The sequence below is a fragment of the Wolffia australiana genome, chromosome 4 (assembly GCF_029677425.1).
Source record: "Wolffia australiana isolate 7733 chromosome 4, ASM2967742v1".
Taxonomy (NCBI): Eukaryota; Viridiplantae; Streptophyta; class Magnoliopsida; order Alismatales; family Araceae; genus Wolffia; species Wolffia australiana.
In genome coordinates, this window is record NC_135838.1 from 14204474 (window position 1) to 14276562 (window position 72089).

Genomic DNA, 72089 nt, shown 5'->3' on the forward strand with positions numbered 1-72089 from the left:
ACACAAACACGAACACCGCACTACAGATATCGACACGAAGAAAATGAAAACACAAACATGATAAGATGACGAAGGCAATACGAAATCAAAATGCGAGAAAGATATGGACGTGCTTTCATCCGGGATATTTGAACCCGAGTGTTTCCTCTTTGCCTTGGCATGCCAGTCGGCTGGGCACAAACCAGGTGGCTGTTGACGACGATGATGGTGACTTTGATGACATCTCCGATGGACCAAACTGGTGTGCTCCATCATAGAGACATCTAGAGAAAGTGCACCGTAAATATCACGAGGAAATTAAGGGAGTCCGCACGAAGCAGAGAACCATTCTCTAGTACGAATTACTATACCACAAGTTCTACTTATGCGGCATCAACATGGACCAGACAAAGGAGGATTTCGTTAGGTTCATCCTTGGCATCTTCTGAAGAAGAAGTCTTTCTAAAGACTATGGTTCTACGAGACGCAAGTGGTTGGGGACATCCCCTGGTCCAGATGCGGTCAAGGCAACGGCTGAAAAGATGTATAGAGAGGTCCAAGGGAAGCTCGTGGAGATGTTTGCTGACATCTCTAGCATCTCACTTACCGTGGATGCTTTGACATCCCAAAATAACCTCGCCCTTCTAGGTGTCACTGCCCACTAGATCGACACCAACTCCAAGCTATGTGAGCTTCTTCTTGCTCTGAGATAGATCAAGGGATCCCACTATTGCACGAGCTTAACGAGGATTCTCATGAAGGTTTCATATGAATACGACATCGAGTCAAAGCTGTGTGCCATCACCATGGACAATGCGTATAACAATTGAACGATGTTGGCCTCCATTGTGGATAAACTGAAGACTGTAAACCCACAATTCACTACAGACCGACATGTACCATGTGTTGCCCATGTACTGAACCTCTTAGTCCAAGCCGGACTCAAGGTCATGCACAATCCAGAACCCTTGAGATGTAATACGCTGTGTCTGAGATTTTTGCCCACATACAGCATCGGATAAGGATGAACCAATCGATTCACACATTGATGAAGATACTACGACAACACTTGCACCTTTGGGACTAGCAGTTTTACGCGTGAGAGCCATCGTCAATGTCATTCAGGGATTCATGCAATGTATGGAGAAATATGTTGATATGTGCAAAATGTTTGAGCTCTCGGATTCAAACAAGATAAAGGTCCATTGCCCAATGCGTTAGAACTTAACTTTCACTATGTTTGAGCGTGCTCTTGCCAAGAGAGAGGTTCTCAACCATATGGTGATGAAATTCCTTTCGACATCGACTAAGGATTACGGCCTACGTCAGGAGGACTGGGTGTTGATTGATGAATACTTAAGCATCCTTGGCCCATTGTGCCAGGGTACCAACTTGGTGTGTTCGACGAAGAAATTAACAATAATTGAAGTAATGTCATTGGTCGCGAAGCTGAAGACTCACCTTGAGCAGGCTACATATAATGCAAGGGCAACATTGGATACTGAACGGAGGGATGCGTTGCGGTCGGCATGTAGTGCTATGCATAACAAGTTGGTGTAGTATGCACTGGTACTTTGGGGCAATAATACCGTCGCTAACACAGCGACATTGGATCCATTCTAAAAAATAGAGCTTGTGCATCCGTCATGTCGCCTAAGTGTGTTTTCCTATCTCGACAGTCTCTTAGAGTATGTATCTATTACACAAGCATCTGAATGTGACTTAGAACAGGAAGAACCATCGGAAAGTCACTGTCCAACATAATATGTTTCATCCAAGCGGCAATATACGCTTTCGTGCAGTCATCAGGGACCACGCTCAACGCCCAGGCAAAAGCTGGATAAGTATCTAAACATCCCATGCAGTGAGGAGGATAATCCTCTAAGCTAGTCGAAGGATGTTGGGACACGATACTTTCCAAATTTGACAAAAAATGCTTGCCAATTTATTGCCATGAGTTCGACCAATGCACCAGTGGAGTGGCTTTTTTTAGTTGGTTGAGGCATCCCCACATATCGAAGATCACGCCTGGATGCATATAGCATTGAGATGCTGATGATGCTTCGAGCTTGGTTTCGTCGTGTAGACAGGGATTCCTTCGATTTCGATGATGACAGTGATGATAGTGACAGCTTGGGTGCTGATGTGTTATGCTCAATCACTTTCCCACCTATGCATGAGCATGTTTCTTCTTTTGTCTTAACTCTCTCTATTCCTTGTCACAGAGTAAGGGGAAACAACAGGAATGCCCTAGACGGGGTGACGCTACTGCTACATTCAGATGTTTACTGTAAGTCGTGCTAGTACACCAACTTCTTACATTATAATTTCATTCTAATGCCCCCGTCGCCATTGCTTTCATTGAAACTGATAATTTATCCGTTTGGGAACTCTGTTGAACTGTAGCACCGTAATCTGGTATCGCAAAAAAATAGTTTTCTATTCTTATTTTCCAGCAGCTCCAGTTTAACAACTGCATACAAACTTGATATTGTGTGACGATTCAACTTAGATATAAAAATGACACGTTATTTAGGTTCTTTGTGAAAATGTTGGCACAGTTAGATAATGATATCATGGTATAAAAAGAATTCCAGGAGATTAATTCTATGTTTTTTACTCTCCAAGTTGGCATGAGATCAGAAACTTAATCACAAAGGAATTTGGTTTATATCATTTCTTTGGTTGCCATGATTGCTGCTTGTATTTTCATGAATCTGTTGCCAAAGCAAAAAAAAATTGCATCTGTCAGAAGAACTATTCCAGAAAGGTGTTCCATAGTAGAATGTCTCAACTTGAATCATGATAAATAACGCGAATTGCTGCTTTTCATGATGGAACTATTATTCCTAATACAGTCAAATTTTCAAATGCTTTTATTGACCAAACCGCAGAAGGCTCAAGGACCAAATCGCAGGAACTGAATAGCTTAAAATGAAATTTAGAAGAGCTTAAGATCCCAATTGGATTATTCTAATTCCTTGGTTGGCTTGCAAATTCCAGTTGCGAGATTATCTTGGAGAGTGATCCGTGATGATATATTGGAGAAAGGGCGAAGTGAGATTTCTTTTTGAAGGAGAATGAAGAGATATACAATGATTTTCATGAAATGGAAAATTCATGCCAATTTTACTCTCTGTAGGTATGTCGTTGATCGAGTGTCAGTATGGAATGCCTAAAACCATGAGAGATGACAAGGCCATTCCCACACCGCCATTCTACACCACGGTGAAGATGATTTTGAGCGAGCTTCATGGAAGGCTGCTGACTAATTATTTTTAATGCTTGAAATAATTGAATCCAAGGGCAAACTTAGGTTTTTGAGTTATTAGCTGGATGGACAACTGCCAAGTACTTGTTTTTTATGCATTCAAACTGATTCAATCCAAAAGCAAACTTCGTTTTTTGTGTTTTTAGCTAAATAGACGACTACCGATTACTTGTTTTTTAAGCATTAAAAATGATTGAATCGAAGGACAAACTTAGATCTTTGTGTTATTCCTTGTTGAAAAAGTTACGGTTCACATGTTTTATTCTTAACCACTATGGATTTTTGGGTTGTGTGTGTACAACGTCCCACATGGTGAGAGATAGCATATCTTCGATACAGATAATGTTCTGCAGATGATGAAAAACAATGGTAGAGTTTTACCCATAAAGTTGCATAGTTCTATCTGATGTATAAAGTTTCAGATAGACAAAAGTTTCAGATAAATATAAATTTTCAGAGGAATACGCGTGTGTGGAGTATATTAAGGATGGAAAAATGCTTGAATGCAAAAAGGATTTTTGAGTTTTTAAAAAATATTCAAGATGGATTTATGAGAAAATAAGAGTTAAACGGAATGTAAGTTTATTAATCTATCAGATCTGTAAGAGGATGATGAATTTTAAGAAGAGTGGGAACATTTTTTCTCAAAGAGTTGCTCAATCTATTTTCTGTAGTGTTTAAAATGTGTCCACCAGAAAGTAAAGATTAATGAAAATTGGAGTTTATTACTTTATCAAGATGGGTAAAAATTACCAACCAAGCTGTTAAAGTATTCATTTCATGCAATTAATTTAAGCAAATACTATAATATGATGTTAATGGCATGTATAAAAAATAAATTATACTTAGGCGAATTCACAAGAGACTAAATATTGTCTTTTCAACGTTTTCTTGGAGATCCATAAAAAAATTTCCAAAATTTAGTCGTAAAATTCATTTATTTTTTCCTCCGCATGCGTCCATCCGTCATGTGAGACCTCCATTTGGATGGTTTATTCATCCAACGGGACAAAAACGGTCCCGTCCAGTGGTCATCTGGACGAACTTTTTTCCAGAACTTTGTCCACACTCCTGGACGGGAAGATTTTTTCATCTCGAGATGAAACAATGTCCCGTCCACATCCTTACACTACTCTCTCTCTCGCTCTCTCTCTCTCTCTCTGTTGTCGATGTCTCTCTCTCTCTCTGTTGTTGTCTCTCTATCTCTTTCTCCCCCTAGCTATGTCTTTCATCCTCTTGTTTGCGTTCTCTGTCTCTCGGTTTCCCGCAATTGTTCTGATTCCATGGGCTAATTTGCTATTATGATTCCAGTTTATTTTTAAATTCATTTAGTGATACAGACAGGGCCGGAAACCATACTAATAGAAGATCAAATAATGCTTATTTAGTCCTTGGTAAAAATTTAATTTTTGGAGTTCAAAAAACAACAAACTGTGGCTAGATCTAGCACTAAAGCAGAATATAAATCTTTGGCAAATGTGGCATCTGAAATTATTTGGATTACTCTCTTCTGAAAGAAATTCATGCAATACTATCATCACCTCCCACACTTTGGTGTGACAATATTGGTCCCACTTACTTGGCTACAAATCCAGTTTTTCACGCACGCATAAAAATCCATTTTATACGAGAATAGGTTGGTGCCAAATTACCTGATATCAAGTTTGTCACAAGTGATGACCAAATTGCTGATGTTTTAACCAAGCCCATCTCCAAACAACGTTTTTGGAAGCTTCGATCCAAGCTCAACTTCATCTCCATCGCCGATGTGCTTTTAGGGGGCTAAAGAAGATCAAAGGCCATGGCAGATCTTCATCAACCAAGATAGGATTTTTAAATCACGTAGATTAGTAAGAAATGGATATAAAACTATACTCAAGCATGCCTATTTAACAGCAAAAGAAATATCTGGACGTGTTAAAGTAAGATATTGTAATCCGCCAATAAACTTCTATAAATAGAATCATCGAGTAGATCAAATGCAAGAGATGATATTGAAGATTGACTTAAGGGACAAGGAGTAGGTAAGGGTTTGCTATGCTCTAAATTAGCACGTTCAAAACCATTTTGAGTGAATATATGTATTTTGAGTGAGGTAGTAGAAAACCATTTTTAGTTGGAATAAGTTCAATACCAAGAAAAAAATGAGCTGGTCCGACGGAGGTTTGTTAGTTCTCCGTACCCTTTCCTTGGTGTAGATTACGAACACTTGAATTCGAATATCTCTACTTTCGGTCTTTCCCTCATCAACGGTACTTGCCATGTAGGCTGAGCGATTGTGTTACACATTCCTAGAGCCTCTGGTTATCCAATCCCCAAGCCTCCCATTTCCCAAGGCCAGAAATTGCAATTGAGGGTCGATGTCTTGTGTCTAGTAGGTCCACAATTATTGGCCACCCAATTCTCAAGCTTTCCACTTTTTTATTCCAAATTCCTGGCACCGTGTAGTCCGAGTGTGTACCACCCGGAAGCTTTCCATTTCTGGGGGTCAGTGTGATATATTGGTTTGCTGATATTTAAGGGCGTGCTACTCGAAATTCTTACATTTGTGAAGTCCTAGGGCTATCATTCCAATTCCGATTATGTCTTACAAAAACTCTCTGCCTTCACATCCCTCATGTCTAACGTATATCCGTGAACATATGCTAATCAAAATCTCTTCTTATGGCACTCACGCGCACTTATCAAAAACACTTAGCTCACATTTTTTATCAAAAATCGAAGTTGTAAGCTGATGCCGCGTCATTACTCCGTTATCCCGGCTGGGGTCGCATTACTTTTCCCTTTTGTCTTTCTGATGCACTCCATTTCCCCACCCCCCTCTCTCCCTCTCTCTCTCTCTCTCTCTCTCTCTCTCTCTCTCTCTCTCTCTCTCTCTCTCTCTCTCTCTCTCTCTCTCTCTCTCTCTCTCTCTCTCTCTCTCTCTCTCTCTCTCTCTCTCTCTCTCTCTCTCTCTCTCTCTCTCTCTCTCTCTCTCTCTCTCTCTCTCTCTCTCTCTCTCTCTATTTAAAATATTAAATATTAAAAATATTAAACATGATTGTATATTTTAATAAATACATTTTAATAAATGTATTTTAATAAACCTAATTTTATATTATAATAAATACATTTTAATAAATGTATTTTAATAAACCTAATTTTATATTATAATAAATACATTTTAATAAATGTATTTTAATAAACCTAATTTTATATTATAATAAATACATTTTAATAAATGTATTTTAATAAACCTAATTTTATATTATAATAAATACATTTTAATAAATGTATTTTAATAAATGTGATTGTACAATACGAGTATATATTAGCTTTATTTATTGAATTCATAGAAGTTTGATGGCAGAGTTGGCTCCGAGGCTTGTGCGCTGGACTCTCATAGACCAGGGTTCGAGCCCACAGTTGCATATATTAGCTTTATTAGCTTTATTTAGTTCGAGCTCACATTCGGTCGTTTGGTCTCACGAATGGACCTTCCCTAATACCGTTGCCTTGTTTTACTAAATCGGAGATATGCTCTTTGCTCTAGATTCATTATGAGCCACACAACTCATGGAAAACTGGATGACACATCTGACCAATTTTTGGCTCAAAACCTAGGCAATCAGAGCACCCCTTCTAATGGGAACTCTCAGTAGAGTGTGGCTGACACTGGCATCTACCAAAATCTTTTTGCTTTGGAATACCCTAAGAAGTGTTCTGGAGAGGGACATACTCATTTGATAACTTCTCTTACATAAATCTCTATCCCCAGAAATTCCGTGTTCGAGGATCAACATGGCTCTCCACTTCAACATTAAATTCAAAGGTGCATGGCTGGCTGGGGATTATATTTTATTATCACTTTAGGGATCCCAGCGTTCATGTGCTCAGTTGGGCACGTTGACGCGAAACCCTCTCATTCACGATTCTAAATTTTTATGAATTATGAGGTTTTCGTGACTGTTCGGAGAAGCCATTCACTCATAACTAGGGATCACCTATCCCGATACCGGTATCAGATTATGATATCGGGACGGATGCTGTACTGGATACCGAAAATCAAATTTTCAGTATCAATTTTTCCCGATATCCGGATATCGGATATCCTTATCAGATATCAATTGCTAAAGTACCAATATCCAATATCGGTATCCGTCTCGATGTCATCATCTGCCTCCGTCTCTTGAGGAGAATGACGATATCGGATATCGGACGTGGATATCAGATTTTGATATCCAACTTAGAAAGGTTGTTAAAAAATATAATTTAACCATCATTGCGCAGCGGTTAGAGAGGATCAACGTGGGCAAGAGGGTTATTGGAGAGTTTGTTTAAGTATTAAGTGGCTCGTTAAATATATACAGCTGAATTGTTTTTTCTTCCATATGGGATAACAGGATTCAGAGTTTAACATTAAACTTTGTATCCTTTTATCCCATATGGAAGTAAATTTGAAATTCCAGCTGTATTTATTGGACAAGGTAATAATATATCAAATATATTATATATATAATGGGCTTAAAATATAGTGACTATTTATTAAAATATTATATGTCATTTAATCTATATTATACATCATTTAATAAATACAGCACAAGATTTCTGCTTTCTTCCATATGGGACAACAGGATTCGAAGGTTAAACTTCGAATCCTGTTGCCCCTTTTGGAAGAAAGTAGAAATCGTGCACTGTATATATTAACCGAGGTTTAAGATATATCAAAAGCATACGACGTTGATGTACATAAATCATTGAATGAAAAATATTAATTTTTTCTATCGATATCGGATATCGATATCTGAATACCGGTTTCGATATACAGATATCAAAATCTGATATCTAGTATCCGATACCTGTTTCATCCTTACCCCTCCAATATCAGTCGGGACAGATATCGACAGATATCTGATATCAGACATCGTCTCGGTTTTTTTTCAGGATATTGGATATTAGTTGTCCGGTACCGGATATCGGACAGATATTAGTTGGACAATCCCTAAACGTAGACGTAACAAATGAGGCACAATTACCTCCCTCAGTTTGTAGTAAAAAGGCACTACATATTTCTCGTTTGAAATTCAATTTTCATATTCCCTCTCTGTTAATTGGTTCGATACACGTTCTCTTCGTCCAGCATCTATCCTTCCTCAGGTTCCCACTCGTCTTTGAATCTATCTTTTTAACTTTGATCCTCTTATATCCTGCTTCGGATTCATTCCGATCCGTTTCTGTCCCCAACTCGTTGATCTTGATTTTGGTCTTTCTGAGTGGACTCTATTGCCCGATCCGTACCATCTGAGCCCCAATCTAATCTCTTGTTCCCAAAAGATTTTACAAAATACTGCACCGAACCGTCTCTAGTATTGTCCTTGATTCCCAAACTATTGGCTCCCTCTCGCCCAACACATTCTCTCCACAATCGACTCTGACCTGGTCTGCCACAGTTTTTCCTTTTTTATTCCTCACAGCTGCATCGAACATCAGAGGTTGTCCTTTGGCGTCACCTCTGGTATCTGTTCCATCCCCGGTTGTTTATGTTTCTGATTCGAGTGTCCAGTCCTCTCTCTCCAATTTGGATGTCGACGTCGAGCCTTGTCTCCTCGGTTTATTTTGTTTTGCCTTCTCTGGTCCTGTGAATAAGATCTTTCAAATTTGTGTCTCCCTTCATGTATGCCTTCGATTTCTTTTTGTCCACTTCCAGATCTGTTAGTATGTTTGCCTATTTCTCGATCTGGTGGCGGCTTGTTAGTTCTTCCTTACTTTTCCTTGGCTAACATTATAAGCATCTGAACCCAGATAAATCTATTTTCCGGTCTTCCCCTCTCCGGTGGTATCTATCATCTACTTTGAACTATTATGTCTAACAATTCTAGACTCTTTGGGTATCTGATTCCCAAGCCTTTAGTTTCTTAAGGCCAAAAATTGCAATTGAGGGTCGATGTCTTTTGTCTTGTGAGTCCATAATTATTGGAGTTATCATTTTGATGCTCTCCACTTTTTAATATCAAACTCTTGGCAACATTTGGTCCTGCTGTGTTTTGTCTATGTACCTGATCAGCAATCTTAACTCTAATCGGCGACCCGTACTTCTGAGCGTAAGTACACTATCTTTATTCTCCAATATGTAAGCTCACACTTTGCAGGGTTCATATATATCCAAGATGATACGGGTCTCTCACTCCACTTGTGTCTTGAGGGCGTAGAGAGTTGTACACGTATTTTTAGCTGTTCCGAAAACTTTTATTATGTAAATCAGTTGGACTCGTGATTATGATCAGATTTCCACAAATAGTGACAGTGTCGAATTGTACGATAATCTACTCGCCAGAACACTGGTCTAGTCTATTCTTCTAGAACCCCACTTTAGTCCACATACGATAAAAAGGATAGAACCAGTTGATGTCATTACCTTACTTCACTCAAGCCAAGATATGGTCTTGATGCTGATTCATGATGTGCCGCACAAGTCAAGAAAATTGGATCTCACATTTATCGGCCTTTTTGCCCTAACTCTATGCAAGCAGAGTGTCCCTACAAATGAAACCCTTCGACGGGTGGCATGGCTACCACCTGTGTATACCAAATATTATCATTTGAAATAACGTGAAGAAAGGGTTTGGGGAGTGAAGGCGATGCGAGATTGAGCCGCAAATCCACCTGAGGCATAGGGGATTGTGATTGTGCGGATAGTGCAGATGTAGGAGTTGAGAGTGAATTGGGCAAGAAATAGTGAGACGACTTGAAGAAGGTGGCTTCAAGAGAGATAATGTTCTTGTAGTGGTCCAGAAGATATATATGATGGCCTTTTAAGTGTGCAAGTAGTAAAACGGAAAACTCTTTTAAGGACGAGAAGATAATTTGAATGTATTTTGTGTGTGATTGTGTAGAACAGCCACACGCCAAAAAACTAAAGGAGGTTGAGAAAAGAGAAGAGAAGAGATAAATCACGATCAAGGTGTATGTGATAAAGGGGATGTTTGCCATTATGCCAAGAGGAAGCTAAATGATCGATGAGATAAGCAAAAGTGACAAGGGAAACAGACCATAGATATTGTTGAACCCCCATTTCAGACCTAAGACTGGTATTCAGGTTTAAGAAATGATGATGTTTTCCCTCTTCAACCCCATTCTGCCAAGAGGTATGGGGGCATGGGGCTTGGTGAAGAATGTTGAGAGAGAAATAATTGTACTTTAGAGACTTTTGAACAAACTCCAAGGGATTGTCAAGAAATTTTGGGTTGGAGTTACATTTTGTGGAGATTTCTTAGAGAAGCTGACAAATGGAGGCAGAACATATGTGTGGCCATTGAGAAAACACACTGATGAAGCACAAGAGAAGTTGTATATGGAGGCAACATAATAATGAAAACCCAAAATGGATGAAACATGAGGTGGACCCTACACATTGAAATGCATGCATGATATCAAAAAATCCCTTTCTTGGATCAGATTCATAATGAAGAAAAGTGGAGGAAAAATGATTTGCAAGTTGACATGACTCACACTCAAAAATAAATAATGTAGAGTATGCACCCACCATAATAGAATAGGAGTAATGTAGTGCAAAAAAAGAAGATTGAGTGTACCAACCATGGCAACATATGTACCGATGAGACATCAATACTAGCTGGTCGGAGCAGATTGATCGATAAGATGAGCCATAATAGAGCCTTGATGAGAGCCAATCATGCGATAGCGTGGTAGATCATCAGTGGCGAGAGTGGGTCAAGGGAGCAGCCTATACTTGATGACACCAAGCTTTCTTTGGTGATTTGTGCAGATCACACGTGTCTACATATCGTGCAAGTGCTAGATGGTACAGACTGGATGCAGAGATAGATGATGCAAGGTGGTTGTCGGCCTTGATGAGAGGTGGTTGGGAGATTGTAGGGTAGTGTAGATAGGATACAATGGCTGTATTGTCACTTGTTTGATGTGGGGGCAGCATCAGCGAGATGCAAATGCGGGTGTCAGCATGAGGCCATGTGGCATTAGGACATGTAGGATGCAAGGGAGGCGTTGACACAAGCAGATCTGGGAAGACAAAAGGAGCATGCAACATAGGATGATGTGATGTGGCTCGACAAGGGTAGCAACAACATGAGAGATATATGTCTGCACTAGCAAGGGTAGACGGGGCATGAGCAGGTCGAGGGCTGACCTGGCTGGAATAAAACTCAACAGATCTCATGGGCATTTGTAGGGAAGCCAACCAGATGTAGGGGGGATGCCGACACGAGCAGGCTTGTCTGACACAACTAAGCTTGGGAGATGCCTAATAGCCAGCAAAGGAGTATGACGAGTAAAGAAAGTTGGATAGAGCCATAATCATCATCAAGAAGAGAGGAGGAGAGAAAAAATAGACAACATGGTTCACTCTGGTACCGCTTGCAAAGAGTAAACCCAAAGATTGATCAAATCATAAGAGGAAGATGACATGTATTTATATTTAGAGAAAGAAGAAGAGAATTGAGGATATGTCCCATATGCAAGCCCATATTCTCTCATAATTATCTCATCAGTGTCCTTAATTTTTTACCTTTCAAATGATTTCTAATTTATCTAAAATATTAATCATCAAAATAAGAGTTGTTCAAATCTATTTCAGATCTAAAGAAAGCTTGATGGATATTATGTGGTCTTCAAGCTTATCACACCACCATGTTTTTATAAGTTCATTGAATAAAATATTTCGTTCATTATTATTTTGTGTGATGTTTATAATGAAGTCCATGAATACGTGTAATGACTATGAATTATGATGATATCATAATACAATGATCAATAGCCTTTAAACATGTATTCTAAATATTCCTATTTGATGAATAGTCGAGACGGACATCGAATTACCCGGATAGAATAGCACTAGCTGATCCTACTTATACGATAAATATAGCTGATCTTGTGGCTCTTAGTGTCGCGACACTAACCTGAGAGAGAGTTGGTGCTCTATGGAGAAAGAGTTCACTGAATTGATCCTTGCGAATCCCTGAATGGTATTGTACCTAAACGTCAATCAGGTTGATTCAAGTCACTATTGTATAATTGATCCACTAACCTGAGACACCAAGGACATCGCGTGAGCAGACGACTACGCTTTGACTATGACTTATGTGCCTCTAATCATGGGATTCAAATAAGTTATAGATCGGATGTAGTAAGAAGCTTACGGAGATGATTAAGTGGCCAAGATGGGATCATCCCCCTTGTCCAGGGTAGTGAGGATATTGGAGAAGGCGTTCTCCAATGATCTCCATTATGCATCAGTACTAATCAAATGACGGATTTGGTTTGACAATAAGCCATACCCTAAGTCATTCTAGAGTCTCGCGCAAATGATGGATTCTACATATACGCTAACCGATGATGGTAAAGGTTCCATGAGTGAGTTCGAGATTACTCGACATCTTCTAGAGCACAAGGTGTAACTTGGCACCCCACGGGCTGGAAACTTAGCCTATCGATTGAGTTAAATCGATCCTTATTTAATTAATATATATGGTGATATAGTTAATGAATAAGGTTGATCAATAAATATTATTGGGCCACTAAAGTTATTAACTAGACTGATACGGGGGCCTAGAGGGTCATACGAATAAGGTCATAAGGGCATTGGTGGATATATTTTACTTTGTAGGGGTTGAGAAAAACCTTAAGTGAAATGTAAAGAGGGAACGGGGATTCATTTTAAGCACCCATGCAAGATGGATTTGAGCCCTTAGTTTCTCCATTCTCTTCTCCACTCATCCAAGGGAAAGTGTCTTCACGGTGAGGAGATCTTCTAGATTTTTAAGAAGAATCGAAGAAGAAGATGTGGAGATCCAAGCGTCGAGTTATCGCGTGGATACTTCTAGAGGCCAAACGCGTGAACGGCTTCAGAATGATCTTGAAGGGGCAAAGTCAAGGGTGGAATGAGTTCCTTACAAGGTACATTCAATGTTTGATTTTAAAGATCGATTGTGAATTGATAGACACGTTTTTGCACAAATGGAAACATTTTTCCATGAACGAATCAAAGCACAGAACCCAACACCACTAACCACAAAATTTAAAGATAAACTTATTCTTAGATATGATCATGAAAACTATAAATACATCACATTCAATTAAAGTTTTTTTATTTTGTATTTAATTATTGATTCCAAATGATGCTCTTACATTTTTCCATGGATGAGCAAAATTTAACCGTATCAAGTTGCATCCAAACAAAGGAGAAAATAAGGCTTACGCCTTAAAAAATTTTAATATTTATCAAAACAAAATCTTAGACAATTTCAAACTAATTACCTTCAATTTTAATCTTCTAATAATAATTTGAGTCACATGCTTGTTGTAGGTGGATATGTGCCCACGTCCAGGCATATTAGGCCAGGCTAGCAGCCAAAGTCTACACTCAGTATGATGATGTAGACTATGCATAAATACTTGCTCATTAGGAAAATTAGAATTCAACTCAATGTGATTTTAAACTAATTTTCTTAGTGGAAACCTAGAGGGACTAATATAGACGTGTATTCCTAGAAGCTTTACAAATAAATGATGTTTTTATATTCTGAAAGTTAGTAAAACACTGTGTGAACTCAAACAGTATACAAGACTATTGTAGGGAAAACTTAAACCACAAAGTATGTGGGATATAATCAAAGAAACATCAATCATAATCTTCATAAAGCATATATTAAAGGGAGTCTCTAATATGTTAGATTATGTAGATATTGTGATTTTAGCAAGAGATAATCCTTTAGGAGTTGAAATTTGAAATGAAAAATTACCAAAGTGTTTTAAAATCAAACGAGATGGGAACTTTATATATTTTCTTGGAAATAGAGTTGCCTATTCTAAAAAAAGTATTTTTAATTAAAGTTTGAATATACACTAAATATGTTAAAAAATATGTATCTTGGGATTCCAACCTGAACCTTACCATTAGATCCTGATGATAATCTTGGAATAGGGATGAGTGGCGCACAAGTTTATGGGGGAAGATTTTACAAATTAGTTACCACATTAATATACCAGTTTTATACCTGACGAAACATCGTATATGTTTTTAGGACTTATCAAAGAATTATAAAAGACCCTGGATCCATAGATGATAAATAAGCTAGTATCATAATAAATTAATTAGATGACTCTAAAAGCCCACGGATTTCTTCTCAATAACCATACTATTATTGAGATTTATATTTATGCAGATTCCTGATTAGGTAAAGGAACATTGTTGAATGTTGATATTTGTTATTACTTTGGAAATATCTTATCTGGTGGGGAAGTAATAATATCCAGTTGTCCAAAAATGACTCTTACAATTAAATTTATGAGAGATATTCTGCATGGACTTTTATGTGATTAGTTAGGGAACAAAGTATCTGAAAGGTAAATAGTATATAATGTACAAATTATAGAGAAAAGAGATAATACAAGATAACTAAAATTAAATGTTACTAAGAGAAGAAATGGAAAAAAAAGAGAAGAGAATGGGTAACACAAGATGAGATAGAGATAACTCGACATGAAGGGAGAGACAAACTGATTAACACAAATTTTAGATTAAGAGGGATATATTTGTAGAAGTGAGGCCAAAAACCTAGAATGCTAAAGACGCAAGGATGGAACTGAAAATTGATCATTTTCTCTCCCAACTTACCAGATTCTGTTCATTACACACAGTAGATGTTGCCCCTTTACTTTCCTCCAAAATCATCAGATTCCTCCCCTCCCTCTGACAAGAGAGAATATATGCCACATTAATGAACTGTCAAATTCAACATATTATCCCCATCAAATAAGACCAATATGACTTCCCTGCATAACGCTTTTATACAGTTTTCATTAATAGTGAACACATGATTCAGTGGAAACGGTGAGTGAATTTCAAGCTTCCAAGTGTTCATCGATCAAATATAGAAGGGGATGATCGTGGCTGATTTGTTTATCTAAGTCCAGTAGAATGAAAATTCAGATCAGGAAATTTTAAAAAGCATACTGAATAATCATTTCCTTGTGATTTAATTTGTTGAAAATATTTGTGAACATTAAACTAGTATACTGATGACCTATTTTCATTTATGTGGTTCCTGTGATTTTATATTTTTCCTCTTTCTAGATTCAACTTTTTTTTGCATTCTCTATGTCCATTGGTCTGGTGATATTCACAATCATAAGTACACTATTTTTTGGTATAGTCTCCTGGATACTTCAAAACTTTTATGTAAATGACATTATAAGATTTGTTCTGTTTTTCCATTATAAAATTAACAATGTTTATGAACAAATTTTTGCACATGTGGTATGACTCAACCACAATGGTACCAAGAAACCAGGCATCTTTTATTCAAATCAGGTCATCAATCAACTGACTACAAATATCAAAGCTGATTACCCTGATTCTCAATATGTTATTTTCTCTCTCCTGCCCGTTTTCTTTTGAAAATATTTTATTCTTGTACGAAATCAGAAATTTCCCATCCATCATTTTATCCTCAGTCAGCCTCGCAAACTGAGATAACTCCAACTAGTATCAAATCAAAGGAAGGCTTCATAGTCTCTCTGTGTCCCATCTCTGTAAGAATCTCATCATATTTTGGAATACAATTCAACAATAACCAACGAAAACCAATATAATTAAGTTAATCAATGATAGAAGTAATCTTCAATAATATTCTTGTTTTACCCAACGATCCCGCTAACACCACCCTTCACTGCCAAAGTTAGCTTAAACAGTCAATTGTTTTAGCCAATCTCTGTCGCAGATTAAGTCAGAGCAGCGGGGCAGATGACGACATTAGACTTTCCTTAGTAGGAAAGCAAGAGGCAATAAATAATGACAGGCAAGAATTTCTCTCTCTTTGACATCATCCGAAAGCCGACAAAATAAAGAAGCGACAAGACGTATATCCCCAAAAATATCTCTCATAAATATAAAAGCACACGTGAAGATGAGCGTAAAGCCACAAGGACGTTAAAAAAACTCACGGAACCTTAGCGCACGTGACACCCAGAGCCATAGCACGTGTTCTTTTCATGCGCCACTCTTGGGTTTGTCGCCTAACACTTCCGCAAAGCAGACAGGGCAGGCCTAGCCAGAATCATCAAAACAATAATTATCATCATTTAACTATTTAATAAACGGAATCTTAGGCTAAGACAAGAATAAATAAGATTAAGGGAAGCAACGCTTCGGCATAGAAATAAATCATTAATGGAAATAAATTATTAAATTACCTTGTTGATGCCCAGCCATCTGGAGATGCAGGCCGCGTGATAAACGTGATTGCAGGGGAGGGTCATTTGCTTGTCCCCTCTCTTATAGTCCATCTGACAAATAACGCATCTAAAACCAAGAGAAAACTATGGTCAGTCAAGAGTTATGTCGGTTTCCTTAAATGCCAAATTGGGGGTATAGTACTCAACCAATCAAGACCCGCTGCTTGAGTGACGATGTCGATTTAGTCATCATCCTCCTGGTCATGGATGGTGATGATGATGATGATGTTGACCACCATGTATCATCTCTCATCATTTGGGTCAGGTTAACAGAGGGAGAGGCAAGAGATGATGATGATGATGATGATAATGATGATGATAATGATGATGATGACGATGATGATTTCATCATGCTCATCATCATCATGGGAAGGGCAATGACAGGGACAATGGCAACTCCCCATCATCCTCTCGTTGTAGTCATCAGTGACGGCGAGCACTGGTGGGGGGCAAGCAGAACAGTCATGACATCACCTCTCGCACCGGACCTTCTTCCTGGAGAAGAGACGGCACTTGTGCTTTGTAACTGGGAGAGTCATGATCAGCTCCAAAGGAAGACCTCGGCTTTGAGTTCCAACCGCCTCGCCCAAGTCCAGAAGTTCCTGGTTTTGAGAAAAATGCAGGTTGATAAAAATTAGGCTGCTAACGAAAAGTTATGGTTAAACTAAATGGACTCGATGTCCCATCATACGTTTGCTGGTGGAAGAAACAAGTAATAGAAAATATAGTTTGATCATTTTCATGAATGTAGGAATTCCTGGCACCATTCAAAGCCACTGATGATTCTGATAAAGAAGCCCAGTGTTTATCCAATCATATATCCTGTTAACAGCATTTCTAGATATTCATCCACCAATCAGCAGAAATGCCCATTTTGCGTAAAATAATAGAGCAAACCACCTTAACAATCATAATAACCTCATTTCCATGATAATAAGAATTTCTAAGACCATTGGAAACAATTATTTTGCCAAGCATCTATTGATATTAAGTTGATCCGACTACCGCAAATTTAAAGTACTTACAGGATGATCATAGGAAATGACATTGATCACAAACCTCATACGTCATGTTGTCCGGATCGATGTTGTCTTGCCAGATGACCTGTTATCCAAGAGTAAAATGTAATTCGATAAGAGACCCTCATGTTGATAAAAACACGAGATAAGAATAAGCTCTGATATCGATGGCATCAGACTCAAGAATTTCACAAAGTATGATGACCCATAAGCTATTTGTCATAAATGTAGAAGTCTGTGAATAGATGATGGAGGATGTTACTACAATCAAAGATACAACCACAGTTAGTACGTATGGCATTGACGTTGGTTGATGGTTGGCAGATGATATCACCAACGTGAATAAGTGCCAACATCAACGTCTCTCCTGACAGAAAATTTCCCCCAATGTCCTAATAAAAAAATTCAGGTTGACATTGAGGACGAAATTGACATTGGCAAGGTTGACGATTTTGTTACTGGAACTTTTGAAGTAGCAACTTCAAACGCCTGTTTTACCCTATCATCAGTAACACGGTCTAAGTCAATGGTTGATGATGTTGACAATGACGTTGATATTGATGAGTTCCAATCTTAGATACAGCATTAATTTCTACATATCATACTTCGTTATGCTCAATTCATTTATCGTGTAAATGCCCTTATCAGGTTGTCTCGCTTTTCCTCTGACGCTACCATTACAAACGCACCGGGTAGGCATTTGGCCATGTAAACAACATTTGAAAAGTTTAACACTGCATGTCAAATGGAAAGCAAGGCTAGACTAAATGCTAATCTACTTAAAAATAAAATGGCCCGATGGAAGCACATGACAAACGTAATTAAAATATACTTCCCCCATTTGAGTTATTCATCATGCAAACGATCATCTGTACAATTTTTTTCTAATAAGACGAAACATAACAAAAACATCAGTAGTCCTTACGTGGGAACTTGTGCCACCATGATGAGTCCGAATGCCTACAAGATTTTAAACGAAGTATTAAAGCTTGTTTATTGAAGTATATGAATGTATTCACCGGAAACAACCAACAATAGAATACTAGACATCAATGAAAGATGATTATCTACGAGGAAGCAGCACTTAATAAAAATTGCACTTGTTAACAAATTATTTGTCATTAAAAAAAGTCACGCACAGAAGTTCCAACAAGACAAAATTTTGTTTCAAGATAAAGGTGCCCGTGTGACCAAATGAATCATGCGTTCAGTAATAGTCTGACTTGAGTTGACCAGATAGGTTAACAGGAAATTAGGTTCGAGATCAGACACACAAATTAAAGGTCCACGTCACATCATACACAATTAATATTATTTCAACAACAAAAGAAACGGCACATATATTATACTTACAGTCCTCAGATCCAGTCCTAGCAGCCGAATCAGCATCAGTGAAGCCACCGTGCAGAATTAGAGCCATAGATTCTTCGTCATTTGACACTGATGAACTGTCCCAAACTCGTCCACCCCCCTCAAACCTCAGAGCAAGATCATTCGGATCGTATACTTGATTCATGCTATTACTTGAACCACTTGCCGATCCAGGAAATGAATACTTGAAGGAATGCGGGACCATCATTGGCCAATATGGATTTCCCTGTCGTCGCCCATGGAAAAAGGGTGCAAATATAAATTTTTGATAATGACAAGTTAAGACGCTTCTCCTATCTCTCCTACTGCTGGAATGCACATAAAATATTATTAAGAAACTATTTCGTAGACAGCATTAAAACATTACATTTTTTAGAAAAAATTTAGAGACCACCGTCAAATCGTAAATGGTTTAACATGTCAAAGTTACCTGGTCATGCAAACCTCCTGAAAGAGCAGTGTCTGCCTGTGCATAGTTGAGCCCTTCAAATAAATCCATAAAGCTCTCAGTAACAGTGTAAGGAAATCCGGCATTGAAATATTGGATTTCCGTCTGCCGGCTAGCCATTTTTGAGTTTTTTTCTTGATATCAAGAGAGCTGAAAAAAATGAGATCTGTAATTATTCCCGATGACAAAATGTATAATTCATAAAATGTAAAGGCAATATAAAGTCACCTTGTAGTCTCTTGGTAATGGACATCAAAAATGAAAATAAACCTCAACCCACTGTCTCATTCTGAAATTATAAAGAAACAACAGATGAAACATGGGGGATCTAACACTTTTCGGTAGAAAAAAATAATAAAAATTCCTGAAAACGAGCAGATACCTCAAGCGATCAACTAAATCCGACTCAGACTTTTCTGACATCAGCTTAAAACATGAAAGCAAACGGAATGAAATGAGTGTGAATGATTTTCAATTTCTTCTTAGATTTGACAAATTTTCAATCTGGATTAAACGCCTCAATGAACAACAAAAAAACCAGAAAAAAGTGACCCGTCCGAAAAGGAAAAATCCTAAGCAAACCGTAAATTATTTCATACGTTATCTACGTAAACAACAACAAAAAGATAATAATACCGCCCGTTTACAAGATGGGACGAAACAACAGAAAACGACAGGCAACACCTCAAACATATAGAACAAGAAAAACAAAAACATGATCCGGTCGGTACCAACGAGGAAAAAAGAAAAAAAAAACCAGAAAAAAAAAAACAAATGCAACCCCACCACGCACCGGTTGGCACCAAATGCACTCAGATTTACAAATCCGCCACAAATTCAAACACCTGAGCAACGACAACCGACATAAGACCAATTTCCGCAAGAACCACCGCAAAACAACAAAAAAGGTGGCGGTGAAGATGAAGGAATGGGATGCCATACCTTGAACGGCGAACACTGCTGCCCTTCTTACTAGTCCTGGCGGCTTTGGCGTAGCTTTCCTGTGATATCAACAATGGCGAAAGAACGTTCCTCCCCAATCTCTTCTCCTTCAACAGGAAGAAGAAACCATGACAGAAGAAACCAAAATACTTGTTCAGCCATCTTTTCTCTCTTTCGATTGCTTTCTTATAATCCATAACGTCACGCCACCAAATCGCAGACCCATCTCCTGCCCCGCGTCAGATCTCCGCCGTCCCGATCAAAACGGACGGCTGGGATGCTCCCACGTGGCTCTTTCCGCGGTAGGGATCGTCTGTTGCTTGCCTCGTGTACAGGCTTCGCGATGGGCTTTCCTAGTGGAGCCGATCTTGATGACGTGTTGCATTGAAAGACTGCCACGTGACTTGGAGGTATTAAATATAGAGATGACGTGATTAATGGGCCGAATCGGGCCCAAAATGGGACTGGGCCAATGTGGATGAGACTCATCATGTCATCACATTAGGAGATGGACGGCTGGGATAGGCCCACGTGACACTTTCCATGACAAGGATCCGCTCTTGCTAGCCTCATGGTTAGGCTTCTCAATAGGAGATAAAATCCGGGTACAGATCTATGATCTATGCTGGGAGATAGTGTTCATTGCGGTATGTGTATCCTGATATCTGATATCCAATATCCAGCAAAAGGGAGATGGTATGAGATGAGAGTATCATATGTCGAACAAATATTGGTAATATGGTCGATATCCAGACGGGCACCAAAGGGGTGTGGATGGTGGCAGATAAACATACCAGATATTGCCATTCAACATATGGAGATAAATCTGATATCTGTAGGGGGGGTCCAGCATCCAGATCCCATGAGGGTGGATGGATCAAGAATGCTAAAGTGAGTGTGATGGGTGAAAAAGGGGTTACGGTGATGAAATATGCAATTAAGTAGTTGTTCAAATCATGATAAAATTCAAGCATAGCCATGAGTCGAGGTTGAATCAACAAGGAATCTGGGACTATCACAGTGAGTTGATGCATTAAATGGTAATTTGAAAAAAATGTAGTATAAAATGAGGTCAGATAGACATAAATATAGATCTGTAAAGAAGACAAACAAGCTTTCTAGTGAGCCCAAGATCACACGCATCCCACTAGAATATAGTTTGATATAAAGTTGCCAATATTATATCACCTACATTAGTCCCTTAACAAAATCTTCACACCGACATCTCTGGACTTGGCCATTGGGTACACTATGCACGCGGCCATGTAGGCCACCCTAGGGTGCGCCATGTATGCACACCACATGGGCATCCACTCAGGGCACCCTTCTCCTTGGCAACAATGACATGTCATTCGGTAACCAAATTTTCACATTTTAACCCTTACTGAGTACAAAATAAATTAAAATTCATAAAAATATCATAAAATCCCTAAAAATTAAAATTTTGTTTCTCCAAATTTATAAATCATTTTGAAATTAAATTTTTTTTATTCGATTTCCAATATAATTCCTCTTTCTTTTCGTGTACCTCTAATTCAATAAATGAAAATACAAATTATAATGACCATTCAATCACACCAGGTTCAACTTTATAAAGTCAAACCATTCTTCATTTTCTTCTCATCTTTTGTTAATTTCTTCTTTATTCAAAAGTCTGCAAACATGAAGAATCCATAAAGTATGGTTAATTTTCAGTATTTTCACTTTAGAAAATGGTAAATTAGATGCAAAAATAGGGGATGAGTGAAATATCATAAAAACATAATGACATGGATCATATTATCTGGAGGTATCCAATAAAACATATTATTGATGATTAAATGAATGTATCTAGGGTAGTTTAAAAGGTGGGAGGGAGAGTAGGCAGGGATACAAGTGGGCACTCTAGGTGGACCTAGAAGTCAAGGCCAACAAGGGTCGAATGAGGTTGTTAGTTTAAGTGGATGAGGATTTTAGGATTTTCCTTTCCATTCCAGGATCATGGTTTCTGGTCAGTTTCATTCTATCATTTTATTGATGGAGGACCATCTTGGAGACGGCACGACAGGACGACATCGGCCACGCCGAGCAGCTCGCGTCGACGCTCGCCACCTGGGGTTCAAGTACCCCGCGTAAGCATCTCTATCTTCCCTTGTGTTTGTTTATGTTTTCCTTGTGTCTTTGGATTTCATGGACTAGGCCAATGTTGGGCCTCGCTTTCGTCTTTACTTTTGAAATTTCGGTTTTATTTTCAAATTGAAAGGAGAGGCCAAACCACGTCTCACGACGGTTTATCCTCTCCCCACGTTCACTTGGCACCTATCCTCCCTATATAAGGGGATAGCATGCCCAAGGAACATTTGAGTCATTTGTTGAAAGAATTTTTACATATCTTGTCTCCACCTATCGTAGTGAGTAGAGTAGAGGGAATTGGCTATTCCCGCCCACGTCGAGACCACTCCGTGAAGTAGAGCCTGCATCCCCCACGTCGAGACCACTCAGTGGAGTAGAGCCCGCGTCCCCCACGTCGAGACCACTCCGTGGGAACGCGTTCAATGTCTTCCTCAAGATCACTCTGAAGAAGCTAAAAGATTCAAGAATTCCTCCCTTCTTGAAGCCAATAAGCCCTATGTCGAGATCACTCCGAAGGGTCTCAAGGATTCAAGAAAGCGTCACCAAAGAAGAAGCATCGTCAACCGTCACCGTCGAGATCACTCCGGGTACGCGTCGCCCTTGTTCCTCCCCAAGATTTCACCAACCTCCTCCAAGAACGCCCTCTCCTTGGGAATCTTGGGTTGTTAGTCCCCAAGAAATGTCCAAGAAACCTCTTCTTGGAGGTTATCATCCCCGCCGCCGCCGTCGTCCGCCACCATCGACCTCCTCCAAGATCCATCCAAGACGATCAAGAAACGCCCCTCTATCATAGACTTCTTGGGTGGTTATTTTCAAGAACCCTCTTCTTGGAGGCTATCGTCCCCGCCGTCGCCATCGTCCACCGCCGCCATCGCCATCCACCAAGAGCCACCAAGATTTCAAGAAAACCGCCACCCTCTTGGCATTCTTGATCAACTACCGCTCAAGAACCCCAAGGTTTCAAGAAACCACCATGATGGCGAGGACACCAACACTTCAGCATCGAACACGTCACCACGGTCAACCGAAGTCAACACGCCTGCTATGGACCACGGTCAACCAGAGTCAACCGAGGTCAACATGCCACAACTGTCGACAAGCACGTCTCCACCCACGCACGTCCCTACGCGCGTCATGACACGACGCCAGAGGCAGATCCACAACTGCCCTTTGGCGTGACACGGCGCACATCTTTATTTTCTCGTCATTTTCTCTTTCCTCCAAGGCTTATATATAGGCCATTGTTTTCAAGAAACATCGGGCAGTCATTAATTCAAGAATTGAGTTTTATTAACTCTTCTTGGAGGACTTCCCAGACTCCCCTGTCCCTCTTAACCCTAGCCTTCGTCGTCGCCGCCGCCGCCGCTGCCGCTGCCGCCGCCACCGTCGCCTCGCGACGTCGGCCTCTTGTCTCCTCTCCATTCTCTCTCTTTCTCTCTCTCTCTCTCTCTCTCTCTCTCTCTCTCTCTCTCTCTCTTTTTCTCCCTCTCACCCTCTCTCTCTCGCCCAAGGCTGCCTAGGTAGCCCGCCAAGGGGCCACCCAGGCTGCCCGTGCGCCGCCAAGACCGCCCACGCCGCCGCACGCCGCCCGCGCCGCCCGCGCCGCCCAGGCAGCCTTTGCCAGGGCCGCCCGAGGCCGCATTCCGGCTGCCCCTGTCCGGACGCCGTCGGCGCTTCAAGCGGCGCGCACTGCGCGCGCTCGAGTGTGCTTCGCGCGCGCGGGTGTTCGCCCACGCTTGACATTGCGCCCACGACAACCGCACTCAACCAGGGCCGTTCAACGCCCGGAACGTCCAGCCTCGTCCTCGTCTAGTGGGCCGCTCAACGCCCGTATTCGCCCAGCTTCGTCACAATCAGAATTGCCCGCAACCTCTTCACGCACTACGGTGCCGAGGTACGCCTGAACTCTTTGGTGTCGAAGTGTTCCTCGTTCAGTGTTTTCCCGAGAAGTTTCCACCGCCGTCAGATTTAGATTTGGTTTGAGATTCTATCTCTTCTCTCCTCTTCTCGAGTATTCCCTTGCGACGTGAATTCGGGTATTGATTTCGGAGCTTAGGCATCGTCGCGGTGGGTGAAGACAGTACTCCCGCCCTCGAAAATGGTCGGAGCTGCACCACCAGATTTTCATCGGTTTTTAAATCTGAATTCGATCGTGAATTTCTGTGGGCTGTTTTATCCCTACCTATAATCCACCTATTACCCATACCTGTCGTCAACCAATCCATCCCCTCAGTCACCTTTTCCTTAGTTGTCCTACGTCAGCCTACCTTTAGGATTTTACCTTTGTCATACGACACAAGAAGGGAAAGGATAATGTCATCGCCGACGCCTTGAGCCGGCGACCACTTATCCTAAATATTATGAAAAACCAAATCCTCGGATTTGAAAGGATCCGAGACGACTACGTCGAGTTCCCAGACTTCTCGACAGTCTACTCCTCCCTCACGGACGCGACCACCTCTAGATCAAGGGACTACTACCTCGACGACGGCTACCTATTCCGTGGCAGAAGACTTTGCATACCTCGAACCTCGATTCGAGATTTCCTTATCCACGAGACCCATGCCGGTGGTCTAAGTGGCCACTTTGGGATTAACGAGACGATCCTCGCACTCGAGGATAAATTTTATTGGCCTTCACTGAAGAGGAACATCGGAAAATTCATTTCACGATGCCTTACCTTCTCCCGCGCGAAGCTCACAAAGCAAAACACCGGGCTATACACACCCCTACCGATCCCGGAGAGACCATGGGAAGACGTTAGCCTTGATTTTATTTTGGGGCTACCCAAAACCGCGCGGCACCACGACTCGATTATGGTCGTGGTAGACAGGTTTTCGAAGATGGCACATTTCATCTCGTGCTCGAAGACCTCGGACGCCTCTCGCATTGCACGCCTCTTCTTCGATCATGTCGTCAAGCTTCATGGAGTGCCCAAGACAATCGTCTCAGATCGAGACGTAAAGTTCACCAGTTATTTCTGGAAAACGTTGTGGGTCCTCATGGGCACACAACTTAAATTTTATTCGGCATGCCATCCTCAGACGGATGACCAGAACGAGGTTGTTAATCGGAGCCTCGGCAATCTTCTGAGATCTATTGTCGGCGATAATGTAGCCGCATGGGATCAAGTCCTTCCTCGAGCGGAATTCGCCTTTAATTACTCGATTAATCGTACCACGGGCAAGGCACCATTCGAGATTATCTATGGTCAACTACCACGTCGGCCCCTTGACCTCATGCCATTAGATGAAAAACATAGAATCTCAGATAATGCATCAGAATTTGCTGAACACATTAAGGACATGCATGATAGCATACATTCACGCATTGCATCCATGAATGAGCAATACAAGGCGTCCGCAGATAAGGGTCGTAGGCCTATGTCGTTCTCTGAGGGAGAATTAGTCCTAGTCAGATTAAGGCCTGAGAGATTCTCTCTTGGGGTCGCTACGAAGCTCCATTCCAGGATCATGGTTTCTGGTCTGTTTCATTCTACCATTTTATACTCTTTCTGATAGATATTATGTGGTCATCAAGCCCAATCACACCACTATGTTTTATTTAATTTTATTGAATAAAATATTATGTTCATTATTATTCTAGTGTAATGTTTATAATGACATCCATGAATATGTGCAATGATATCGTGAATTACAATGAGATCATAACACAATGATCACTAGTCTTTAAATGTGTATTATAAACATTCCTATTCAATGGATTATCGAGATAGACATCAAATTATCCAAATAGAATAACACTATTTGTACCTACTTATACGATCAGTATAGCTGATCTTATGGCTATTAGTGCGGCAACACTAAGGACAAATAGTAGGTGCTCTCTAGATAAAGAGTTCACTGAAATGATCCGTATGAATCCCTAAATGGTATTATATCTAAACATTAATTAGGTTGATTTATGCCATGGTTGTATAAGTGATCCAATGACCTGAGCCACCAAGGACATCTCGTGAATGGATGAATACACTTTGACTTTGACTTATGGGTCCCTCACGATGGGATTTAAAAAATTCATAGCTCGGATGAGTAAGAAGCTCACATAGATGATTGAGTGGTCAAGACGGGATCATCCGCCCTCAGTATAACATGATATTGACTTAAGGCAGACAGTGAAGCAAATCACGGGGCAGGGTAGTGAGGATATTTGTGAAGTCATTCTCCAACGATTCCCGTTACATATTAGTACTAATCTAATGACAAATTAGGGTTTGACGATCAACTATATGCTAAGGTTGTTCGAGCATCTCGCACGGATAAAGGATTACATATATGGTAATCGATGTTGGTAAAGGTTCCATAAGAGAGTTAAAAGACTGCTCAATATCTTCTATAATATGAGGTGTAGCTTTGCACCCTAGGGGCAAGAACCTTAACCTATCGATTTGGTTAAGTCGATCCTCAGTTAATTGATATATATGATGATATAGTTAATTAATAAGGTTGGTCAATTAATGTTATTGGGCCACTAAAGTTATTAACTATATTGATATATGGGCCTAGAGGGTCACACACATAAGACTAAAATGATGTTGGAATATATACTTCATTTTAAGGGTTTTCAGGAAAGATCTTAAATAAGTATAAAAAGGGGGGTACCCATTTTAGGCGCTCATGTAAAGCTAAATCTGGGCACCCCCGCTTACTCCCTTTCTTCTTTCTCTAGAGTCTCCGATTATTCCACAAGTCTCTTTGATGGTGAGAAGAATCACAAGACCTTCAAGGAGTGGTGAACAAGGAGAGAAGATCAAGCAACCTTCCAGCGTCTAGTACATGGATTCTACTAGAGGTTGAGCAATTGATCAACTCTCCTAGGAAGTAAGTCAAGGGTAGAAAAAGTTCCTCAAAAGGAACTCATTGTCTGCATGTTTAATAGATCATTTATAAAATGATCTAATGCAACTGTTAATGAAAATAAATTTCATGCATCAAAATTGTAGTCCCATAACCCAACAAACTTGTCGTCACATGCCCAATGGGGCTGAGCGGTGCATTTTATTCTTTAGTCTTGCTCTTATTGTCACTCTCTCAATCATTTGCTATTTGATAACACCCTGAACTCGGTCATTATTTCATGTTATTAGCACAATTTTATGCATTTAAAGAGTTTAAAATGGGGTTGTTATCATATATATACATGCAATAAATGTTTCCAAGTGATTTCTGATTTTTTCCTGATTTTTTGTTCATTTTATGAATTTTCTGGGATTTATTTAAGCTTGAAATAATTATTTTTAAATGAAAATGGCAGGTTTAAAATTTAATTTTGAGGTTAATTAGTGTGGGGACTAATTACTGAATTTTTTAGAATTTTCTGGAATTTTCTAGGATTTTTTAGGATTTTCTTGGATTTTTATGGGTTTTATTTGAGGAAGAAATGAATTTTTAAAGAGAAAAGGATATATTTCTAAGGAGAAAATGAGTGTTAAAGTAATTTTCCAACTTTGAGGGGCTTTTTGTCAATACGTGTTACAATTATATCCCTAAAAACAGCTCTCAGTAGTGGCATAGACACAGTTATGTAAAAGTGGCAGGGATTTAATTGAAAATTGGCTTGGTATTTTTTGATTTCTTGAAAAATCAGAGGAGAGAGAATGCGGAAGGGGCATATACACAATTATTTTTGGGCATCAGGCGAAAATTTCTCATTTTTAAGAAGGACTTTAATGCAAAACCACCAGAGAGATTTTTCGGGCGATCGATGTGGCCTCATCTCGTCCATCGGATGACAATCCGATGACGCTTGATGAGGGGGGACCATTGGGTGGTAAGTTCACCACCCATGCGGTGCATACGACACGCACGCACGGGTGGTGACATGGCATCTTTTTACTCGCCCCTGTTATGAAGAGCGCACGCTGAGATGCGTGTCATATATACCACTGTTATTTTTTAATCTTTTCGTTTGGATTTTATTTTCGCGCGGGGGGGGGGGGGGGTCGGGGTGTTACGTGGCGCCTGAAAATTCAACCCAAAAGAAGATATTGAAACTGCATCATCCAATGATGAGTCGACACATTATTGTGTGTTTCAAAATAAAATAATTAAATAAATGGATTTAAATCCAATGGTTAAAATTGGTTAAAATTTATTTATTTATAACTTTTGATCCTGAAGTTCGATTGAGATGATTTTTTATGGATTTGCTCACCTTGACCCCCTCTTTCTATCTATGGTTGGATCATTCAGATCAAGCCCACATTGATACATAAAAATTAATTACTAAATGGGGGTAAAATGATGACTTTCACCATGTAACCTAGTATAAAAGCTGAATTTTAAGAGGGGAGCTCATTCTAGATAGTGCTCTATCACAGCTGCAAGACATAAAGGAGCTCCAGCTTGGATAAACTGTTTGGTACTTTTTCCTTCTTTGCATTTGAGTTTTTGGTGTATTTTGGATGATGTTAGTTGAATTTGTTAATTGTTCTTCTTGATTTTGGTCTGAACTTCTAAATCGCTTGGCTTGAGCAGCATGTACATGCCCTTACTAGGATTTAGAGGAGAAATTGAGAGAGTTAACTAGCTATTTCAAGTGCATACTAAGAAAAAGAACTTATAAAAAGGTTAAATTTATAGGAGATTAAACTTCCCATTTTATTATCCAATAGAGTAGTTATTTCTGAATTATCGAGCCTACATAACCAACCAAAACAAATCAAAATTTGCTCCTTCATCTCTCTAATTAAATTCTTTGATCCTTTTAGTTGGATCAAATAATTCAATTTAGAGCCCATATTTCTTCTATTCCTCTCATCACTTCTACCCCCTTTTCTAACTTCCTTGTCTAATTAAGTTGATTTGATCTTCGTTGAAGATAAAATTAATTCTAATTAGGGTTGAATTATCAAGAAAATCATCAAATTGAATTCCTTACTAGCTTCCCTTGGACAACACCTTTACTTATCTCTTAAGTTAAGGTTTTATTAAATTTAAGTTAAGGTTTTATTAAATTTATTGTATAAGCCAAAATTGACAACGACAAGGGATTATTATCGTGTAAAATTTATCCCTATTTTTGGCTTATCACTATTGAACTGCAAGAACGAACTTAGAAGACATTTTGAATGCACAAATAAGAACACTAATCTAAAATAGGAGCAAAATCCAAGGGTGCAATTTTTTACGAGGAAAAGGGGCTCAATATATAGATCCAATATTGTAGATGGATAGAGGAAGTAAAAATGAAACTCCCCCAAAACTTTAGCCCAAAACTCAATTTGAATCAACATCTATCATTGTTTGAATTTGGAGCAATATGAACCATCAGATTTTCTCTCTGTTCAATTTATTGTGACACATTTCTGTCTGGCAGTAGTTCTAGCATAGGAAAAAGTCAACACAATTCATTTAAAATATTTAAATAAATTCAAATAACATTTTTGATTTATAATTTTTTTTCTTTACGAATTTGACATTTGAAAATTTTCATTAAGTACTTGAAAATTAATAAAAGCAGAATATCATTCCAAAAAAATACTAATACTTTTTTTCAAAAATCTATAAGTATAAATATTTTTATGCATTATAAAAATATTTTCACTATGAAATATATGTTATAAAATTGTGTTAAAACCATAAACCCTAAAAAATTAAATTCATTCTAAAAAGGAGAAAAATCATTTTAGGCCTTAATAACATGGATATGTTATTTCAATGAGAATATACACATAAAATAAATTAACTTACTATGAAAATTAGAAGGGTATTTTGATTATCCTCAATCTGCAACATGTACTTGGTGTATCGGGTCAGCGGATCACTTAAACAACTATGACATAAATCAAGTTGACTCGTTTTTAGTTGTAGAAATATTCAGGGATTCATATGGATCAATTCAGTGAAGTCTTTGGTGTCTGCACAATAATGGCCACAAGATCAATCATACTCATTGTATGAGTAGGATTTGGTAGTGTCATTCTATTTAGATAATTTGATGTTAGTCTTTACCATTCATTGAACAGGAATATTGAGAAACATGTTTAAGGACTAGTGATCGATGTATCATGATTTCATCATAATTCACTTGGTAATGGATGCACTCATGAACTTTATTTTAAAAATTCAGAGAAATAATAATATATAAACATTTGTTTCAATGAATTCAAATAAAATATGGTGGTGTGATTGGCTTGATGACCACATGATATTCATAATAGGTCATGTGAGGAGTGGTGGGGTTGTCATGTGAGTCATCATTGGCGTTGATCGCGAGGGTCACTAGTTAGGGCTAGAGTTTGGAGGAAGTCGGATGCTATATTTATTGCCTCTATAATGTACTCATTGTAGTGAAGGGAGGTAGGAATATGTGTGTAGTCTCTTATAGAGGCTAGGTCAAGGTTGCTATCAGGAAACATGAACAAAGAGTACATCTTAGGAGGGTAAAACGAGCACATAACTATGATAAGCTCTCATACATTATGGGCCGATGGATCATCTCATCAAAATTCCTCACCAATATCGTATAGTGTATAGGTGCTAATAGTTTCATCTCTACGCATACACGTGTGTACTCTGGGTGGTTGAACAGTTTTAAGTCTTTGTCAGATCATTCAAAATGTTCCCATAAAGTTTGACAATGGCTCGAGGGTATTGAGTGTGGAAATTATGTTGACATGTCCAAGGAAGTCAATCCATATATGGATGCATTAAGGCTGATGATTACGTTAGTCGAAGTCTAGGAATTCCCCCTCCAGGGGGTTTAGGGTGGTAACATACCTTCTATTGATAAACCATTATCCTTTGATTTAAAGTTGAAATTTCTATCTCATTGTTCATTATTTTTTATTTTTTTAGAAGGTTTTTTGCCCATTTGTGGGTTAGACTATACCTTTTTGATTGATGAGTTAGGCCAATTTTTACCTGATGTCTTTGCTTTTCTACAGATAAATGTGTGGCTCCATTATTTTTTGAAAATATTCTCAAGTTGAAATTTTATTAAGATGCTATGATGGTTGTGTTTTCCATTGAAAACACAGCCCATAAAATTCATTGGGGCCATTACATCTTTGTAATACCATTGATGATAAAACAATTGGAGGAAAAGTATTCAATCAAGGTAAACCAAAAGGTGCTACCATATGAGGAGTCTCCTCTTTGAGAATGAGATGACCCTCGTCCTGTCAGATTTGATACCTTCGCACATTGGTAATATGCCAAATACAGTAGTTTGCCTATAGTGGTCTTTAGAATTTTGTTCGGGTAGAGTGGTGTTGTAAGGTTGTGCGGATAGGGAGGCCCCTGTAATAGTAGCTGTATAGTCAACAAGTAGTGTTCGCACCTCCCTATACCGACATCGGATTATGGTATCGGGACAGATGCTGAATCGGATATTGGAAATCACATTTATGATATCCATTTTTACAGATATCGGATATAAGATAACGATATTGGATATTGGTTGCTATAGTACCGATATCCGATATTGTTATCTGTCTCGATGTCGTCATCCGCCTCCGTCTCTCGGGAAGGATGACGATATCAGATATTGGAGTTGGATATCAGATTTCGATATCGTACATAGACTAGTTGTAAAAATACATTTTAATCGTTCTAGCAGTCATCGTGCAATGGTCTGGAGAGGAAACCCATCGGCCAGAAGGTAAACGGAGAGCTTTTTAATTATTTTATTACACGTGTAATATATACAACTCAAAAGTTTTGTTTTCTTCCATATGGGATAAAAGGATTCGGAGTTTAATATAAACGCCAAATCCTATTGTTCCGAATGGAAGAAAATGAGATTTTTGAGGCCTATATATTGAACGAGTTAATAAATATTTAGTAATTTATTACCTCGTTTGATATATAAAGCTTCAAATTCTCATTTCCTTCCATATGGGATAGTAGGATTCAGAGTTTATATTAAACTACGAATCCTACTATCCCATATGGAAGAAAACAAAAATTTTGAGTTGTATATATTATACGAGGTAATAACATATTAACAATATTTGGGCGTTGATAACGTAAATCATATAAACTCATGTTAAATATTGATTTTTTGTCTTGACACCAGATATTGATATCCGGATATTAGATTACAGTGTCTAGTATCTGAGATCCGCCTCGTCCTTAATGGTTTGATATCCGTCCCGTAATCCGTTCTACACATGACTGTCGGTATCTGTTCGATATCTGGTATCAGAAACTGTGTCGATTTTTTCCAGGTATAGGATATCGGTTGTCTGATACCGGATATCGGATGGATATCGGACGGACATTCCCTAGCGACAAGTGGCGGTGGCAGATAGTGAACAAAGGGAAATTCTGGAGGAGAAGAAATTCAATTCCAAAAAGCACCAAATGATGCATTACAGCAATGGCCTTTTTACAGGCTTTGTAGGAGTGATAAAATAACTGTAAATTAAAAAAATTCAGAAATCAAATCATAATATCAAATAAAATCTGTATCCCAGATCAGGGTTCAACGAAGATGGCATGTCATGGACCCAGGCCGTCTCCACCCGCACTAGTGTTGTCGCTTCCAATGGTGCGGCTTAGGTGTGTGCACCATCACTGCTCCAGCCCTAATCTGATACCGATGACGTGATACACTGAAATAAGGCCACATATCTAGGAAATATTAAACAAAAAGATGACGTCATTAATAGGCTGGATCAAGTGGAAAAATGTAAATGGGCCTAAACCAGCCTGGGCCGATTTTGAAAGGCCCATTATAGATTGGGAGTTGGGAGATAAGATGGCCGTTAAAGCCTTCTTCAATCTCTTCATCCCCGAGCTCGAGCCCACGCGCAGTGGTAGCAGAGCGAGGAGTGTTCTGGAGATGGACGCGGTGCGGATATGGAAGGCCACATCCGGCCCTCTTCGGCTCTTGGTGTCCCATTCCGCGTCGCCATGGCCAGCTTCGGCCGGGACTTCGCTGAGAATTGGTAGGGTCAGGGGGAATTCTACGATCAGATGCTGCTCTTCTAGCGTGGCAGCTCCTGCCGCTGCGGGTTCCGCTGCTTCATCCTCTCCTGATCGCCGCCGCGGAAGGAGCGCCTCCACGTCTGATAGAGATTCGATCCGCGCTATTCGGCTACAAAAGGTTGCTGTTTTTCGCTGATTCCGGGCTCTGCTCCTGTTTTTCTCGGATAAGTTTGCGTTTATTGATCGTAGTGAGTATTAGGTGTTCATAATTTTGGCCCAACTCTCGTCGGATTTCTGGGTTTGATTAAGTTTGAATTTCGGCGTCAAAGACATATTTCCATGAGATGTTCATCATAAAGCCATTCTCCTTGCGACCGGTGGGTGCTTTGGAAATGTGAAAATTGGGCGTGACTACTTCTTTTGTCTCCTGACTGTAGGAGAGGGATCTCCAAACTGTCATGTGATGATGATGTATCTGTATAGTGAGAACAAAGCCTTGCTTACCCAGAATTCTGCCGCATCTCTAGTCAGCTTTCTAGATTTGATGAACTTTGAGTTTCGGTGTCAAAGTAATAAACCCGTGAAAACTCTGATCAGGTGTGCACACACTTGAATTTGATAAGTTCAGTTCCGAATGACCACTTGAGAAGAACTCGTCAAAGCTACAGAAACGTAGGGCAGTGGGATCTTAAATCTTTCCAAGTCTGATAATTTGAGTTCCGAATTTAAAAATATGTAAGGACTTTGCTTTTTGAAGAAAATGTCAGAACTTGTCAGAGCTGTTGCACAGTATTTGTCGTTTTTTCGCTCATTCTCGATATATCCATGTTAGGTGGAAGAATTGAGGAGCAAGGGTCACGAACCGTATGCGTATAAATGGGAAAGAAGTCATACCACTCAGCACATCCAGGACGAGTTCTGTCACTTAGGAAATGGTGAAGAATGCGAAGAAGTTTTTGTCTCTGTCTCTGGTAGGATTGTTGCTCGGCGACAATTTGGTAAACTTGCGTTTTTAACGCTAAGGGATGATTCAGGAACAATTCAGGTATTCTTTTCCTCTGTTTAATGGCCTTTCCATTGAACTTACATTCATGTTCATTTTGATTCAGTATATCATCTCCAAACCATTAACAATCGGAGCCAATATCGTTTTAAAATTTTCCGTAAAAAAGTTTGACACCTGTGAAAATGTGACCTATAACCGCTAAATGAAATAAAGTGAGGCATATAATAAATTAGAAACCAAACTATTGTCAGAGTAGGGATCAATATGTTGCTCCTTCTGTGCATTGGTCATCCATTTACTCTATGACATCGTATGCATTTATTATTTTCTTCTGAAGGCTAGAAAATATTGCTGATTCTTCTGAGGATGTGAGGTCCTAAAAGTTCCAGTTGTTTTAAATTGACTTTTGTCGGGAATTAAGTCATGACGAGCAGTGTAGAATGTTGGATGCAAACGTTATAGTATTTTGTAGGTCTTAAAGTGTTATCTTACTACTTTTGATTGATATATTTCATTTCAAACCTCATTTAAATAAATAAAAAAATTATTACCCTTCTCTGTCGTGTTTATATTTCTATTTAAGTTAGATGAATAAAGTTGTCTACTTTTCTTAGTAATTCGCCAAGTTATGGAGCATATTTTAACCAATTTTCTTGTTACTTTCTCTGTTATGGATAGTCACTAATGTTGACAAGAATTGGAGACGGGATGGTGGGACAGATGCCCACACAATTTTAGAAACAAATTAGACCAGAAGTATCTTGTCTCCTTGGAATCGGGTCTACCATAAAAATCCGATTTGTTTCTCATAGTTCTTGTAGTTAGTATGGTTGACCGCACGTTATGATTGAAATTATCTGCTCCTATTCTTATCTCATTTTTCAATCCAGTTATACTGTACTAAGGAAAGCCTCAAAGAAGATCTATTTGAGCATTTGAAGGGATTTGTTGATATTGGCGATATTGTTGGTGCGAGTGGCACAATAAAGAAGACAGAAAAGGGTACACACTGAATCACTTCGTTTCTTTTTTCTCCCGCGTTAGAAATATTCAAGAATGAAGCTCAATGCAATGTTTAAAGGTTAAAATTCACAAATTTTTGGTACTTCGTAACTATCAGCTGACTGAAGATTATTTTTACTACAGTTCTTCTTTGTGATCTTTCTGAGAATTATTATTTTTGGTTCTTCATCAAGCTAATTGTTTAAAATGTACTTTCTACAGGGGAGCTTTCTATCCATGTTAAATCATTTTCAATCCTCACAAAATCTCTACTTCCGCTTCCAGATAAATATCATGGTCTCACAGACATTGATAAACGCTACCGCCAGCGGTAAGTTTGTAAAAAAATGTATAAATGATTTTACACCCTTTGTTTTTCAACTTATGAATTTGTAAACATAAACTTTTGGTGGTGTTTAGATTTGTATTGATAATGCTGGATCCTGAGACCTTGCACCAGATTTCATTCTTGTGGCGGAGTGAGATTCACCACTTTCAAGACTGGAGCTTGTCAATAGGGCAATGCTTGGCACAAATGAAAAAACAGAAGAAATGGCATACAAGAGAAAACATAATCATTACTCAGTCAAGATCCCTAGAATCTTATAACTGATACCTGAAGGACCCTTGTTCGTTAAGTCAGGATCCAAGCCTTCAGTGAGTATCTTTAGCTATTGGTGGCGAGGACACCTCCAGAATCATTAACGGTTGAAAAAGGAATAAGACATTCACCAACACACCCCCTTTTTGATGGGGAATAGGTGTCAGTGTGTAAAGGGGTTGTGCAACCCCTAAGTGAGCAAGTCCACATCTAATTCTGGATATCATTCTGATGGTGCTCCACTGATATCTCATTCTGGATGCTGAACGTATGACTATCCAACTTCCCCACAAGGAATTGATGGTTCACTTTCACATGCTTTGTCCTGTCGTGGTTGATGGGGTCGTGGGTGATGTCAATAGCCAACTTGGTGTCATGGAATAGCTTGATGGCAGAGCTTTAATGTATGTTCAGAGCTTCAAGTATGACTTTGGTTCAGATAGCTTTGCTAGTTCCTCACACCACTTGATTCAGAGCTTTAGAAGAAGCCTGCTAGTTGTTTCTTGCTTTGCTTGGATTTCCGCTGAGGAAAGAACCGTGGCTAGTGGTAAATTGTTTATCAATGATGCTTCTGGTTTAATTTTCAACTCTAAAAGTTTCCAAGTTAGTGCGATCATGAGATCTTAATAGAATGTCACACCCTGGGGTCCCCTTCAAGTGTTTTAACCACGATTGGCTGCTCTTGGGTTTGCCTTCAGTAAATCCTTCATAAATTGACTGAGCAGGCCCATTCAATAAGATGTCAGGTGAAATATGTGACAAGTTTAGTAGTTTTTTAATTATGAGTTTTCTGTTGGGCTATCTGCTGTGATGCCTGTCTTGGATTCTTGTTCAACAGTATAGGTTGTTAATTTACGACCAGACACATCATTATTTAGTAAGCCTCGCGTTGGCTTAAGCTGGATTAAGAGAATCCCATGAGTAAAATATGCAAATTAAATTCATAGAAAATACTTGGATCTTGGCAAAAGTTCTGAAAAAATGGAGGAATATGCATATGAAAGAGTAAAAGATATCAGTGAGCACCGGTCTGATTAGTGTGAGTCGTTTAACTTCTTAAACGTTAATAATATATCTTGTCAATCTAGCAAATCTAAGACGGAATACAATTCACATGTAGGTCTTGTCGTACACCTTTCTTTTTGCTGTTTTGGGTACTTGAAAATAACTCCAAGAGGTTGCAATGTGTCAGTCCTTATAGATTGGTACGCTGCATCTTTGAGAAGAATGTTAAAAGGGTCCCTTTGCCTTTTCCGTCTATTATTTCTAAGGTTAGGCTCTTTTGTTACAAGAGCAAGGCTTTGTCATGGGTGTCATGTACCCCATAATCAAGTTACCTTTTTCCTTCTTTTTGATACCAATTTTTTTTCTCGTTCACTACATTCACTCATTAATGAGTCACGTTTTACTTATTTTTCCAGGTACGTTGACATGATTGCCAATCCAGAAGTCGTAGATGTATTTCGCATGAGAGCTAAGGTATTGAGGTCATTTGACTCGTTACATAATTTTATTGGTTTTTTAATCATCAGCTGCATTCATTTTCAATTTGCAGGACTAAATTCTATTGAGAGATAAAAATTTGTGGGTTATGCGAGAGTTTTGTATCGTTTGTTTTGGTGGATTTAGCATGTTACAAAATCTTCTCGTAGCCAAATCAACCATTAACTGTAGGTTAACATAGTGAATTAGATCCCATAAATTTTATCACTTGGATAATCCCAGTGAATGCAATCCTAGCTCAACTGGCCATATAACTTTAGCCCTATTGTCTCACAGTAGTCGATTAATCCAGGATATTTTTCTTTTCAAGGGGGGATAATATATGCTAAAACTGTTTTCCATTTTACTTCCTACTGAGAAGCAGTCTGAAGATTGCACCCTTGTCTTTCCCAAAAATCAACCTGAAGAACTAACTAATTGATCTAAACAGACTTTAGCTATTTCCATGATAATTTTGTTCTTTGCATTCATTTTTTGTGCTTTGCAATAAATCTTATGTTCCAGTCAGTATGTAATCAGCTTTAGTGAATCCAATAATTCTTCATTCGTGTAAGCATAGTCATTCGGTTCTATCACCATGAATCCTTTTTCCATTAATAGATCGTGTCTGAAGTACGTAAGACCATGGAAGGTTTTGGCTTCATTGAGGTTGAAACTCCTGTATTGCAGGTTTGCTTTAAACTCTCTTTGGGAGCATCTTTTATTCTCTCTAATCTAATATTAACATACGGTTCTCAATTAGAATCATAACATATTATTTTATTTTTATGATTTAATACAATCTCTATTATTTTAATCCAATGATTTTCCATTACTTTTTAAATTTTTTTTAATTTCTCCTAAATTTCGATTAGTATGCATGAACCATTTAATCGTTGGGTCTATTAATGTATATTTCTTTACCCTAAATGAAGAAAATTAATAATAAACCCTTAATGTAATGATGCCCAATTTTCATGAATGAAAGGAAAATGCATTCTTTGCCCTGCTGCAGAAAGCAATTGGTGGTGCTAGGAGACAATATTGTCTTATCGGCCGACCAGCAGACCTTTTGTAGCTTCACGTAGTGATAAGAACCTTCCTAGGACTTACCATAGAAGACGAAAGGGCGCACGTTGACAAGTGCCTCCCGAAGAAGATGAAGAGTCAAATGTACATATCGCCATAAATACGTGCGACATTTTGAATAACTGGCGGGAGGGGGAGGCTACAAAGAAAGAAAAATAAAGAGGGAAGGGCATCGAGCTATCTTCTTGGTCGCAAGGACGAGGGCTGGTGGGGAGATCCTCTGCACCAGAAGGGGAGAGGCCGATCCGGCCACAACCCATCACCTATTCTCTTGAGTTGTGCTCTTCCATCCTTACTTTTCTCTTCCACGACATCTCTCTTGTTTCCTTCCCAGTTCTTCCTCTCCAAGACTTGAATTTGGATTTATCGTGCATTTGGCCATATCTTCTTGAGAGGTTATTGGCCTTCAGAGAATTTGATTTGGAATTCCTAAGATCGACCGGGGGGGATTCTATCACGTAGACACCAATTGACCTGATATCAAATTGTGTTGAGAAGGGTTTCTTTTGGGTACGAGAAAATGATGACGATAGTGAAGTTGATTGGATCGTTTTGTGACTTAATAAAAAAATATGCAGAAAGAATTGAAGCGTTTTATGAGAATCAAACCTAAAAACATTGAGGGATTGCACTGTTTGGTTTCAAAAGTGATCTTGATCTTGCAGAATAATATTGGGTTTCCACGATAAAAATATCTTACCCCTGGGCTTTTACACCCTGAGTCACTGACTTTGTGTGATCTTTCCTATCTTTCTTTCAAAAAAAGAGTGTTGAGTCTCCATGATACAATGACTTTCTAGATTAACAAAGGTCATGCCTGGAGTCTTTGACACTATGTTAAATGCAAATTTGGCCTCAGGCATGTTAAAAACTGCTTTTTCATTCCTTCGGTCTTTATACGTTGTTGATTGTTGACAAAATACTTGGCATAGTGGAATGCCCGTTCTTGCTGACTAAGAGCTCTGATAATAAATTAGACTTCTGCTAGGATATGTCGTCTGATTCGGTTATACCTTCCCCGTGATTTAACTAGCTGTAAACCTGAATCTAGAAACTCGAGATTATAGATTGGAAGTCATCCAGCTTGAATCTGGTAAAAATATAATTATGGAGTTTAGACAGTATGATAAAGACTTTTTAGAATTTATCTCTTCTGTGTCGGTTTGGGGTCGGGGAATCCTAAATTATGTCATAGTATTGGAAATTTTCCTTTTCATCTATGTAATTAAGGATTCAATCATTACTTTACTCTCCTTAATTCCTGATTTGTTAATGCCTGATTTTTTTTTTCAGTTATTTACTCTTTATGTGGAGGCTTTGACTTGTTTATTTTTTATTATCGGTGTATCAATATTGAAATCCTCAGACAACTATATTAGTGATTTTGTACTTCTTTATTCAGGGAGCAGCTGGTGGTGCAGAAGCTAGACCATTTGTTACTTATCACAATTCACTTGGCAGAGATCTCTTCCTCAGAATTGCTACAGAATTGCATCTGAAAAGAATGCTGGTGAATTTCTTGGGATTTATTCTTTTTCTTTGGTGTCTTTTGAACCCATACGAACGTAATGGGAGATGAATTTGATGTGATCCCCATCAGAGGGGTGTTTTAATCATTTAGTCCATTAAGGGGAGGTTCTATTATTTAACCTTCTAGGGTATCTTGGCCGTTTATACTTTTATAGTGATGCAGCCATCCCTTGGGGAAGAGTAGCCAAGATGTTAATCTAGTAAAGTTCATTTATTTTTCTCCTTCCTGGCGAAGTTCATCCTGCCAACATATTAACCAAAACATTTTACTTGGACGGTGTGCCCCATACTAGGTTCATTTTCTCATGAGTATGTGACTGTTCATGGGGATGACCTCACGACACCAAAGACGAGTTTCACCCTTTGTATCTATCCTAGTTGTACGTATTTGACATTAGATGTAGATTGGTTGTTTATTAAAAAACTATGTTTTATCTTCTCTCAACACAGAATACTTGATTTCACCGATATAATCAACTTTATTCCATATTAGTTCTAGTATCCAAAAGAGTTCTATTCTTCCTGTGTGTATGTAATGGTGCCACTACGCTTTAATACTCTGTTATGTGTGCAAAAAGAGAGTACTTTGGTTTAGAGGGGATTCTAGTTGAGTTGTTGACTTCAGCGGTTCCATTGGCCTGCATTTAGCTGGTATCAAACCTAAAAATTAACTAATTATAAGTTGGGCGTTAAAACCATTCAGTCATGGGTGATTAATGAGAATCAACGATGAATGAGCAAATTCTTACTGAACTTAACTTTCTACATCATTATCAATATGGCCGCCAAGTAGATGTCCGGAAGAGTTTCTAATGATGAATGAAATAAGAACATTCTTTCCTCAACAATCAAAACTACTCCCGTTTTATTCATCTTTCATCATCTTGTTAAATGATTTTCTTTTCATCTGCATATTCCCATCTATAGATTCTTTCATTTGTAGGTATTTTTTGTCATTTTCTTACTTAAGCAGGCCCACGGGACAGCTTTCCCTTTATTTCTAGGGTTTTCCCCATTTCAGTTGGATTCTTCTATGCCATTCACAGGTTGGGGGGCTTGAGAAGATTTACGAAATTGGCAGGATATTTAGAAATGAAGGCCTTTCAACTCGTCATAACCCTGAATTCACTACAATTGAGGTTGGTCTACTTTCACCCTTCTATATTTTAACTTATTTCATTGCAGATTTAATTTTATGTCGCAAATGACCGGATTCTAAACGTATCTTTTCATTTCAGTTATATGAAGCGTATTCAGATTATGAGAGTATGATGAATATGGCTGAGGAGATAGTAACCCGATGCTGTCAAGTGATTCATGGCAAGCTCAACATCGACTACCAGGCAAGACTCTTGACTGTTGCCAGGTCAATTATAATCCCAAATTGCTAAGTTATATTTCTTATCTGTCCATCCTGGTCAATATACATACTGCAGAGAGAATGTATTATTAAATTCCTTGCTCCTTTTTGTGGTATGTTTATCAGAGACAAATAATAGACCATTAAGGGTTCAGAAAAAAAGAAAAAAAACAGATCCATGATTTCAAATATTTACAGTCTTCCCATACAGGATGAAATCTCAATCCTCAACTGCTTGAGTTACATTTATTTTAGATGTTATTTGCAGTACGCTAAGCTTATGTCTTTTTTGTATGCTCTTGGTCGACGTGAGGTTTTTTCTCACTTGTCCATGTGTCGTTGGTGTTGTCCAATTTATTGTTCCTTCCGTTGGACTCTCTCTAAGAGTTGGATGCATCAATATCATTTCTCTTTCATTTATGATGGTAGAGGCTTGTTTTCACCATTTTTATGTGTCTTATTTATGCATGTGGCTATCTCCTTTGGTAGGTGCTAAGTTGGTTGTTTTTTACATTGATTTTTTGATGTCCGCACTCTAAAAGTTGCTTGATTTTGTATTTTCTTCGTATGTCATGCGTTATTTAGTTACATAAAATTCAACTTGTGTTATTTAGATATGATCATGACGTAAATCATATTTTTTGATTAATTGATTGTGACGTACATCACATCTTACAATGGCTTATCGTAATAAATAAAAAATAAGATAGAATATAATTATTGTGATGAACCATCATCAGTGCGACTAATTTTTATTTATTAATTGATCCAGGTTATCGTTGTGATGGCCTTGTGTTCCATCGATAATTTTTACTTGTAGTCCAAGTCGTTTGCGATTCTTGTAGTTGTTAGTTTGTCATTCAGTCCTTTGTTATTTAATACCCTCATCATCAGTAGTTCAGACAAATAATCGTATATTCTTATTTTCTTAGGGAACTGAGATATGTCTAGAGAGGCCATGGCGGCGAGAAACCATGCATAATCTTGTTAAAGAATACACTGGCGTCAGCTTCAATGATGTTGGAGACGATTTGGAAGCCGCTAAGGCAGTCGCGATCAAGGCCCTAGGGATTGGGGCAGAGGGCAAAGATGGGATTTCCATTCGCAACTGCCCGTCTGTGGGCCACGTGATGAACGAGGTAGAACGGGACAATATAGATTGCTGTCTACGGCTGTGCCAAAATTTATATTTTATTCTATATAGGAATTGAATTGCCAAATAGACAGGAGACTACATTATTGTCAATTCAGGGATGTTACTATTTGGGTTAATTTTGTTATTGCTATAAATGTTTAAAAGAAGAAATTGGATTCGTATAATCCATGGTTTAAGCTTATATGCATTATAAGTACTCCAAATTCTGGGAAAAGCCAATATTCCAAATTGGATATTGGCCTATACAACCTTTTTTTAATTCATTCCCATCCAATCAAAAATTTTTGTTTCTTTTATTGGATGGTTAAAAAATTATTCTTAGGATTTTGTTGTTCCTCCTTTAAATTATTTTTCAATCTGTAGAAATTCGGAACTGAAATATTCTTGATGAACTATTTTAACAGGTCTTCGAGCTTGTTGTTGAACCCAACCTGGTACAGCCCACATTTGTCTTAGACTATCCTGTGGAGGTGTCTCCTCTAGCTAAACCTCATCGAAGGTACTAAGAAACTTTATCTTTATTGGTAATAAGTTATTTTTTGTGTTGTATTTCAGTGTTTCTTTTTACAAAGCATTCCTTTATCCATACCTCTCCCGGCTGTTTCATATAACTATGAGTCAGTATTTCTTAAAAAAAATTATAATTAAGAGTTGTTATCTCATAATATTTTGCATTTGCTCCATTTCCAACATTTCATGGAAAGATAAGCTCATATTTCAAATCGCATCATTCTATAAATTCCATAAAATTTGATAAGTACATCTGGAACGTTTCTTGGCTCATATTATTTATTCCCTTACGTTTTAGTTGCCCATATTCAGTTGGAATTCATTTTGCATCCCAACCTTGGAAATGATCGATGATAAGTTTTGGTGATGTTTTACCTCTGATCACAGGCAGCCAGGTTTGACTGAGCGCTTTGAACTTTTTATATGTGGCCGTGAGCTTGCAAATGCATTTTCAGAGTTGACAGATCCAATGGATCAGGTTTCCCAATATTAGCATTGTCTTGTTTATTTCCTTTTGTTTTAGGGAATGGTAATCTTTACTCCATTAGAAAAAATCCTTCTAAATGCCAGAGAGCCCGCCTGGAAGAGCAAGTACGACAGCACAATTCCAAACGTGCGGCAGCTTCCCCGCCAACAGATGGATCTGAAGGCAAAGAGAAAGATGCAGATGATAATGCATATGACGTCACCTTGGACGAGGACTTTTTGACCTCCCTAGAGTACGGGATGCCACCTGCTTCAGGGATGGTAAGACTATCACCAGCATTATCATCATCATCTGCAGGATCATTATCGTGCACATAATCATCCACAGCATCATAAACATCATCATCAATTAACTTTGCTGCTAAGAGCTATGCCTGGTTGGGGGAGTATGACAAATTCACTGATGTCATTCATTAGGGGATTCAAAAGAAGGATAAAGACAATGATTAAATGCCATTCTTCACTCGTTATCTTCACCGTTGACTCCAAACCATGGTTGTTGGAGGATAATAAATTCATCATCATCATCATCATCATCATCAACCCCTAATCTCATCATCGAGCAACTGATGATGTCAAGGGCGATACCAATTCATCATTGTCATCCTAATCGTTGATGCCAATGCTTAGCATGCATTTATTAATCAAACATTTTATCTTGAATTTGAATTTTTGAATTTGCCCTTTTAAGTCTAAACCTCCCTAGCTTATCAAATATTTGATCGCTTTCAGGGTCTCGGGATTGACAGACTAGTGATGCTTCTGACAAACTCAGCCAGCATTCGTGATGTCATCGCATTTCCCGTTCTCAAAATTCAGCACTAACCTCAATATTCATTGAGTAGGCTTCTGATTTTTATTATTCTCTGGCTGAATTATACAGTATGTGGGCCATGTACTTCTAGGTCTTTCAGGTAATGCATTTGAATAATAATTTTAATAGCTAAAGAAATTTCAGTCTGAGCGTTGACAAGGTGACGCATCACCTGAGGCATTAAAAAACCAAATCTGTTCTTCCCACAAAATCTTAATAGATTGAAGATATTCCCAAAAAGTAGAAATTTCTCATGGAGTTAAATTAAACTTTCAAAATTAACACTCAGCATTTTGGTGAAATGAAGGGATTTTATAAACAAATCTAATTGCGAAGGACTTGTGAACCACTATTTATGAAATTTAAGGAGACTAAGAGGAGCGAGATTAAAAAGGGCAATGGAAAATTAGCAGGGTCAATAATGGGGTCGAGCTCTCATTGTACTGTCCTTATCTTCAGGAACTCCCCTCTGAACATGTTGCAATAGTTGGTATATTTGTAGTGCACCCATGGATGAAAAACCATCCCATGTAGGGCCTTGAACATGGAAATTCATCTACCAGAAGAATGAAGGGATGGTTCTTTTTTCATATCTGGACAAAAAATGGTCGCATCCACATGCGTTGGGTGGGACGCGAGACGAATGTCTAAACTTTCATTTAATGATTTTTTCTCAATTTTTAAACATTTATGAATCAGTGCGTCTATCGTTTTCCATTCCCGATCCCATACAGAATCGACATGCCAGGGGTGCACCCATGTTTCTCAACAGGACAGTTTCCTGGGCATAATGACTTTACATGGGACAGTTTAGGACAACATAAAAAAATAGAAGTGGAAATGGATGAAAATCAGTCCCAAGCCATCCAGCGTCCTTGCCCTGGATGATCATGCCCTATAAGTATACATACAAAACACATTTAACACTTGTTTTCTTCTATTTAGAGGAATTCTTCTCTTACTTGGTCTTCATAAATTAAGGGTATGTTGAGCATAGAGGGAGTCTGTGGGTTAACATACCTTAGGAATGGCCAAAGAGGAGGAAGAGGGTGAAATTGGTATTCTAAAACTTCACTAGTATGGCATAAAAATGACATTTATATAGGTTTTATGCTAAGCCATAAATTCTGAAATGGGGATATCTGATTCCAGACTTCTATTACTTCAGGTCCTTTGAGCTAAATTCTGACTTGATAATGTAATTAAAGAACAAGCATCAAGTGAGCTTTTCCTTCCTCTACTATGAAAGCTCTAGTGGATCACCAAGTGTCCTTCTACTAGTTGGCCCAAGCCATCAAAGAAAAATCTCAAACTTTGGTGAAAACAAATAAAAAAATATATACTTAACTCAATAGTTTTTCTGCCAATTTCCTCAAATAAACTCTCAACTGTTTTTACTTCTTATTAGTTCAGCAAAAATATCTTCAAATATTTTGCTCCCTGATCCCTCTCAACTTCTCAATGTAGTTGAATTCAAGATTAACAAACTTCAAATCTATATCACAACCTGGGGTAAAATACCTATATTTACCCGTCACTTTGCCTTTTCCAGCTTTTTCCATTTTTTATTTTCTTTGACCTTGATTCCTTAATAAGACTTTGACTTCAACTTATATGCTTCTCATGATCATAAGTTCATTAAATAATATTACAAAATCATAAGAAGAAAACAAAAAATATAATTATACTGATATAGTTGCTCTGATATCTCTCTTCACTTGTTATGGTTGGTATTGTTAGGTTTAATGTTCTATATGGAGATCAATATATATATATTTATGTGTATCATGTAAAACTTTTTTTCCTATTTTTGTGATTCAATTATGTGAGTCATGTGATTAATAAATTTCAATAGGTATGTAATTTTTCATGTGTACAAACTGTCTTATTCCATCTATATGATGGAAAAAATTAATATTAGACTCAGGAATTTCAGTTGCCCTATATACTATATATTTGGGTCAAGTCCTCCAGAGACATATGAATGATCATCTCTTTGGCATCCCATGACCTCTGAGACTGAGGACTCACGTGTGGTGTCCCAAAAGACTAATGTTTATGTCAAGATCTTCAAGGTTACTAGGACTTCTGATTGACAAAAATATCCTTTACAGATGTTATTTCATGTATATCATATTTAAGAATTGGCACACATATCTTCTTGTTTAAACATAAATTACTTTATTCATCTAGATCACTTGTGCTTTCCATAAAGGCTGGTTTTCTAAAAGTTAACGCACATGATAATTTGATTTTGCATGTTCCCTCAACTTTATACTTTATTTATTCTTCTCGTTTCAGTAATTTTCAGACATAGTGTTGCCACGTCGATTATAAGTTATGCTGACAAGTAGGTTTTCAACAAACCACCAGGTAAAACAAAATGTCTCTCATAGTATATGCTGAAGAAGTTCAAGATTAAGGGGCTTATTTGATGGGGAATGGATGGTTAGCTGCTGCCTGTATCTGCCACTGTTGTCATGCCAAGTCAGCAGCATGCATGATGCCAGCCTGTAGCCAGCTCATGTCTATCTGGCACATGCTTGCCTGTACTGAGTACATCACCCCATTTCCACTTGTACACTGGTCACCTGTAGCAAGCACGTCAGCCACATCCACCCATTGTCGGTGGCCTGTAGCACCCATGACACTCGGCCTCCACAATCCGCCGTCACTCAACGTTTCCCATCTCTGGTTGGCCATTTTGTCATGACATGCTTCAAATTCCAAGGACGGGGTCATAGAGCCTCCCAATGCCCCTCTAGAGCATTACACATTGTGAGTGATTATTCTGAACCTGAGCACCCCATTGATGCTCACACTTTTGATGAAGGTGAATGCAGGGTTAAAAGTTATGTTCTAGATGAGCGCATCAATGATGATAATTTTGTGAGCTTTATTGGTATCAATGAGTGTCCATTTTCAATACCTCAATGGGTCTGACTACCTCCGCGAAGGGAATAATTCAGTGCATCATTACCCAACCTTTACGCATGATTTTATGTTGTGGACGTCCATTATTACACTTAGATGAAGATCAATGACAGAATGTGCACGATGATCATTGACAGTGATAATTGTGTCAACACCATTTCAGATGGGATGATTTCATATTTAGGATTACCTTTGATTGATCACCCTTACCCATATTACGTTTCATGGATTGATGCTACCTGTATCCTTGTGAAGAACCATTATCTCATTCCGCTCAAAGTACAATCATATAAAGAATGGGTCTAGTGTGATGTGTGCTGCCTATGAAGGTTGAGAGCATAATACGCCCCCCCGTTGGGTTTATGATAATGATGTTCAACTTTTTGGTAGAAGTAACACATGCTCCTTCATACATAGGGTTAAGAGGATAACTTGGCATCCTTATACCTGGACCCCTAAGACACGTACCCCGAAGTCCACTTCCTTGGGTTTATATCTTCTTGATGGGCGTCAACTCCAAAGGGAGTTGGATAGTGAGTCCTTTATTTATCTGGCCATAATTCCTGATCACTCTAGTGATATTTATACTCCACCCAAACCAGAGCTCTCTGAATTTTTGATCGACTTTGAAAGTGTTTTCACTGAGGAGGCGCTTGATGCCCTGCCACCGATGCGAGATATTCATCATGCCATTGATCTAATTCCTAGTTCATTCTTGCTGAATCTACCTCATTATCGTATGGACCCTACCTATTACACGGAACTACACTGAAATGTTCACGATTTGTTGGACAAAGGTTTTATTCAAGAGAGTCTTACCCCATGCATAGTTCTCGCACTTGTGGCACCCAAAAGGGAAATCTAGGAATGATCAGATCTTTCATCTAAGAAAAGTATATGAAGTTTTAAAGCCCGAACAGTTATATGCTCATCCTGAGAAGTGTTCATTCATAGTCGATCATGCCTCATTCCTTGGATTTATCCTTTCATCACAGGGCATTTTTCTAGACCATAAAGAAGTAGAGCCATTGCTAAATTTCCTACCCCTACGAGTGACCACAATATTCATAATTTCCATGGTTTAAGTACCTTCTATTGCCAATTCATTCTGAATTTCAGGTCCATTATGACACCTATGACAAATTGCTTGAAAGGTAACCATATTGAGTGAACTACATTGGCTGAAAAATCATTTTAAAAAATCAAGGTCAAAATGACTCAAGCACTGATCCTTCGCTTACAATATTTTAATAAAACCTTTGAGGTTGGGTGTGATGCATCTTGATTGGGTACTGGCAGTGTTTGAAATCATGAAAATACACCGATCACATTTAGTGAGAAGTTCAATGATCCCAAGCTCAGGTATTCTTCCTATGATAATAAATTTTATAATATTGTTTAGTTTCTACATCACTAGTGTCACTATCCACTTTCTAAGGAATTTGTTCTTTATTCCGATCATGAGACATTGAAGTATATTCACTCCCAGAAAATGTTAAACCCCATACATGCCTTTTGGGTTGAATACATCTCATCAGATACAGTTGTTTAGAAGCATAACAGGGAAATCAAAAATTGGGTTGCGGATGCTTTGAGAGGTGAGTCCATTTCTTATATGCTATGAAAGTTGAAGTGATCCAATTGAACTGTTAAAAGAGTCTTATCTTGAATGGCCTGATTTTTCCCCTGTCATTTAGTGCTTGGAGAAAGGTCCTACACCGAAGACCAAATATTATATTCTCGAAGTGGTTTCCTCTTTTATGACCATTGCCTATTTATCCCACACACTTTCCTAAGAGATTTTATTGTTTGGGAGATACATGCCCGATAAGACGTTGGTCACTTTGACCTGAGTGGACACTTTGGTCGTGACAAGACCATGGTTTCAGTTGAGTATCGATTCATTGGGCCTGGTTAAGTGAGATGTAGAAAATATTGTATCTTAGTACCGAGTGTGAATTAACAAAGCAAAGCAGAATATTGGACTCTATTCTCCTCTTTTGATTCCTCATGAATCATGGGATGACGTGAGGATCAACTATGTCTTGGAGCTTCCCCACACTGTTAGGCATCATGATTCCATTATGGTGATTTTTCAATTATTTTCTAAGACGGCCCATTTGAACCCATCCTCTTAAACTTCTGATGCCTCTCATATTTTTTATCTCTATTTTAATGTTGCCCATCTCTATGCTTTACCAAAGAGTATTGTGGCTGATAGATATGTTTGGTTTACTAGATACTTTTTGGAAAATGCTTTAGCATCTTTTAGGGTCCAATCTTAAATTCTCAACGGCTTTTCACACACAAACTAATGATCAAACCAAAGTTTTTAGTTGGAGTCTAGGTAATCTTCTCCGTTATTGGGTTGGGGATAACATAGAATCTTGGGGCTGCATCACACCATGCACCGAGTTTACCTACAATTCATCTGTCAATCACACCGACAACATGAGTGCAAATGAAAAGGTGGCCATCCACCTTTTCAACCTACCAATCTGATTCCCATGTCCCATCATGCTTGAGTTTCAGATAATGGGAATTCTTTTGCCAATCATATTAGAAGTCTGCATAAGGAAATTCATTGTCCCATCACAAGTAGCAATGCAGATTTACACTGTTGTTTTCAGGAATTTAATGAAGGTAATTTGTGGTAAGCCTGAAAATGGTGTCATTAAACATAAATTTAATTTTGTTATTAGTGTTTAGGCTTATACAGCATAATATTTAATTCCTTTTCAAAAAACATATCAACTATAAGTTGAGAAAGGGGTCGATCCAGGGAGGAGCCAACTAGGTATAAACTTGTAAATATTCATAATTTTTCTTGACTAAATTGTCCAAGAAAATGAAAAATTGCAGAATTATTTATATTATCTTATGTAATTATTTTCAGAATATTAAAATGATTTTCTAGGTTTCTGTTGATCAGTTTTAGAGTTTTAGAATTGCAACTTGAGATCAAACCAAAATGAAAATTCAGCCCACAACTATATAAGATATATATATTTTTCAGTAGATATAGTTTTTTCTTTTAATTTCAAGAAGCGATCATAAATTCAAAATTGAGTTAAAAAGAGAGAGTTGTTTTTAAATTTTAAGAAGAGATGGTATTGAATTTTTTAATAATTGAATATCTGTTCTATAGAGAGAAAGTAAAGCTAATGATCTAGACAGAGAAAGTGGTAAATTTGGGGGAAAGGGATATTGTTGCTGGATTCTAAATTGATCTTTAAAGCTAAGATGGTAAATATAATAATGAACATGACAGAATGCTGTCGTGCTGTTTGTATATTGATTTGGATTGAAATTATGTGCTCTTCATCTTCAAATAAAATCATCAAGGACATGAATATTTTGCCCATGCCTTGGCATTTTGGAAACATTAAAGAAGGAATTCAAATATGATGAAGAAACTTACAAAATCATGCTAAAAATTAAGAAATTTTTGACTCCAGAAGCTTTGTGTGTCCTCCATGGCCAACTAAGATGGTAAATGTAATAATGGCCAACTTTCTGTGTTCCCCTCACAGACCTAATTTTAAAAATCCATCATCCTGGATGGAAAAAAGGGGAAGACAAAAATACCCTGAAAATTTCAGATAAATCTGACAGTTGGATCTCCAGATATCAAGGTTTTGAAATTGTTGATTTCTTGCCATCAGATGTCTTTGTTTTCTCCCTCCTCCAAGTGTGGTTAGCGTATTTAGGGTTTTCACATCCTGCTTCACCGAGGAAAGACCTATAGAATCATCTCCCCCATTTGTCATTTCATGCTTCAGAATCTGTGGGTCCACGTGTTCCTTGTACAGAGATCAAGGTCATTAAATAATAAGAGAGATAGAGATAGACAGATAGATAGATATAAAGATAGAGAGATAGAGAGATGGGGAGAGAGAGAGTGTGTGTGTATGTGTGAGAGAGTGTGTGTGAGAGAGGGAGAGAGAGTGTGTGTGTGAGAGGGAGAATGTGTGTGTGTGTGTGAGAGAAAGAGGATGTGAGAGAGAGAGTGTGTGAGAGAGAATGATGGAGGACCATCCAGGGGACGCCACGACATCAGCCTCGCCGAGCTGCTCGCGCCGATGCTCGCCACCCGGGGTTTAAGTACCCCGTGTAAGCATCTTATCTTTTATTTATTTTTTGACGTAGGACGACTATGGGGTAGGCGAGGAAGGGCGGGACGACAGGACTAGGGGTAGGATAGGCGTGAGGGATAAAAAAATCCACAGAAATTCACGGTCGGATCTGGACTTTAAAACTGATGAAAATCTGGTGGTGCAGCTCCGACCCTTATCGAGGGCGGGAGTACTGTCTTCCCCCACCGCGACGATGCCTAAGCACCGAAATCAATACGTCGAATTCGCGTCGCGAGGAAACACTCGAGAGGTAGGTTGAAGAAGCAGAGAATCCAAACCAATTCATATTCCGACGGTGGTGGAAACTTCCCGAGAAAATACTGGACGGAGAACACGTCCACACCAAAGAGTTCAGGCGTACCTCAGCACCGCAGTGCGTGAAGAGGTTGCGGGCAATTCTGAACGTGACGAGGCTGGACGTTCCGGGCGTTGAACGGCCCTGGTTAAGTGCGGTTGTCGTGGGCGCAGCGTCAAGCGTGGGCGAACACCCGCGCGCGTGAAGCAGCGCGTGTGGAGTGCGCAGAGTGCGGCGGAGCGCACCCGAGCGGGCGCAGCGCGCGCGACTTGAAGCACCGACGGCGTCCAGACAGGGGCAGCCGGAGTGCAGTCTCGGGTGACCCTGGCGAAGGCTGTTGGGGCAGGCGTGCGCGGCGCGCGGGCGGCGCGCGAGTGGCGGCGGCGCGGGTGGCGCGCGAGTGGCGCGGGCGGGGCGCGGGCGGCGCGCAAGTGGCGCGCGGGCGGCGCGCGGGCAGTCTGGGTGGCCCCTTGGCTGACTACCTGGGTAGCCTTGGGCGAGAGAGAGAGGAAGAGAGAGAGAGAGAAAATGGAGAGAAAGAGAGAGAAGAGAAAGAGAGAGGAGAGGGGAGGCTGATGTCGCAAGGCCGCGGCAGTGGCGGCAGCGGCGGCGACGGCGACTAGGGTTTGGAAGGTGGAAGATAAGGGAGGCTGGGCAATCCTCCAAGAAGAGTTAAACAAAAACTCGATTCTTGAATTATGATTGCCTAATGTTTCTTGAAAACAATGGCCTATATATAGGCCTTGGAGGAAAGAGAAAATGACGAGAAAATAAAGACGTGCGCCGTGTCACGCCAAAGGGCAGTTGTGGATCTACCTCTGGCGTCGTGTCATGACGTGCGTAGGGACGTGCGTGGGTGGAGACGTGCTTATTGACGGTTGTGGCATGTTGACTTCGGTTGACTCCAGTTGACCGTGGTCCATAGCGGGCGTGTTGACTCCGGTTGACCGTGGTGACGCGTTCGATGCTGAAGTGTTGGCGTCCTCTCCATCATTTTTGTCTTTATTTGTTTTCGTTCTTGGATTTTATGGATTGGGCCAGTGTTTTGGGCCCGTCCGCCTTATGTTTTCATTTTCAAATGTAACTGTTAACGAGGGTCCGAACCACGTCTTGCGACAGTTCGTCCTCTCCACGATCCCACTTGGCACCTATCCTCATTATATAAGGGGATAGTATACCCCAAGTGACGATTGAGTGATTTGTTGAAGGAAAATTCCAACTTGTGTCTCCACCTTATCGTAGATAGGACTTAGATCATAGAGAGGAGCGGCTACCCTTGCCCACATCGAGATCACTCCGTGGTTAGAGCCCGCGCCATCACGTCGAGATCACTTTGTGGCGACGTGTTCCAACATTCCATCGAGACAACTCCGGTACGCCTAAAGATTCAAGAAAGCCCCAACTCTTGGAGCCAAGAAGCTCTCCGTCGAGATCACTCTGAAGGGTTCTCAAGGACTCAAGAAGGCATCTACAAGGGAGAAGCGACATCTGCTCGTCCCCGTAGAGACTACTCCGGGTACGAACCATCCAAGACCTTCCTCAAGCACTCTCCAACAACCCCCATGAGCTTCGCCCAGGCCGAGAAATCCCATCTCCCTAAGTTCTTGAGGTTGTTGGGCCCCAAGAAACGCCCAAGAAGCCCCTTCTTGGTGTCATCTCTCAGCCGCCACAGCGCCTCCGCCGTCACTACGCCACCGCCGCCTAACCACCGGCCGGCCCTGCCCTCAGTCACCACTCCTCGTCCGCGCCTGCACGCGGTCACGCGCGTCCGCATGCCTTGTGCCGCGCGCGCGCGCCGCAAGCTCGCCCACGCCCGCGTGCCGTCGCTATGCGCGGCCTCCGCACCCCTCCACGTGCCCGCGCTCGTGTGCACGGCCTTTCCTCTGCGCGCGTAAGCATCTTGCCCGTACACGCGCAGTCTTCCGCTCGCACCAGCTCGTTGCCGCACCCGGGCCGCCCTCCGCATGCGACTGTGCGCCGGCCCTCCTCGCCCGCGCGCGCGGGTCTTGCTGCCGCACACAGACTTTCGTGTCTGCGCCGCTGCCGTCCCCATCCTGCTCGCCTGCGTGTGGCCACAGCGATTGCTCGCTCTGCTCAAGCCGTCCACAGGCCCCACGTCCGTACGTCCAGTCCCGCCGTCTACCGTTGGTCCCATCCGACGACGCGCGCCTCAGATCACACCCAGCGTCCTGCGTGATTGCCTGTCCTCGATGTCGATCTGACGCGCATTGCACCATGGACTATCGCCAAAACAGGTACCTATTCGCCTCCCCTCCGTCATTTCCAGTATTATTACCCGCTGTAGTGCCGTCACCCCCTATCGCTTCCTCTGTCGGGTTTTCACTATCTCGTCTATAGGTTAGCCACCCTTGTCAAGAGTTAGATCTTTCTTGTGGTAGAGGGTTAAGCGTTGATCCTAGACGCTGAACATCTTCGGGCCGTAACACGCCCCTCACTCTTTAGACGTCTTAGTTGGTCATATGGGTCATTGGGAGTTTAATCAGACCAATATCTCGTTTATTGATTGACGTGACTTCCCTCCCTCTTCGTGGTCGCCGATTATTGCTCATTAACGGGTTTTCTTTCTCTCAGCATTCATTCATATCAATTACGAACCCACTCTTAATTTCCCTGTGACGTAATACGAGCCGTCCGATCCCGGCACGCTTATCGTATTACATCAGAGAAAGAAAGAGTGTGTGTGTGTGAGAGAGTATGTGTGTGTGTGTGAGAGAGTATACATTGTTCAAAAACCACATGCATTTATTGTGAAAGAAAGGGTGCCTTTTTTAAATCAGGCCACGTAGGCCATTTGCCTTTTCATTTAAATTCAAATCAATAATAGCTCTCTCTCTCTCTCTGTGCCACGTGCCCAACAAGTCTAAGGAAATTTCATAATTAGCTCATAATTGGGCATTTTTGCTTTGCAAATTGAGAGGTTAAAACTGACGTGGTGCACAATTATGAACTAAATCCCATGATTGATAAATAAACTCAATCATGACACCTGGAGGTATGGTGTGTAGACCGTTTTTTTCGTCTAAAAGTTGTATTAAATGTTGAATTAAATAAAAATATTACTTCTGCCTTAATAGTTAAATTTGGAATGGATTAGTTTCACAAAATTTGAGAAAAATACGGGAAAAATCCAGAAAAAATAAGTGCATTTGATCATTGAAAACAGTTGTTCTTTACCTCATATAATTGGTTTTGCGATAAATATAATATTAGAAAATAATAAAAATAAAAAATATTTAAAATACATATAACCAGATTAACGGGTATTTTAATTAATTTACTCATGATAAGATGAAAATATGGACGGTATGACCCAATTTTTTATCTAATATGCATGAGTTTTATAAGTTTGTTTGCATGTTATTAATACGGTGATATTGAGCGTAAGGCCGTAGATATTTTCTGCCTAGCGGATTACTAAGCTTCATGCTCAAAGTGCCAGACCATTCCCATTCCTCAAATCAGTAAGTAAAAATGTTTTTGTTGTTGGTAACCCTTTACATGGTGGATCCAATCCACTTTCAACGTCTGAGATTTGACCTGACCTCCTCCATCTAAGGATTGATCCTATTCATGACCGCGTTCCCACCCACCCCACAATTGAGTGGCATGACAGCATCCAGAATATATTGGATGAAATAATCACATTCTCTAAGAGTGGAATGATGCGAAAGTTTCTTGCTCATTGCCAGGAAAAACTTTCCATGAGCGCCAGATTGATTAGGAAGAGAGATTTAAGATGCTTAAGCTCATACCTGTTGGACTTGATCAAACTCCCTCACGCCGAGTCATTGCAGACTAGTTCTTCTCACCCCAGTGATAATGTGAAATTTATACTAGTTTATTGATAAGCCAAAAATGGGGGTAAATTTTATGCAATTTTAAACCCTCGTCATTGTCAATTTTAGCTCATACAATAAAATTTATTAAACTCTACTTAAGATGTGTAGTGATAAGTACGAGTGTCATCCAAGGGAAGCTAGTAAGGAATCCAATTAATGTTCTTCTTGAATAATTTGAACCTAATTGGGGTTAATTTAATCTTCAACAGAGATTAAATCACCCTAATTAGATGAGAAATTTGGAAAGGGGGTAGAAGAGATGAGAGGAGTAGATGAAATAAGGGGCTTTAAGTTGAATTAATTGATCCAATTGAAAGGATCAAAGAATTCAATTAGAGAGATTAAGAAGAAAATTTAGACGTGTTTTGGTTGGTTCTTTAGGTTTGACAATTCAGTAATAACTACTCTATCGGATAATGAAATGGAAAATTTAATATCCAAGAATGTTAACCCTTTTTATAAGTTTTTTTATAGTTTTCTTTTATATGCACTTGGAATAGCTAAGAAATCTCTCAATTTCTCCTCTAGATCCTAGTCAGGGCTTGTACATTCCGCTCAAGCCAAGCAATTTAGAAGTTCAGACAGGGATCAAGAAGAAAGACTATGAAATTCAACTAACAACATCCAAAATACACCAAAATTTCAAATACAAAGAAGGAAAAAGTACCAAATAGGTTGATCCAAGCTGGAGCTCCTCTCTGTCTTGCAGCTGTGATAGAGCACCATCAAGAATGAGCTTCCCCTCTCGAAATTTCGCTTTTATACTTAGGTTACATGGTTAAAATCACCATTTTACCCACATTTAGCAATTAATTTTTATCTATCAATGTAGGTTTGATCTAAATACATATAAATAGAAAGAGGGGATCAAGACGAGAAAATCCATAAAAAAATCATCTCAATCGGACTTCAGGATAAAAAGTTATTAATAAATGAATTTTAAACCAATTTAAGCCATTGGATTTAAATTCTTTTATTATTCATTTCTTTTTTTAACACACCATGGCATGTCGTCCTCTCATTGGCGGGTGCATTTTGAATTCTCCTTTTTGCAGAAAAGTCCTTTAGAAAGCTTGGAATTGCTGCTGAACGCCGCCCAAAAATAATTGTGTATATGCCCCTTGCGCATTCTCTCTCCTCTGATTTATCATAAAAAACCATTAAAAAATAGTAAATAATTGCAATAAAACACTGTAATTGTTTAAATAATAGATTTACGCCTGCAAACACGACCGAGAGCTTTTTTTAGGGCATAATTGCAACTGAAATTTATGAAAAGCCCCTAGAAGAGTAGAAATTGCTTTAAAACTCATTTTCTCATTATAAATATATCCTTTTCCTCTTTAAAAATTTATTTCTCACTTAAATAAATCTCAAAAAATCCAATTAAATCCTAAATAAATTCTATAAAATTCCATAAAATTCTAGAAAATTTAGTATTTCATCCCCATAATAATTAAGCTCGAAAATTCAATTTTAAACCTCCATTTTCATTTAAAAATAATTATTTCAAGCTCAAATAAATCTCAGAAATTCATAAAATTAACAAAAAATTAGGGAAAATCAGAAATCACTTGGAAACATTAAATATATGTAAATATATGATAACACCCTATTTTAAGCTCTTTAAATGCATAAAATTGTGCTAATAGCATGAAATAAAAACCAAATTCAGGGTGTTATCATTTATGCATGACATCTAATATATTGTTTGGGCTAAATTAGTAAGTTATATTACATATTGTTAGTTTTTTATCACTGGGTGGCACCATCGGAACCGCCAGATCGAGAAAATAACTGTAGGGCTAACGGCTGTTGTTTTTGTATTTTTTCTTTAGATTGAAGACGATATGTGGCATCATCTGGGGCAAGTGGACTCCGGTCCACTCAATCGTACGACCAGAAATTAATCAAAAGTTTTCAAGGTGGATCTGATAATCTTGCGATTGATCCAATCACCAGCAACGATTCCACACTTGCTGAAGGCTGATCGTATGGCTAAGGAGCTTCTCGATCATCAAAATATGATGAAACACCTATAAAAAGTCTGAAATAATCAGAAAAAGTCGCAAAAAATAAAAAAATGCCTGAAAAATCATCGAAAACCTAAAAAGGGCATTTTTCAAATGGCCACAACTTTTGATCTGGAGGGATTTTTGACTAAATTTTTTTTCGGTGATGTCCTCTCATAAGCTCCTATTTTCTAACTCACAGAATGCCTTTAAATAGGTATCACAGTAATCTTAGTTTTATGTTTTGTTCTTTACTGAAACTTTGGAAAATTGTGAAAGAAAATAGTTTTGAAAGTATCTAATTCTTCTGTTCGTGATGTAGCTTGTAGCAAATGGCTAGCCGGACTGAAGCAAAGCTGAAGGAGATGTGAAGAATTGTATTTTCTCAAAAGGTTAGTGAATTCCTTCTCTTCTTATTAGTTGATTCATGTGTTGCGTAAGAGGCTAAGGCACCAGACAAAATGTATGGGTCCATAAAGATATTTGAAGATTTTAGATTAGGTGTTTTTATGAATTTCAAAATAAACTGAGAAAAGATAACAAAATGATGAGGGTATTTTGTTATGATGAGAGTTACAAGGGCATTTTGGTAAAATGAAAAATGCCCTTGAACGAGAGCATAGAAAAGAGGTAAAATAAAAAGGAAGAAGGGAGGATGAAACAGTGTGGGGGTATTTTTCTTGAAAAGAAAATTGCAGGCTGAACGAGAGAAAGAAGTGTCAAGAACTTGAGAAAGTGTTTTGGTGAAGAAAAAGAGTTTCAAGGCATCGACAAGCAAGAAAGATCGAGCTGCAGTGCGACTCCAAAGATCAAGAATTTCAAGCTTGTAATCAGGCTTGTTTCCTTTTTTTTTTTCTTCTCTCTCCATTTTTAAAATCATTCATATCGCTTCTATCCTTCTAGAATCGAAATTCTTCTCTCGCCATTTTCAAAATCATTCATATCACTTATATCCTTCTAGAATCAAAATTCTTCTCTCGCCATTTTCAAAATCATTCATATCGCTACTATCCTTCTAGAATCGAAATTCTTCTCTCGCCATTTTCAAAATCGTTCATATCTCATCTATCGTTTTAGAATCAAAATTTCTCTCGCAATTTTTAAAATCGTTCATATCGCATCTCTCTTTCTTGAATCGAAATTTCAGAACGCCATTTATAAAATTGTTCATATTGCATCTATCTTTTTAGAATCGAAATTTCAGAACACCATTTTTAAAATCGTTTGTTCAAGAAACGTGATTTCATATTGGTGTTTTCAAAAATCGTTTTTGTGGAATCTGGGTTTGGTTTAAACCTCTGCATTTTGGATCGATTCATGAAACTCTAACTATTGAATCTACGGTTTAAAATTTCTGCAATTCAAATTGATTCTTGAAATTTTAACTGTTGAATCCACAGTTTTAAACCTCTGCATTTTGGATCGATTCATGAAATTCTAACTATTGAATCTACGGTTTAAAATTTCTGCAATTCAAATTGATTCTTGAAATTTTAACTGTTGAATCCACAGTTTTAAGCCTCTGCATTTTGGATCGATTCGTGAAATTTTAACTGTTGAATCCACGTATTTTTTAATACCTGTTTCCAAAATCGAAATATAAATTCCTGACTGTTGAATCTACGATCTGAAAAATCTTTAGATCACGAATTAATTTTTTTTTAAAAAGGGATTTGAAACATTAAAGGATTTGAAAATTTCTGTAAGTTGAAGATATCAAAATTTTCCATTTTGAAATCTTCTCATTGCAAAACTGAAATCATTGGAATTCCAGTGTGCTGACTCAACATTTTAGAAAAACTATTTTTGGGACAATTGATCAGTGAATTTTTAAATTGCTGTGATTCACTTAATACTGACATTAATTTTGATAGTCTTAAAATAAATCAAATTTGAGGTTACCATAATCCGAATCCTGTGATTACTGTTGATACATGATTTTAATTCATAAGAATAATTTTTTTTGGTACTTGTGGTTATAGAGCATTGAACATCATTAAAGTAAATTGATATTCAAATAGAGTTCTGAGGATATCAGGTTATATACCACTTTCCTAAATCTGTGCATGAAAAGCAGTAAGTGTGACTGAAAATTATTTGTTGTCATTGGAACATTTTTAGCAAACTTTTCAGGAAATATTGAAGGCATTTTTATCTTGACATTTTCACAAGTTCTCTCAGCACTTGAGACTAGAGATTCTACTTTGAGTAAAGGCAATTTTCGGAGGCAGAGAAGGACTTGAGTGGTCCATTGGAGAAGAAGTGAAAGCAAGGATACCTACAGAAGGCTAAGGGGGCTCAAGGTTATCTTCGTTTTTCAATTTCTAGATAGGAGGTATCCGTGTATCCCTATTACCAGGCTGTTTTAGCTTGGGGGGCTATAAACTTGGTTAGGGACATATTATAACTCCGGTTGGATACCCCGGGACAGGAGTAAGGGATTAGCCCTAACCTGTATAAAAATTCTGGGTGTCCACTTCTTCCCTCTATATAACTATATAAGAAATACAGATATTAAGAAAAATAATAATATAATAAGTAAACTACAAATAGGGAGTGGTCTAATCCCCCCCCCCCCCCCCTTAAACCATTCGTAGGATATTAATCCAACAATATTTACATGAAGACATCATCCGTACATCACTTGCTTGATGTATGGGTTCATAAAAAAACCTATTACGTGAAGATAGGTTTTTTTGTCTAAACTAAAATTGATTCTAATAAAATTATTGAAACAAATTCTAATCCTAATCTAACTTTATGTTTTGATCTTCTAAAGGAGATAAAACATAAAGATCATTCTATCATTCTTCTTATTGATGAAGGACCATCCAGTCGATCACACCCTGACCCATCGTCAGCCACGTCGCAGAGCCCGAGCTGACATGAAGAATCTATAGTTCCACTATAAGGTTTGAGAAGCGGCATTGTCGTCTCGCTTCGTGTCGTGTGTCCTTTTGTAGTTTTCATTTTTGTCGATGTTGGATTGTCGAAAGGCCCCTCCTGCATGAGTACCAGCCTCTTGTGCATTTTATTTTATTAATTTTATTTTAGTGCCATCTTTAGGGGGAGGAAATCCAGATCGGACTTTTTTCTCCCCCTAAAGAGCCTTTTTAAGGGAAAGCCCAATTGGCTTTCCCCTTAAAAGGGGGCCCAATTTGGCCACGCACAACTGCCACTTCCCTTCTGTAAGAGGGGGAGAAGTGGACGTGGGATGTGTTTGTTGTTTTCGGAAGAATTTCAGATCTCGTTGTTCATGCTGGCAGTTATTTTTTTTTGCATTGTGTTTGTTTCTTGAAGAATAAGAAGAATCTCTGAACAAAGTTCGATCTGGACATTCCTTCCGGCCGGTCGATTAAAGTCCGAGTAGCTACTTTGGGTTCAATTTCAGTCTGCTCGCGCGACATTTCTTTCTATCGAGAGAATAAGAAGAAACCGCCTTCCTGCGGGATCCCAGAAGTTTTTTTTAATCATTCTTCCAAAGATTATCCCCTTGTCGCCAACAGGAACACCCTCCCAATTCAGATCATCACCAGAGGCCAGAATCAAAGAAATCCTGCAACGAATTTTCCTCTCGGATCTCTTTCCGCAAGGACTCTTCCTTGTGGAACATTCTCGTGGCCGAATTCCCGTAAGAAATCTCTCTCCTGCCGAGTGACTCTTTTGGGATACGGCTCTCAATTGGTTATCAATACCGCCCTCCTGCATCTTCATCCACAAATGATTGAAATTCATTGATTAAATTGGTGATCTTGCTCTTGCGGGGACTTTGGAAATCCGTAGCTTTGAGGATGCTTGCCGCTTAAATCCCTTCTTCTTGTGGAAGATTTCTCTGGTTATTGGGCGTTTCAGTCACTCCAGTACTCCATCTATATCACGGGTTACCTATACCTCTGCAGCTGAGTCAATTCTCTTTGGAGCAGACTGAAGAACGATCACGAATTACTGCGCTAAAATCTTACCATCCAATGTTGAAGGTCGGGCATCTACTTTTCTCTTCAGATGACTCCCTTGCGCGGATCAGAAGTCGCACGATCAAGTCTTGTGTTGCAATTGTGTATTTCACATTGTTCAACTCCTGGTTGATTGGATTGGAAGTTATCTTCCGGGAATCCTTTGAACAACTGCTGAGTTACACCTGCTACGAGTCCACGAGTCAAGGAAAGCTCGGTGCTGAATTCTTCGACTAAGCTGCGACGACCCTTATTCACCTTGCATTCGGAATTTGTCCGTCAGCTCTCGTTCTTTTCCCCTATCCTTGCAGATCAATTATCTCCTTCAGTGCCGGTCTTATATTGTTTCATTGCATTGAATGACGTCAATATTTGATATATGAATTAGCCATTGCCTTCGTGATAGGATATTTTCTTTAACAATACTGTATTAGCTCGTTCCCATCGATGGTGTGGACATTATTGGACGAAGAGTGTCCCCTACCATGTCGGTCCCTTGGATCCGGTTATGTGGATCATTGGGAGCTTGATCGTGACAAAACCCATCACGTGTCGTCCAACTGAGTGATGTATTGGGTCACCGATAACTGACGTACTTCTCGTTATTATTTTTTCAAATCATATCCATTATTCTTTGTCATTAACTTTGCATTTAGAGTCACCCACTAGGCGTAACACGAAGTGTGAATTCCGACCATTGTGTTACATCACTTATCTTTCCATATTATTAAAGAAACCCTAATTAAAATCTGGATACCTCTCCTCCCTATGGATCGACCCTTGCTCACTCTATATTAGGTTCTTTAATGACTAAGGAGTTATAAATTTATTGTATAAGTTTGATTTGCTTAAAACGACACAGTATTAACGCTTAAAAGTAAACTTATCACCCAAAAGAATTAGGGAGCACGCAACCACACTCTACCATCTGATGCAACATGGACACATCAGGGGGAGGCAACTCAAGTTCGGTCATGCTATCATGTCAACCTTGTGGCGAGGGTCCCAATTTTATTTATTATTGGACTTCAAACTAGGGTTTCTCTCTCTCTCATTGAAGACCTATAAATAGGTCATTCTATATTGGACAAGGAGGTTGTTTTTTGGAAGTGAGAACTTCTCCGCAAGGACCATCCCAAAAGCACCCCTCTTTGGTCGCCACTGCCCTTTGCTGCCACTTGCAAGGGGGACTTATCACCTCGCCCACAACTACATCCCCTTGCCTCCAAATTGATGCACCCCGCGTTGTGGCACCTCATTGCCCTACCACTGTCATGCTTTACCACCACTATGCCCCAGCGATGTCATGGTCTATCACCATAGTGCCTCGTTGACGCTGTGACACTAGGCTATTGGGACCCTACGCTGCTGCACCACTACGCCATGCTAGTGCCACACTACCACCATAGCTGTGCTCTGCTGCTGCACTCTAACACTGCAGTCTGCTGCTACACTCTACCAGTGCACTTCTCCTTCTCCATATCTTTGCCACCAATGTGCTGTCACATCGTGCGGCTACCATGCCTCTGCGCTCCGATATCAACAATCTGTGCCTGCTCTAGATGGCCTACAAGTGCATTTGTCTTCCCTATAATTGTGGAGAACTAATGGGAACAGATGAGGAAGCTGTTGGTTGTAGTAATGGTTGGCGTCATGTAGGGGAACAAAACATAATAGGCCTTTTGAATTTTTGTTTTGGGAATATTTTTGGGTTTTCAAATTCCAAAAAATTATAATGGAATGGCTATATTCCCTTCCCTGGAGTAGATATTGGTGAATTTTGAATAGAGAGAGACTCTCCATTTTAACCCTACGTACTACCTATTGTTCACCACCACGCCTGCCACTACTGCTGCCTATCGCTGCCACTGCTGTTGCTGTACCTAGCCAGTCACCTACATGATGCCAGCCTATAGCCAGCTTGTGTTTACCTGGCACGTGAGTACGTTGCCCCATATCTGTCTGCAGGATGCTCACTTGTAACAAGAATGTCGCCCCGTGTACACCCATCGTCACTGGCTAGAGCATGCACAACACTTTCCCTCCACCATTCGGGGTTGCCTCCCCCTTGGCCATTCCGTTGGTCGTTTGCTTGATCCACAACCATTGCCATGTTTTTCATGTCTGTCAACCGTTCTTGCTGTTACTGCCACAGCTCACTACCATTATCCTACATCATTATTTTTGGATTAATCTTGAATTCTCTAATCTTTAAAAGGGGAATTTTATGTGCAGAAGTTACTGATAGAGTGAAACACCAAAATTTCCAGACACACTCTTTGATATCTGCAATATGGATTAGAAAATCCTATTTATAATTTGGTTTGAAGATATTTATTTATGGATTATAATTGCACTTGACATGCACTCGATGATTGTTTGTGTAGATCATCCATTTCTCAAGCCACTCTCACTCTCATCTCTTCTGTTCATTTGTGTGAAAAGCAATGTGAAACTTTTGTTTTTATTAAAATTCCTTCTTTTGTAAACTAGAAGCATGTTTTTAATTGACTCGCCAAAAACATATTTAATGCTATATTTATTTTTTAAAACATATTGGCTTATTATTTAGATAAAGAAAATTTTAAATATCTATGGAGGGGAGAATATTTTTACATGAAATAGAAAAATATACGGTTGAGGAGAGATAAGACTTAGTGTTGCCAATGGGTGTCATAAATGACGGCTCTCTAGCTTTCTCATGACATTATTAACTATAGAAGGTGAAAAGTTGATCAAACACCTGTGGCTTAAGTGTAGCTAGTTATCCAGTTGACCAATTTCTCCATTTTTCATAACCAGATGAGTGTGTCATTTTTCTCTTCAATTCTACTACTTCTTTATCCTTGTCCTATGCTCAATTTAACAGTGAATTTTGAGTAAAGTATGTATATATACACACACATCAAGCCTAAACTGTATTAAAAATATTATGTATTTTGGAATACATAATATTTTAAAGTGGTGAGCCTGACGTTCAATACAATGTGATCAATGTAATTTCAGTATTATTATTCAAAATTTTGAATGTGAGTGATACTGATGGAGGACCATCTCGAGGACGACGCCACGATGGCGAAGAACCATCTCGAGGATGACGCGACGGGATGTCGTCAGCCACGCCGAGCAGCTCGCGCCGACGCTCGCCACCCGGGGTTTAAGTACCCCGCGTAAGAACTTTTATCTTTTTACTTATGCTCATTTTCACGTGTGTTTGTATTTTTTGATTCGTGAACTGGGCCAATGTTGTTGGGCCCCGTCCTCGTCATTTTTACTTTTTATGTTTGTATTTTGAATTTGTAAGGGAGGCCGAACCACGTCTCGCGACGGTTCGTCCTCTCCCACGTTCACTTGGCACCCATCCTCACTATATAAGGGGATGGCATGCCCAAGGAACACCTTGGAGTCATTGTTGAAAAGTTTATTCACAATTCGTCTCCCCTATCGTGAGAGTAGTGTAGGGGTTTGGCTAGCCCCACCCCACGCCGAGATCACTCCGTGGGTAGAGCCCACGCCTCTCCGTCGAGATCACTCCGAGGGAGACGTGTTAAAGCACGCCCGTCGAGATCACTCCGGTGCGAGGAAAGAGTTTCAAGAAGTCGCCGCCATCAAGAATCGAAAGAGGCCTTCGTCGAGATTACTCCGGGGTGTTGGGAGATTCAAGAAGGCCGCCGACACGTCATCAACCTGGGAAATCTGCTCCGCCGAGGAGCACACCCAGATCCATCAAGAACTCCTCTTTCTTGGAGGGTTCTTGGTTGTTACAGTTCAAGAAAGCCATTTCTTGGTACCTTTTTTCCACCCTTCCACCATTCCTGATCCATACCCCCCCTTCTCTTCGTTCTTGCTCCACCCCCCCCCCGTTCTTGAACACCCTCCCACCTTTCTTGACTTTCCCCTCTTTCCTCCCTTCCCATCGTTTCTTGATTCCCAACCGCCTCGTCTTGCCTTTCTTGCTCCCCCACCCTCCTTTCCCCATCGTTTCTTGATTCCCAACCGCCTCCTCTTGCCTTTCTTGATAGCCCACCCCCCTTTCCCCATCGTTTCTTGATTCCCAACCGCCTCGTCTTGCCTTTCTTGATCGCCTACCCTCCTTTCTCCCATCGTTTCTTGATTCCCAACCGCCTCGTCTTGCCTTTCTTGATCGCCCACCCTCCTTTCCCCATCGTTTCTTGATTCCCAACCGCATCCTCTTGTCTTTCTTGATCGCCCACTTTCTTTCCCCTTGATTTCTTGATTTCTTGATTTCTTGAATTCTTGATTTCATGATTTCTTGATTTCTTGATCTCACCATATCTCCTTGATTCCCCTTCGTTCTCCCCTTTGCCCTCATCTTTCTTGATTTCTTGATTCCCACCCTCTACGCCATAACCGATTACTTGGTTTTCTGCCCCACCCCCACGACTATTCCCACGATACTTGGTTCGCTGTCTTGCCCGCCCACACGACTACGCCGTGCGCCAGCCAAGCGCGCGCCTTGTGCGCCCTCTGCTCCAACTTTTGTTGCACGCCACCCGTGGACTCAGCTCTCTGCTGGTAATAACAACCGCACCGTCCGCACCGTCCGCACCCGGTTTTGTCCTCGTCAACGACACTCGTCCGCACGACCCGACACTAAGCATCCGCTCGACGACTTGGACGCCTTGGACTAAGCGATACAAAGGTCAGTCTCGTCTCCCCTCTATAAACTCCAGTATTATTATCTTTGACAGTCTCGTCTTCCCCTATCGCGTCCGCTACCGTGATATTCTCGAACATCATCGGATAGGACTAGCCACCTTGTCGAGCATAGGGATTCTTGTGGTAGACGGACTGTCATCCGACTTGGACGCCGAACGCTCCAGGGCTGTTAGATGCCCCTCACTTAGTAGACGTCTAGTAGGTCCAGCGGGTCATTGGGAGTTTGATCTTAGGTTCACTCGTCTCTCTTTGATCGGTACGGCCGACGTCGTTATCCGTCAAGTCCTTATCTGCTCATTCGTATTTTCTCATCATTCGGCTTACATCCCATACATTCGCATCATAACCTTGTGACGTGAAACGCGCCGATCGATCCCGGCCGTCGTCGTTTCACATCAGATACTATATAATTTTGGACTGTAATAATGATGAAAATAAAGTGGCTGATAATTAGTCGTTCAATCATGTAGAAGTCACAAAAGTACGAACAAGGAAGATTCATTAATCATGATATTTATCGAAGTAATGTGATCATGCTTTATATGACCATATACTTTATCGAATTAATCTGATCAGGCTTTATATTACTCGAAATGGAAAATAACTTTGTTAAATATTGATTGTATTTCAGCTCAGAGCACTACAATGTTGATCTTGCATATACTGTAATTTTCTATTTCTTTGATTTATGCATATTATAGTACAACAGCATGATGTAGATTTTCCCGTCATCTAATTTATTCAGGATATAAAAAATACAAATTAGTGTGTTCACCCATTCAATGTAAATATGTATAAATTAAATGGTAAAAATTATTTTTTTGTTTGCCCATACGCATAACATGATTATATATTTTCTGTTTGTTTATGGTATAAATGTATCATTAACTGATGTTTTGTTTTCATGTGATTTCATCTTCATTTGCTAAGTTCAGAATCATTCTAGTGATTTTGAGATTGTATTTAGTATGAATAGTTAAATTATTACATTTCTAAGCCTTAAAAATAAAGAAAAACGTTGCGTTCTCTAATGATTGACTCTAAAATTTTTCATAAAAATCCTTGAAATAATGAGTCGAAAGACATCAAATTTTAAATAAAAATATCTTTATAATGAAATACGTTTTACTTAGTAGTTAGATGGATGAACTTAGATCCGCTAAGATATTTACATTATATGCTCGAGAAGCACTTGAAGCACTAACTAGAATAGGTATTAGTTTTGAAATAGTTGGAGCAGCAAACTCAGATTCGCCAAGAATATCATTTTTGGGTAGTATGAAGGGAGAATTGAACCAAAAAATGAATATGGGTCAAGACGCATCCAGATGCATACGCTTACCCTAGTGCCCCTCAAACCACGTGAAGTGATTGCCTATTACATGGCTCATTAACTCTGCCTGAGATGGGTGCACCTATTATTTGCAAGGGGTATGGTGTATGCAGCATCTCAGTTTGTTCTTTCTTTCAGAATTTTCAGAACCTTCGAAAAATAGCTCAACTCCATAGAGGCAAAAGAAAAGAATCATTGAAGGCATAGAGTAGAGTATCCCCAGGAGGCGTTCATCATTTGTAAGGGTGACAAAGTAAAAGCCGTACTTTGAAGTGCATTGAGAGGTTTTTTTTAAGTGCTCCTAAAGTTGCGCCTTACCCTTATATTGATCCATATTTAGGTGGGATTGGTGGGAAGATTGAACTGAAATTTTAATATTGATGTAAGAATATGTCCATTATATGGATCGAATAGGGCATTTTTGACGTGACAGTGTAACCACTATTTAAGATGGTGTTCATATTCATGTAAGAAAATATACACTTCCAACGTAGACTGGCTTTCCTATTGAATAGATGGCCAAGGGTTTACAATTATTATATAAATTTAGATATTTAAATCGAATTTCACACTTTTAAATCCAAATTACAATTTCATGTTCATGTTACAGATTCTGTAAGTGAATGAGGCACTCTATCCTGTGGGATCATTGTTCGAAATGAAAAAATAATTAACAAATGGTTAGCTAAGTTATGTAAGGCAATGCATTTTGAGGATTCGCCAACACAGTAATGTTGTCATGCTTCACAAAATTCATTGATCTTATTTCTGCTTTTTGATTTGAATAACTCTACGTAAGAAGAAAACTTGAGGCTTAAAAATGGGTCAGTATGAGACAGTTAAAGCATGTGATTTTTTTTCTAGGCAAAAAACACGGTGCCGGGTACAGCCAACCCAAGGGTTGTGCCCATTGATTGATCCAACCGTGCCTTGGATGCATCCCATGGAGGTTTTAAATATTAAGTGAAGTGTTTATATGCATTTATAGGTGTGGAGCGACCATAAATATCCCAATTACACCTAGACCCTACTCCCCAAGTCCATGCTGCAAACAATAAAAAGGTACAAAATCGATACCGGGGAGCCTCTAGGAGAAGGCTGCGGGCTCCCATAGCGTGCTCGTGTCCCGCAGAGGTGGTGATGCATGGAGTATAAGATATCATCATGCCATCATTAGATATCATCGTGGAGTTGCGCAGAGGGTATAGCAGTTAGGCTAAAGGTCGCACTCCCTCCTCTAGTGCTCCATGTAATATGCCACTCGTGAGGGCGAATATCCAATAGGATGCAACGCGTGCAGAGAGCGGGCAAACCAAGGCTCTCAAGGCGATGAAAGCCATGATAACATGATAAATGCATGGATATTTAGATACATTTTAGATGCTATTCGTATTATTAATTCATTGTTTATCAAGTTATTAATTGAATTTACTAAATATTTATGCATCAGCTAGGAATTCCAATTTTTTCACACTACGGTTATTTTTCACTAACCTCCTTGACTTCTATGAGATTAAACAGTTTAATTACCTATGAGTATTTTATAGTTCCAAATTTTCAGAATTTTACAGAATGAGAAGACACAGTTCTTAGGGAATTGGAAAATTTTTGGGAGCTTAATGATTCTACAAAGGGCTTGAAAGGATTAAGTGGAGCTGTGGACCCTCTAAAGAGAAATCTGAGGAAGATGGGACACTACCTGAACTTCCCACTGGGCGTGTAAAAGCCTTCCAAAGAAAAAAGTTGAAGATTACAAGGGGAAGCTCTCAAGCCATGGACACAAAGAGGCAAAATGGCAAGAAAATAAAATAAAAGATACCCAAAGGGGCCTTTTAGTAATTCTTCCAATGTACAAATACTCTTTTTTCCCTCATTTCCCCTAATTCTGGACATGCTCTAGCACGTGGCTGGCCAGCAGGACAAGTCATATTTCAGAATCCAGGTTGTTCAACCTGCTTAATATAAGTTTATTGAAGTTTTCTCATAATCCCATCTCTTGTTTGCATTGAAAAATTCCTGATCCTAGAAAAATATAAGAATCCAGAGTTCAGAGGAAGCATTGAGGGCTCAGTAAACTTGCATTGAGGTTTAAGAAATGTAGATTTACATTTTTCCCATCTTAATTCCTCTATTTACCCTTAAAATCCATCACGTTTTTACTCTAAAGACTCAATTTCCCTATTTTATCTCTCTCTAATCAGTAATTTCTCCCTCTAGACCTTCATCCATATACTAATTTTATCCCCATAAAAATTTCATAAAATTCTCCTTTATTTGCACCTTCCAATTCCATCTCAAACTCCTACACTCACTCTTTATTTTCTCTCTCTATCTATTCGTTTGACTCATTTTATCTCTATAAAATCTCTCCCTATCCCTCTCTAGATTCCCCATCGTCCTCCATTTCAATCACCACAATATCACATTAAAAAGTTGGTATTGCCATATAAATTTTGATTTTCTCCCATTGCCACCACTCTAGTGCGGTGGTGTGCGCGACACGACAACGCAAGGCGTTGTGGGAGTGCCACCCGTTGGCACTGCGTGCACAAAGCGGCGCGACAGCTGGGCAGAAGGGCACCCTTCAAGCTTAGCTGTTTTTTCGGCTAAGGCCTGAATCGCCCTGGACCGCCTCGACCCGGTTTAACCGAAGTTATATATATATGTATATATATATAATTATTATTCGTTGGGCCAAGCCCCCAATAGGCCGACCATAACCCGAACTGACCTGATGGCCTGCCACCGCTTTGCCATCGCTCAGCCACCACTCCACCGCTGCCACTACCGGCGATCGCTGTATAAGTTATTTTTCTTATTTTATGGATTTAAAAATCATAAAAATCAGTAAAAATAGGAACAATTAGGAGAATCTATTTTCTGCATTTAAAAATTCCAAAAAATACGAAAAATACCTAAACTTATTATAATAAATTTCTAGTGATTTTGACATCTAAAAAAATTCTAAAATTTTCTAGCTCTCGTTTTTAATATTTCTAGTGGTTTATGGTGTAAATTAAATTCCAGAAAATTCTAAAATAGTTTTTTTGATTTCTCGTTTTAATTAAAATCAGGAAAAATAGTGTAAAATATTTCTGGTGTTTTCTTTTTGTATTGCTGATTTAATTTAAATCATAGTAAATTATATAAATTAACAAAAACTCTTGAAAAATCTTAGAAATTATGTCTCTCACTTTTTAACTCATTTTCATTATTGCAAGCTTGAAAAAATTATAAAATTAATTGTCTGTGTGTCTATGGATCAATCCCTTACTTGCTCTATATCGGTTTAAGCCTGAATTAAAGCAACACAATTACCACCTATTTTTGACTTATCAAACTGCCCAAGGAAGGTCATGCCAAGTGATGTAAAGTGAGGAGGACCATCTAACTAACAAGACAACTATTGGTAAACAACCTCAGCAGTATGATCGAGCCAATGCCAGAGACCCGAGGCCTCAAGTATATGCCCTGGCAATGGGTCGCCATGGTTGTCTTTATTTTATGTATGTTATTTTTCTGAATTGTCAGATGGGCCATCATGTTTTTGGCCTCATCTATTATCATTTTATTTGTGCATGTATTTTTGGACTTTTAGGGGAAAGTCCTCATCACGGGACGGTTTCCCCTAACTCATCCCACTTGGGCATCCTCCTTACCCTATGTATATATATAAAGGGGGGCATGCCCAAGGAGCCATTTTGAGTTCATTTGAAATTTCAAGTATAAAGATTTCTTCGTCTGGGTTATCATCTTTCTCCCTTTGGGAGTTATCCTTTACCGTTTTCTAGACTAGATCACGAGGAAGCCACACAACACCACAATCGTCAGTTCACCACGTCAAGCCCACGTCTCCATTTGAAGAATGACATTGCCGCTACTACTCACTTTTTGATGGCTGTAATCGTTTCTTAGTTTTGTTGGAATCACTCTCTAAGAATGCATCTGTTCTTGATCACCAGCATATGCCTCGCCACCCTGCAACACCATCCGTCAAGCTGCCAAATCTGGCCAGAGTGCTTACATTTCTAATAATCAAATTCTTGGGGAGTGCCTTTGACCTGGCCTGGCCATCATCCTCGTTTCCCTCGTCGGGGACCCTCCATGCCAGCATCTGCGCACTTGGCCCCCATGCACCATCATTTTATCCTACGCATGCCCAGCGCCTTACCTTGCGTGCATATCAACACCCACGCCGGATATGCCCTACACTACGAGCCCAACACGCGTGCCGAGCGTCATGCGCCTAATGCCCAGAGCCGCACACTCAATGCCCTCGCACTAGGGGTATGCTCCGCGCGTTCAGCATCCTGTGCCAGCGCTGGTGCACCCCGCACCTGTACAGCTAACCCTTCGCTGTACACTTATTTGTCCCATAAACTTCACGCCAGACGTTCGTGCACCCTCCGCCCACCTGGCGGACGCCCATGCCCCCTATGCCTGCGTGACCGCCCTCAGCCGCAACGTCTGGGCTTGAGCACAAGCAGTGTCCGCGTCCACCTTCATCCATGCGCACATGTGCTTCCATCAACGATCACCTTGTGCCAGCATGCCCGTGCTGC

General features: G+C 39.4%; 2 protein-coding genes across 6 annotated transcripts; one reads left to right on the plus strand and one right to left on the minus strand.

Annotated features, from left to right (window-relative positions):
* Nucleotides 1-16059: 16059 nt before the first annotated feature.
* BB (RING/U-box superfamily protein) lies at nucleotides 16060-20449 on the minus strand. Of its 4 annotated transcripts, none has more exons than XM_078573910.1 (10): nucleotides 20282-20449; nucleotides 19722-19765; nucleotides 19568-19628; nucleotides 19322-19489; nucleotides 18874-19117; nucleotides 18446-18480; nucleotides 17561-17605; nucleotides 16976-17103; nucleotides 16460-16568; nucleotides 16060-16313 (listed from the first exon to the last, which is right to left on the minus strand). In XM_078573910.1, the coding sequence occupies exons 4-10, from the start codon at nucleotides 19457-19459 to the stop codon at nucleotides 16257-16259; spliced, it is 756 nt and encodes a 251-aa protein (XP_078430036.1). In that variant the 5' UTR covers nucleotides 19460-19489; nucleotides 19568-19628; nucleotides 19722-19765; nucleotides 20282-20449; the 3' UTR covers nucleotides 16060-16256. The 4 variants fall into 4 exon arrangements, with proteins under 4 accessions (XP_078430036.1, XP_078430035.1, XP_078430034.1 ...); XM_078573909.1 differs by lacking the exon at nucleotides 19722-19765 and adding an exon at nucleotides 20133-20184; XM_078573908.1 differs by lacking the exon at nucleotides 19722-19765.
* A 12688-nt stretch (nucleotides 20450-33137) lies between these two features.
* Nucleotides 33138-44470, plus strand: OVA5 (Lysyl-tRNA synthetase, class II). 2 transcript variants are annotated; one of them, XM_078573913.1, is made up of 14 exons: nucleotides 33138-33466; nucleotides 34121-34333; nucleotides 35185-35296; nucleotides 35519-35627; nucleotides 37319-37376; nucleotides 38001-38069; nucleotides 39871-39978; nucleotides 41045-41137; nucleotides 41237-41341; nucleotides 42291-42497; nucleotides 42919-43013; nucleotides 43412-43502; nucleotides 43595-43771; nucleotides 44243-44470. In XM_078573913.1, exons 1-14 carry the CDS (start codon nucleotides 33203-33205, stop codon nucleotides 44333-44335), a joined length of 1794 nt encoding a protein of 597 aa, XP_078430039.1. In that variant the 5' UTR covers nucleotides 33138-33202; the 3' UTR covers nucleotides 44336-44470. The 2 variants fall into 2 exon arrangements, with proteins under 2 accessions (XP_078430039.1, XP_078430040.1); XM_078573914.1 differs by lacking the exon at nucleotides 38001-38069.
* The last annotated feature ends 27619 nt before the right edge of the window (nucleotides 44471-72089 follow it).

Coding starts and splice junctions, on each gene's coding strand:
- OVA5 (XM_078573913.1), top strand. CDS start 33,203: ATGGACGCGGTGCGGATATGGAAGGCCACATCCGGCCCTCTTCGGCTC. Junction 35,297..35,518: donor AATAAAGAAGACAGAAAAGG/GTACACACTGAA, acceptor TACTTTCTACAG/GGGAGCTTTCTATCCATGTT. Junction 41,138..41,236: donor CTGAATTCACTACAATTGAG/GTTGGTCTACTT, acceptor TTTTCATTTCAG/TTATATGAAGCGTATTCAGA.
- BB (XM_078573911.1), bottom strand. CDS start 19,459: ATGGCTAGCCGGCAGACGGAAATCCAATATTTCAATGCCGGATTTCCT. Junction 19,118..19,321: donor CAGGAGGTTTGCATGACCAG/GTAACTTTGACA, acceptor GGGCGACGACAG/GGAAATCCATATTGGCCAAT. Junction 16,569..16,975: donor AAGAAGGTCCGGTGCGAGAG/GTGATGTCATGA, acceptor TCTTGGTTTTAG/ATGCGTTATTTGTCAGATGG.